General features: G+C 39.3%; 2 protein-coding genes, 1 long non-coding RNA gene and 1 other non-coding gene across 7 annotated transcripts; 1 reads left to right on the top strand and 3 right to left on the bottom strand.

Annotated features, from left to right (window-relative positions):
- Positions 1–1,036: 1,036 nt before the first annotated feature.
- Positions 1,037–5,097, bottom strand: LOC109203127 (uncharacterized). Its single transcript, XR_002063060.2, has 4 exons — positions 4,800–5,097; positions 3,268–3,404; positions 2,785–2,874; positions 1,037–2,389 (listed from the first exon to the last, which is right to left on the bottom strand). It is a non-coding gene; the product is annotated as an uncharacterized LOC109203127 (long non-coding RNA).
- A 15,201-nt stretch (positions 5,098–20,298) lies between these two features.
- On the bottom strand, positions 20,299–21,858 carry LOC100698457 (uncharacterized). Its single transcript, XR_003221472.1, has 3 exons — positions 21,679–21,858; positions 20,714–20,838; positions 20,299–20,541 (listed from the first exon to the last, which is right to left on the bottom strand). It is a non-coding gene; the product is annotated as an uncharacterized LOC100698457 (transcript).
- Positions 21,859–25,906: 4,048 nt separating this feature from the next.
- Positions 25,907–30,513, top strand: LOC109203114 (uncharacterized). Its single transcript, XM_019362155.2, has 13 exons — positions 25,907–26,162; positions 26,512–26,547; positions 26,845–26,929; positions 27,029–27,119; positions 27,257–27,345; positions 27,432–27,559; positions 27,653–27,704; positions 28,526–28,623; positions 28,726–28,861; positions 28,945–29,010; positions 29,201–29,247; positions 29,413–29,561; positions 30,277–30,513. The coding sequence occupies exons 1-10, from the start codon at positions 25,943–25,945 to the stop codon at positions 28,970–28,972; spliced, it is 963 nt and encodes a 320-aa protein (XP_019217700.2). The 5' UTR covers positions 25,907–25,942; the 3' UTR covers positions 28,973–29,010; positions 29,201–29,247; positions 29,413–29,561; positions 30,277–30,513.
- A 98-nt stretch (positions 30,514–30,611) lies between these two features.
- On the bottom strand, positions 30,612–36,577 carry LOC109203113 (probable serine/threonine-protein kinase At1g01540). 4 transcript variants are annotated; one of them, XM_019362151.1, is made up of 14 exons: positions 36,368–36,573; positions 36,092–36,143; positions 35,721–35,783; positions 35,487–35,522; positions 35,283–35,392; positions 34,873–35,173; positions 34,754–34,789; positions 34,371–34,418; positions 34,195–34,238; positions 33,816–34,080; positions 33,430–33,622; positions 33,197–33,329; positions 32,550–32,657; positions 30,612–31,260 (listed from the first exon to the last, which is right to left on the bottom strand). In XM_019362151.1, the coding sequence occupies exons 2-14, from the start codon at positions 36,138–36,140 to the stop codon at positions 30,991–30,993; spliced, it is 1,656 nt and encodes a 551-aa protein (XP_019217696.1). In that variant the 5' UTR covers positions 36,141–36,143; positions 36,368–36,573; the 3' UTR covers positions 30,612–30,990. The 4 variants fall into 4 exon arrangements, with proteins under 4 accessions (XP_019217696.1, XP_025765807.1, XP_019217697.1 ...); XM_025910022.1 differs by lacking the exon at positions 34,371–34,418; XM_019362154.2 differs by lacking the exon at positions 30,612–31,260 and having other exon boundaries at positions 32,552–32,843; positions 36,368–36,577.
- Positions 36,578–72,089: the final 35,512 nt, after the last annotated feature.

Here is a 72,089-nt window from a genome sequence, read left to right as displayed (position 1 = left end):
GCATAGAAATGCTGAATTCTATAAGGCCAAGCCTGAATATGTGTGTCCGAGTCTTCTATCAAAGTTACAGCTGTCTTTATGAACTTAGTGAAAATCGCTTTATTTCGGCGAGACAGTGCGTTTCTCGCTATTACATGCATTTGAATGGAGTTCTCGCCTGAAACACATTATGGGTTTTCATTTTGTGAATAACTTGAAAATCCTAGCTCAAACAGCTGCAAAACCTATTTTCCCAGCATAGAAATGCTGAATTCTATAATGCCAAACCTGAAATATGTGTGTCCGAGTCTCCTATCAAAAGTTACAACTGTCTTTATGAATTTAGTGAAAATCGCTTTATTTCGGCGAGACAGTGCGTTTCTCGCTATTACATGCATTTGAATGGAGTTCTCGCCTGAAACAAAGTATGGGTTTTCATTTTGTGAATAACTTGAAAATCTAAGCTCAAACAGCTGCAAAACCTATTTCCCCAGCATAGAAATGCTGAATTCTATAAGGCAAAGCCTGAAATATGTGTGTCCGAGTCTCCTATCAAAAGTTACAGCTGTCTTTATGAACTTAGTGAAAATCGCTTTATTTCGGCGAGACAGTGCGTTTCTCGCTATTACATGCATTTGAATGGAGTTCTCGCCTGAAACACATTATGGGTTTTCATTTTGTGAATAACTTGAAAATCTTAGCTCAAACAGCTGCAAAACCTATTTCCCCAGCATAGAAATGCTGAATTCTATAAGGCAAAGCCTGAAATATGTGTGTCCGAGTCTCCTATCAAAAGTTACAGCTGTCTTTATGAACTTAGTGAAAATCGCTTTATTTCGGCGAGACAGTGCGTTTCTCGCTATTATATGCATTTGAATGGAGTTCTCGCCTGAAACAAAGTACACTCTAAAAAAAGATCTGTTGGCTTAACGTAAAAAAATAAAGGTAACAATTTGCATGGATCTTTTTAAGTTACTTCAGCTTAGCCACTATAGCGTAAATGCCACAAGAGTTCTCTAGTTAGGCAAACTCTATTCCTTATGTACAAACAACATGATTTGCTTTGTCCTCTACAAGCTTAATTAAGTTGAACCAACTTATTTTTAATTGTTTAAAAATTACTCCATTTAGTTATTAAAACTTATTTTTTTACTTTTATTCTACTCAGAAATATCCATGCAAATTGTTACCTTAATTTTTTTGAGTACTAATAACTTACAATAACTTATAACTTACAATTATACAATAAATTACACATTGAAATTCCAGTTTTATGATCAAACTGTTTATTAGAACACCATTCCAGAGTCATTGACATTTCAATAGCAGACAAAATTGTTGCCTCCATAAAATAAATGACATAAAACACCCCTGTAAATCTGTCTCAAAAAGACTGAACATTTTGACAGTCATGCTCTGATTCAAGTTTGTTTGTGTTAAAGTGATAGTTTAGGTTTTTTTAAGTATGAAGTACATTGTGAGTGTATTACACACAGTAGACAGCAGTCAGCACATTCCTGCCACCGACACGCACGATAGGCTCAGTTTGTTTGTGTGACTTTGGTAAATCTGAACTAACCCGAACTAACACCAAAGTCACCAAATAACACAATTACACTTACTGATCAAGGCAGCAGGAGACCAGCAACTCCTGTGTGCTGTCAGGTAAAATTGCTGTTTTTGTCCATGGACGCTGGTGGGCCAGAGCGATTGAAACAACAAGCAGTAGAACTTCTCTTTCCTCACAGAAAAGGCTGTCTGATAGCAAAATAAAGCAGTAAACATATTCTTGATATAATGTACATTTAAACTGACATCAGTTTTATTAGGATGGAGGCTCATCTTGCCTGCCGGTGGCCCCGTCTGCTTCTCCGTAGGTGGAGCTTACTGACTGCCATCTACTGTGTGTAATACACTCACTATACATATGTACCTCATACAGCCTCACTTCAAAAGACCCGAGCTATCCTTTTAAAGTGCATTATTTTGAACTAGGTGTACTTAATGCTCAATGCTCAACTTTACACCTACTGCCTACTGTACAGTATGTAACACAACACATTGCAAACAACAGTGGAACATTTCCCGTTTAATTTGAGGATAGCCTCACTCTTCACATTTTTTAGTACAACAGTTTACTTTATAGTGACATTACCTTAGGACTGGCTTTCAGATCATCCAGCTCGAGGAATATCTCTTGAAACACTTCAAAGGTGTTTTTCAGTTCTTTTGGGTAGCTGAGGTTGAGTGCATATATCAGCCCCATTAGCAAGGCACAGGCTCTGGGTACATCCAGGTCTGCTAGGACTTCTGTTCCTTCAAGTATGATCCTTGCGCTGGCTGGATCAGACGTTGTGGCACCTCTGGTTACAATCTTCATCACTTCATTGGTAATATCCCCGCCACCATCCTGGTAGGTCAGAATCAACATAAATGTTTTAAGTAATCATACTTATACATGAGAGTAACACAAAATAGGGCTGCAACTAACAATTTTCTCGATTATCTGATTAGTTGTTTGGTCCAGAAAATGTCAGAAAATGGTGAAAAATGTCAATGTTTCTCAGAGCCCAATATGATGACCTCAAATGTCAAACATATTCAGTTTGCTGTCATAGAGGAGTAAAGAAACCAGAAACCATTCACATTTATGAAGCTGAAACCAGAGAATTTGGACTTCTTTTTCTAAAATAATTACTCAAACCGATCAATCAATTATCAAAATAGTTGCCGATTAATTTAGAAATCAATTAATAATAGATTAGATCGTAGCTCTAATACAAAGTATAGTCATGTCTGATTTACCTGCTCTTTGAAGAGATCCCCCTCCTTTTCCCTGAGATACACCACTAAGCCACGGATAGCGACCTCTCGCCTTCTCTCCACAGAATCGTCCTGTGAATAAGAAAAAGAATGTCGAACTGCTCTTCGAGGAGGATGGGTTTTTGATAATTACATCCAAAAAAAAAAAAAAAAAAAGGATTGACTTTATATGGCCTGAACTGTACCAATTATAGATTTCCAGTGATAATCAAAATAATGAATTGATCATTTCAAAGAGCCATTTCTCTGAAATGATCAAATCATCAACTTCACAATTATGCTTTTTTAAGCATGACTGTAAAATCTCTTTTAAAATAGGACCTGAAGCTGATGAGGAGATAAAGTGTAGCTCTTCAACTAACTCATCAATACACCGTTGTGGTACATTGAATATGCTTTCCAACTTAAGCAGCACGTGGGCTACATGTTTTTCTATTAAATTTGGCAATTCTCTTATTTCATTACCTTCAGGGTCTTCACTCACTGCACTTTCAGTATCGTCTTCATCCACAGGATCATCCCCTGCATTTAGAGGATTGACATACCTCTGCAAAAGCTCAGGCTTGAAGTCATCAAGTGTATGAGGAGTGTGTTTCCGGCTCCTATGAGAGGCAAATGTTCCATGAATGTTTGTTTTGAAAGGACAATTTTCAAAAACACAAGACACAGTTTCCTGTTTCTTTAAATGACGACCAATATGCTCAAAGTATTCTCTTTCTGTGGAGATAGTGTTTAAAGAACAACATGGACATTTAAATGACAGTACAGTAGACAGTGTCACTGACTCACGGGTCGAGTGAGTTCTTGACAGATGGGTTCGCAGGCTGCCCCATGTTTTAAATGAGCAATAACACTCCCAATAAACACAAGGGTGAAATTCTCCACCATGACCATGTCTTAATCTATAATGCTTTAAGAGATCTGTCTTTCTTGGTGTTTCAAATTTGCAAATTTTACAGATCCACTTCATTTTAAAAACAAACAGTTTAAATTACTTTAACTTGGGTGATTCAGAAGGCTGTAGTACAAACAACTTGTGCTACATCAGCATTACAGTAAATTTTAATTCATTGTTTTTGAATATTCAAGATGAAAAACAAGAAAAATGCTTGTAAACTACTGCAAAGAAATGGGCAAACTACACGCAATCAATATTCACGCGTTTTTAACTATAGTCTTTAGTCTAATCATTATCTCACAGGAAATCCTTATGACATTAAAAGTTAAAACTATGTATATTATTTTTAGTGTTGAGTTTCTCCTAAAAGTTGCTTTATGTTTCCAAATCAAAGATATTTTTCCTTAAGTGATACAACTGTGCTTATGTATCTGCAGTTAACACCCAAAAGAGCAAAATTATATTTTATGTGCTAATGCACACTCAATGTAATGTCATTAAAACAACTAGTTTATGAATGTTACTTAAGATATTTCCTGTGGCGTTTCTACAACATGGCGTTCGCTTCCTCGCCCGCGTTTTTTGACTGAACTTTGACACAGGCTGTTCTTCAGCTAGGGCTCAATTAACAAACTTCAATCTCACATAAAAATAACTCTAGGACTTAAACATCAAAATGCATCGATGTTAAACCGAATGTATACTCAGTAACCTACATTTGTTTAGTCATGAATGTAAAACGGCCCAGCCTTTTGCTGGTCAAACCTTCATCAACGCTGCAACGATTTCAAAGTAGAAAGAAGAAAAACGTGTATTACCCTGTCTTTGCAGAGTTAAAACTACTGCTACAGAAGCTCAGTGTCAATTAACACCATTTGGCTGCCACCGTAAAACAAAACTTAACAAAGACTAATGTTACGGTCGAATTACTTCACAAGTTAGCCAGAAGTGTAACGTTACTAGCTTATCACCACCACTCACCGAGGAAGAGTTTAGTGTTGTGTAAAAAGGATTTCTTGCAGTGCGTGTTGATAGAGTTAAAGTTAGAGTTAGAGTTATTAGCTGCTGTGAATAAAACAAGGCAAAAAATTGTACTCACCACAAAGCTTTAACGTTTGATAACGTTCTGTACAAAATGGCGCTTCTCCGCTTTCTCTCTTTGCCTCCGTTTCTTTCGATCAGTGGTCTGAGAGCACAACATGTCAGGGCAAGTCAGCCTTGTACTCACCTTTTAAAGGACGCTTAGGAGATTTTTAAGTTGTATTAACTGAATACACTTTCATGTTAAGTTAACACAGAAATGTCTGTTCAAAATCGATATATTACTGAGCTAAGACTGTTTTCTTTATTTTCATTTCGACCAACTCATTAAATTAAGTTATCAACTGATTACAATGTGTACATCTTCCTGTTAAAAGGGAGTTTTTCCTTCCCACTGTCGCCAAAGTGCTTGCTCATAGGGGGTCATATGATTGTTGGGCTTTTCTCTGTATTTATTATTGTGCTATCTACTGTACAATATAAAGCGCCTTGAGGCGACTTTCGTTGTGATTTGGCGCTATATAAATAAAATTGAATTGAATTGAATTGAATACATGCAACAAACTTAATTTTTTATGCAGAAAAAGCTATTGATTTAAAACTTTACTTACTAACCCCATGAATCATTTTTTTTCATTTTGTGAATAACTTGAAAATCTTAGCTCAAACAGCTGCAAAACCTATTTCCCCAGCATAGAAATGCTGAATTTTATAAGACTAAGCCTGAAATATGTGTGTCCGAGTCTTCTCTCAAAAGTTACAGCTGTCTTTATGAATTTAGTGAAAATCGCTTTATTTCGGCGAGACAGTGCGTTTCTCGCTATTACATGCATTTGAATGGAGTTCTCGCCTGAAACAAAGTATGGGTTTTCATTTTGTGAATAACTTGAAAATCTTAGCTCAAACAGCTGCAAAACCTATTTCCCCAGCATAGAAATGCTGAATTGTATAAAACAAAGCCTGAAATATGTGTGTCCGACTCTTCTATCAAAAGTTACAGCTGTCTTTATGAATTTAGTGAAAATCGCTTTATTTCGGCGAGACAGTGCGTTTCTCACTATTACATGCATTTGAATGGAGTTCTCGCCTGAAACAAAGTATGGGTTTTCATTTTGTGAATAACTTGAAAATCTTAGCTCAAACAGCTGCAAAGCCTATTTCCCCAGCATAGAAATGCTGAATTCTATAAGACAAACCCATAAATATGTGTGTCTGAGTCTTCTATCAAAAGTAACAGCTATCTTCATGAAGTTGCACAAAAACGCTGTATTTGACCATGACAGTGCGTTTCTTACTATTACATGCATTTGAATTGATTTCTCGCCCGAAACAAAGTATAAGTTTTCATTTTGTGAATAACTGGAAAATCTTAGCTCAAACAGCTTTATATCCTGTTTGCTTACACGGGGATACTGAATTCTAAAAGACAACGCCATAAATATGTGTATCTGAGTCTTCTATCAAAAGTTACAGCTATCTTTATGAAGTTGTACAAAAACGCTTTATTTCGCCAAAACAGTACGTTTCTTACTATTACGTGCATTTGAATGGAGTTCTTGCCCGCAACAAACTAAAGGTTTTCATTTTGTGAATAACTGGAAAACCTTAGCCCAAACAGCTTTAAATCCTCTTTGCCTACACGGGGATACTGAATTCTATAAGACAACGCCATAAATATGTGTGTCTGAGTCTTCTATCAAAAGTTACAGCTATCTTTATGGAGTTGTACAAAAACGCTTTATTTCACCAAGGCAGTGCTTTTCTTAGTATTACATGCATTTAAATGGAGTTCTCACCCGAAACAAAGTATAAGTTTTCATTTTGTGAATAACTTGAAAACCTTAGCTCAAACAGCTGCAAAACCTATTTCCCCAGCATAGAAATGCTGAATTCTATAAGGCAAAGCCTGAAATATGTGTGTCCGAGTCTTCTATCAAACGTTACAGCTGTCTTTATGGACTTAGTGAAAATCGCTTTATTTCGGCGAGACAGTGCGTTTCTCGCTATTACATGCATTTGAATGGAGTTCTCGCCCGCAACAAAGTAAACGTTTTCATTTTGTGAATAACTTGAAAATCTTAGCTCAAACAGCTGCAAAACCTATTTCCCCAGCATAGAAATGCTGAATTTTATAAGACAAAGCCTGAAATATGTGTGTCCGAGTCTTCTATCAAAAGTTACAGCTGTCTTTATGAATTTAGTGAAAATCGTTTTATTTCGGCGAGACAGTACGTTTCTCGCTATTACATGCATTTGAATGGAGTTCTCGCCTGAAACACATTATGGGTTTTCATTTTGTGAATAACTTGAAAATCTTAGCTCAAACAGCTGCAAAACCTATTTCCCCAGCATAGAAATGCTGAATTCTATAAGGCCAAGCCTGAAATATGTGTGTCCGAGTCTTCTATCAAAAGTTACAGCTGTCTTTATGAATTTAGTGAAAATCGCTTTATTTCGGGGAGACAGTGCGTTTCTCGCTATTACATGCATTTGAATTGATTTCTCGCCCGAAACAAAGTGTAAGTTTTCATTTTGTGAATAACTTGAAAATCTTAGCTCAAACAGCTTTATATCCTGTTTGCTTACACGGGGATACTGAATTCTATAAGACAACGCCATAAATATGTGTGTCTGAGTCTTCTATCAAAAGTTACAGCTATCTTTATGAAGTTGTACAAAAACGCTTTATTTCGCCAAGACAGTACGTTTCTTACTATTACGTGCATTTGAATGGAGTTCTTGCCCGCAACAAACTAAAGGTTTTCATTTTGTGAATAACTGGAAAACCTTAGCTCAAACAGCTTTAAATCCTCTTTGCCTACACGGGGATATTGAATTCTATAAGATGAAGCCATAAATATGCGTGTCTGAGTCTTCTATCAAAAGTTACAGCTATCTTTATGAAGTTGTACAAAAACGCTTTATTTCGCCAAGACAGTGCGTTTCTTACTATTACATGCATTTGAATGGAGTTCTCTCCGCAACAAAGTATAAGTTTTCATTTTGTGAATACCTTGAAAATCTCAGCTCAAACAATTTTAAATCCTGTTTGCCCAACACGGGGATACTGAATTCTATAAGATAACGCCATAAATATGTGTGTCTGAGTCTTCTATCAAAAGTTACAGCTATCTTTATGGAGTTGTACAAAAACGCTTTATTTCACCAAGGCAGTGCTTTTCTTAGTATTACATGCATTTGAATGGAGTTCTCACCCGAAACAAAGTATAAGTTTTCATTTTGTGAATGACTTGAAAATCTTAGCTCAAACAGCTGCAAAACCTGTTTGCCTACACCGGGATATTGAATTCTATAAGACAACGCCATAAATATGTGTGTCTGAGTCTTCTATCAAAAGTTACAGCTATCTTTATGAAGTTGTACAAAAACGCTTTATTTTGCCAAAACAGTGCGTTTCTTAGTATTACATGCATTTGAATGGATTTTTCGCCCGAAACAAAGTATAAGTTTTCATTTTGTGAATAACTTGAAAACCTTAGCTCAAACAGCTTTAAATCCTCTTTGCCTACACGGGGATATTGAATTCTATAAGATGAAGCCATACATATGCGTGTCTGAGTCTTCTATCAAAAGTTACAGCTATCTTTATGAAGTTGTACAAAAACGCTTTATTTCGCCAAGACAGTACGTTTCTTACTATTACATGCATTTGAATGGAGTTCTCGCCCGCAACAAAGTAAACGTTTTCATTTTGTGAATAACTTGAAAATCTTAGCTCAAACAGCTGCAAAACCTATTTCCCCAGCATGGAAATGCTGAATTCTATAAGGCAAAGCCTGAAATATGTGTGTCCAAGTCTTCTATCAAAAGTTACAGCTGTCTTTATGAACTTAGTGAAAATCGCTTTATTTCGGCGAGACAGTGCATTTCTCGCTATTACATGCATTTGAATGGAGTTCTCGCCTGAAACACATTATGGGTTTTCATTTTGTGAATAACTTGAAAATCTTAGCTCAAACAGCTGCAAAACCTATTTCCCCAGCATAGAAATGCTGAATTCTATAAGGCCAAGCCTGAAATATGTGTGTCCGAGTCTTCTATCAAAAGTTACAGCTGCCTTTATGAACTTAGTGAAAATCGCTTTATTTCGGGGAGACAGTGCGTTTCTCGCTATTACATGCATTTGAATGGAGTTCTCGCCTGAAACAAAGTATGGGTTTTCATTTTGTGAATAACTTGAAAATCTTAGCTGAAACAGCTGCAAAACCTATTTCCCCAGCACAGAAATGCTGAATTCTATAAGGCAAAGCCTGAAATATGTGTGTCGAGTCTTCTATCAAAAGTTACAGCTGTCTTTATGAAGTTAATGAAAATCGCTTTATTTCGCCAAGAGAGTGCGTTTCTCGCTATTACATGCATTTGAATGGAGTTCTCGCCTGAAACACATTATGGGTTTTCATTTTGTGAATAACTTGAAAATCTTAGCTCAAACAGCTGCAAAACCTATTTGCCCAACACGGGGATACTGAATTCTATAAGACAACGCCATAAATATGTGTGTCTGAGTCTTCTATCAAAAGTAACAGCTATCTTTATGAAGTTGTACAAAAACGCTTTTTTTCACCAAGGCAGTGCGTTTCTTACTATTACATGCATTTGAATGGAGTTCTCACCCGAAACAAAGTATAAGTTTTCATTTTGTGAATAACTGGAAAATCTTAGCTCAAACAGCTGCAAAACCTATACCCATATTGAATTCTATAAGACAAAGCCATAAATATGTGTCTCAGTCTTCTTTTAATAGTCACAGCTATCTTTATGAAGTTGTACAAAAACGCTTTATTTCGCCCAGACAAGGCGATTCCTTACGGTTACATGTGTAAATATCAACACTTCACTGAGTTCTTTTCATTCCTCAGAGGCATCCGATGGAAGACAAAACACTGCTCAGTAGACCATTTAACACTTTATGTCTCTTTTACATTACTTTTATAAAGGTGTGTCATGCATCCTGCATGACACGTTGCCGCAGATCTCAAAATGGTGGTGTGCCCCTAACAGTTTTATTAAAGAAGCTCTCTCATTCTCGTCTATACAATAGTGTCTCAGTAACTTTCCACTAGAGATGGTCCCCCCTTATCTCCTTTTCCCAGACAAGTGTGAGCGAGAGTCTACAGCTTTCTACTCCCCAAGGACACATCTTCTGATGCCTTTATTTTTCAGGGCTGTGTCCACTTAATACTACACTATATAACTTTATAACACTTATGAATAAAAAGAATAGCATTGTTGAGGCACTGCAAATTATTTAATCCCAACAGGTCCCTCCTTTGATCTGCCCCATGGCAGATCAACACTATTAAAAGTCATCAAGCATCATCATGTTGTCTGCTTTGGTATCAGATCCCCAACAGCCCTGTTAACCAACCTTACCAATAATCCCCGGACAGAAGGCACACAACAATCACCACAAATTACCCAAATAGCTGTAAAAATGAATAAGAAAACCCTAATGGACTTAATACACCCCTTCTATTGCCCAAGGACAGACGTCATCCACACACGGATTATCAATTCTTTAACGGGTGGACCATATGTGGGATGACCACTGTGTTTGAGTATAAAAATTGCAGGCTATTCACCAAATTACTAAAGCTAATTCTCTCAGATCTCTCATTATTTTCCAGCTTCCCCCGATCCCCATTCTGGTTGTTTCCTGCTTCCACCTTTGTGCTCAGACTAGAACCTCTGTCTGATGGGCTTTTGACCTTCTTTACAGTTAAACAACTAATCTTCCAGGACAGGCGATTCTCTACGCTCTTCTCTTCTTGCTTCAACCTCAGGTGTCGACTACCCTTTGGTTCATTGCATAGATCAGGGGATTTATTCTGCCCCAGCTGGCTGGGATCTATGTTTTTTGGGAGTCTCCCCTTTCTTGGCCAGACCCTCCTTGGTCTGGTGCTTCTGGATTTCTGTCAACCCCTTCGTGGTTATTGTTGTGGTTATGGGATCCATCCTCTCGTGACTAGCAGGACCCCAAACAACATGACCCCTTGACCCCAATTGCTGTCTTGGCAGTCTCGGTGTCAGCTGCGAAGGATCCTCATATCTTCGTGACTTCGTCTGGTGTCTGCTCCTTCCTCTGTAAAAGATAGAAAAGGAAAACACCTCTCTGCCTAGCCTTAACAATCTAATGTTATTATCCATTGTTCTTCTAGTGATTCAAAGTTGGTTTAGAATATCATGTTCAGGACTCCCTGACCTAGAGAATTATTCTAATTATTATTGTGTAAGCGTGTTTGCAATTACCCCTCTGCACTCTAAGTCATTTCCTACAATATATCAGTCCGGACAGTCACGCCGAACGAAGCTTATGACCTTCAAAAAAAATGAGTACCAACTCTTATGAGCACATTTGCAAATGTCTGTATGAAGATAGTTATAACCACTTATTTTAGTAAAAGAAATCAAACATTTTCAATCCTAACATTTTCTCTCCTTGCATACAGTCTAACATGTGAACAAAAAGCATGTGTTTCATTTAGCCTGCTGTCCCACAGGTTCCCCTCCGGTGTGATACTCAGCCTTTCAGCTTTTCCCTCTTAACTCGAGGTCGGCCCCATTCAGTCGTCAGATGCTGGAAAAAATCTGGAGTTCTGGGAACTTCTGGGTCATTATAATCTAAGGTTTTACCATACCTAAATTATTAAACACACAAATAAAGTCATGAAAATGATCATAGAAACCATTGTTTCATGTTAAAACTCGACTTCCCCCCTTTTGACACACTCTCATGTGTCAATTTACAGGAACTAGAAAATTAAAAGAAAATATTACACTGTAAACCCGGATAAGTTCAATACACTTAAATCGTTTGAGGAAACCGATTCCCTTCAAATGATTTGAGTAATCAACCCAAAACAAAAAATTAACTGATTTAGTCAAGTAAACTTAAAAGTAAAATTGTCACAATTTACTATATTGAGTCATCGCTACCTAAAGTGTTTAAGTATTCAATATTTCAAAAATAATTTGTTTAAGTACAGTTAACTTAATACTAATAGAAAAAACTAAATTGTTTAAGTGGTGCTAATATTACAAAACTCACTTTTTTGCGTAGTGTTTAATTAAAAGCGTCTTTTAATTAAATGTATTATTATTACTAAAACTTAATATGTCAAGGCAAACACACTCAAAACGAAAGACCACTAAAGTGTTTTTTTTTTGTTTTTTTTTTACTTTATTTATAACAAAACAAGACTTTTGTTTTCCTTTGAACAGTATTCCAATTTTTACACATGGCGCTTCTAAGAAGACATTTCTTTCAGAAACAAACACAATATTTCAGTTGTTCCTAGCCACTTTTTGACAAGAATTTATTTGTGGTCTCTGAGGTAGTTTTTTTTGAACAGTAAGTTTTTGGTTTGCACAATTGGACTTCCAATAAAACATTTTCTTTAAAACAATCCTTTTAAACAGATAAAACTGTGTATCACAAGTAAAGAACTTTGGTGCGACACTCTGGGTAACAAGTTGTAACAGTAAAACTTATTTTCACAAATATTTTAACTTGGAAAAATAAAAACTATGGAATAAGGAATGGCCCCAGCGAGACAATGAAATTAAAGGAATAGTTCACTGATTTTACATAATAAGATATGTTCTTACCTTAGCTTTGACGAGTTGATGTGTACCAGTCTTGTCTTTGTGCGTGCCCTCAGTCATGCAAATGGAGCAAAGCCTCTCCCATATATTCCAAATACCTCCACTTTTTGCTCCTTTTAGAAGCTACCGAGCTCCCCCACGTTTTCCCTATTTATGTAAAATTACATGAAAAGTGACACTCTCCAAGTTTAGTTTAACTAAATTTAACGTGTGGATTTTCTAAGCCGATAAGAAGGGGTACTATATTACAAGGTGTAATAACACTGTAGGAGCACTTCTTCATCCCCCCAGTAACTCAGTCTATGCTCCAGAGTGCACTAGGGTTACTCCGCGCTTGTAATATAGTGCCCCTTTTTATCGGCTTAAAAAATCTATACGTTAAATTTAGTGAAACTAAACTTAGATAGTGTAACTTTTCATGTAATTTTACATAAATAGGGAAAACGTGGAGGAGCTCGGTAGCTTCTAAAAGGAGCAAAAAGTGGAGGTAGTTGGAATATATGGGAGAGCCTTTCTCTCGCACAAAGACAAGACAGGTATGCATCAACTCTTCAAAGCTAAGGTAAGAACATATCTCAGTATGTAAAATCAGTGAACTACTCCTTTAAGCCCTGGTTTTGCCATCCACTAAAAACAAAAAAAGACAATTACAAACACAATAATGACTTCCTGAACTTGAGAAAAAGCTGCTCAATGAAGAGTGAACATTCAATGTATCTATGCACACATTGAAAGCTCATTTTTTAGCCTTTGGAGTTTTGGAGGAGGATCGTTTCGTCCCAGATTCAGCATAATCTGCTGGATAAACAGGAATGTATTCTTCATGCACTTTGGGTACTCCAAGTGGAGTGCATAAGTCAGTCCAAACAGGAGACACATTGCCAAAGGAAGACTGCAGATGGAATCCATTACCACATTGCCCTCTAGAAGGATCCCCAGCTGGGAGGGGTTCAGTTCTTGCTCTGGACTTCCGTTTTCACCATTGAAGATGATTCCTATTGGGATTTCAAGGTCACCATCAGCAGCATTCTACAGAGGGGGGGAAAAAACTGTGAGTTAACCTGTTGGTGGAGAGTAACACAAGTATAAAAGGTCAAAGTATTGTATTTCTATAAATGCTCTTTATTATTTAAGTACAAGTTAATTGTTCAAATAAAAAAAATAAAAAAACAGGAAAATTTGGGGAATCTGTAAGGCTTATTGTCATTATACAACTGTATAATGAAGTTTGTCCTCTGCATTTGACCCATTTTTCAATGTTGATAAGGCAGCAACCCGTCAAGAGAATGGGTTTTTGTAGATTGGCTGCAGGAGCCTGTACAGCAGGTTGCGACCTAGGCTTAACCTGGAAGGAGGATTAACCTGTTGTGCATATTTTTGTAATTTTTCTTTCATAAAGATGATGAGCTTCATCTAACACCGTCCACTGGTTCACTCTTCTACTCTGGTCCACTCCAGTTGTACATTCTCATTTCGCTCTCTGTAGAACATGTCTCACCCCATAGGCTGACCAGCAACAGCTTTTTCGGTTGCACTGCAAAGCCATTTAGACCTTTGTCCCCAGTCCCACCCAGTCCTTTTTTTTTTTTCAGTTTTCTGAGTCATTAAAGGAATTGTGACAAATTGAAGGGCTTAAATGAAACTTAAAAGGCTGGAGGTGCCCGGCCGTGCTCTGGTCCTCCTCCTCTGACCGGGGCCGGAGTCCGGACCCGGGCTAACCCTGAACACGGTTTGGATGTGCTCACATCACACAATGGAACCGCGCGGTTTGGATGGACGAGGAAGATGCTAGAACCATTACGCATGAGCAGGGGTTAAGGCTGTGAGGGTTACAGCCTTAAAACATTTATAATAAATACTTTTCACTACTTTGCGGATTTCACTTATTGCGGGTTGTTTTTGGGACGTAACCCCCGCGGTAAACGGTTCACTGTAGATTGAATTAGCGTGTACATTTGCGTAATGTAACATGCAACTATTTTTGCTTAAAGTTGAAATACAAAGATTTAACTCACCAGTTTGCGTGGAGGTTTGAGGAAAAGTACTCCCTATCGACTGTAGACTGAAACAAACATGTCCAATCCCAGGCAAAACCACCAAAAACGACTTGTCTTAATTTTTTCTGACAAACAAGTCCAGACGTCTCTTCGGTTCCAGTGCCGGGAAAAATATGGGAGGGGCAACAAAAACTTAAAAATAGTGAAAGTGCTTTCAACTAAACATAATCAGTAAACATCAAATTTACTTTTATTATTTGAGTGTTGAGTTTAAAACTTATTCTCTTATAAATAATTGAACTTAAACTATTTATTAGAATAAACTTAAAATAGAAAGGACCATGTTAAATGTATTCATTTTAGTGCATCACATGCAAAACAATATAGGTTAAGTGCAAAAAGCTTCCACCAATGAGTTCTGTCTGACACAGTTATATGATTTTAGTTTTACAAAGAAAATTAATTACCATCAGTGATTATAGCTAAACCATTTGAATGCAAATAACTTTTGGGATTACAGTGTAGTAACATGATTTCTCAGAAAACATCAGAAATTCTCCGCTCGAGTAGCTTTGCTCCAGCTCTGCCACTCTGTGTTAGGGAATGAAATCAATTTAGTTATCATCTTAAATCTGTGGAACTCCAGGCTTCGCCCAGTGTCTGCATCCGCAGAACTGCCTAGAAACAAAACCTGTGTGTTAATATGAACGTCATATTTGCGACTCCGTTTTTCCCCACTGTCCTTCCCTCACTGACCACAGCAGGGTCATGTCTTGATTCAGCCATGAATTCAGCTCACCTGATTCATCACTGAGCCCAACCGTCACTGGCATCTGATAGTATGCACTGAGTCTCCTTCTCTTAATGTCGCTGTTTTCTCTGTTAATTAGAGTCCCCAAACATGAAATAGAATTATCACACTCATTGTGATAAAATAACGAGTGTGATAAAATAATAGCTTTATTTGTTGCATGCTTCAGTTCTTCTGAATGTTTCAGTCAACCACTCACCCAGAGGATCTTCAATCCCAGAAAATTCCTTCTCCTCATTTAATAATGTCTGTTGTCCTTCCATGTCCTGGTAACTGGTCCATCCGGAGCTGTATCATTTTGAAATTTTAGGTGTCAAATTTTAGGAAATTGACCATAAGTGAAATTTATGGTGTTATCATTTGGGCTTACCTTTCCCACTTTTCGGTGATATTCCTCCCTCGAACATTTGCAATTACCCTCCTTTGGCATGAAAACTGGTGGTGTGGCCAAGTGGGTGCTCTAAAAAACAAAAGCTCAGGAGAGAACAGTTATTAATCATGTACTTCATGCAAAATGTACATATATTTTAATTCATATTGATCCTCTGAGTGTAATGGCACATTTTAATTTGAACTTATCAGAGTTAAATACAGTGCTTTGTCATTATTTTGCTTTTGTTCTTTTTGCAGTACCACATCCTAGCATATGCCTCTGCTGGTTGTATTCTACTTTTTAATGATTGACTATTTTAAGGGGAAAAAACCTCAGTCACGTGGACCGGGGCTTTTTTTATTACATAACTCCATTTTTGAATGTGAAAAATCTACCATTCCCTATGTCATTGTTTTGGCAATTTTTCTATAAAATATTTAATTGGCCTTTTTACAATGGCCTGCAATGCTGAATGGTAAGATGTTCCAGTGATTAATCATGTCAGAACTTGTTCTCCACTTCTTTCGGATGTTCGTTGTTACAGTGGAATCTCTTGTCTGATTTGTAATGGTTCTCTGTACTTCATGTCTTGGTATCAGTTCATTTCACAGCCATTTTATGACTGGGTTTGCGTCTTTTCTCTGCAGGGTTTTGCTTCTTCCTATTTGGTGAATCTGTCCACCATCACAAGAAGAGTTCCGTGTTCTTTGTTGTCTTTTCGTCACCTCCTCATGTCTGTAGAATCCATTTTGATCTCCTCAAAAGGGGCCTTCAGTGTTGGAGACTTCCCTTTTTGAACACTGGTACAGCTGCTTTAGGTTGTATTCATTACAGGTGTTGCATTCCCTCACACAGTTTTCCACCATCTCTTCCATGTGTGGGTGTCACTTACAGACCTTCAATGTTCTTCTGAGTCTGTTTCTCCTCTCATGTGAAGGATCATGTGGTCGTTTTAACAATAGTTGATCAAGTTTTGTTGGGGCAACTTGATCTTGTACTTCCCAACGTCCACTATTCTGTGTTGTTTGTTTCTCTATCTGCCCACTGATCTTGTAGGCTCCTGCCTCTTTGAATGGCGTTCTCACCCAAAACAGAGTATAGTTTTCATTTTGTGAATGACTTCAAAGTCTTAGGTCAAACAGTTGCAAAACGTTTTTGCACAATGTAGCAGGTTGGAAAAGACTGTTTGTTTTTGTAAGAAAACCAAATACCCCTTATTTTTTTATTATTATTGTATCTTGTTTTGATATTGTTATGGGTTGCCAGACCGAGGTTATATCTCATCATGCCAGTAGATGATGGTCTTGCACTGCTGTGCAAACTCTTATTACTTCAGTTATTGGATATTATTGATTTTCTACCATTTTTCTTGTAGTTTTTTTTCCTGTGTAAACAACACACTCTCTGCTACCAGAGAGACTCTTGCTATAGGCTCCGTGCATGCGCAGCTCAGAAATAAATGAGCTCCGGCCTAAGCAAGAGGCTAACTTCCGTGTCCTCTCTATTAATCCACAGGTACTGACAAACCAATTCACATTTGTTCCATTTTCCTGTCACACCTGTTGCAGTCGTTCATTTTGGTAACATCATATTAGCTAGTTAGCTGACTTTGGGTGAGACCACTAGCCCTAGCAGTGTAGGGGAGAAAGGGGCAGATTTCTAACATTTATAAACTGGCAACCATTTTGGGATTTGGCGCTATTATTAATAAAATATATATATATTTTTTTTAAATAATAGAATTCTGGTCTTTTTAAGTGTGCCTATGCCAAGAGGCACACTTATTACTATTCGTCGGATTTATTCTTCTTCTTCTTATTATTATTAAGTGTGCCTATGCCAAGAGGCACACTTATTACTATTCGTCGGATTTATTAAGTGTGCCTATGCCAAGAGGCACACTTATTACTATTCGTCGGATTTATTCTTGTTATTATTATTATTATTAAGTGTGCCTATGCCAAGAGGCACACTTATTACTATTCGTCGGATTTATTAAGTGTGCCTATGCCAAGAGGCACACTTATTACTATTCGTCGGATTTATTATTCTTATTAATTAAGTGTGCCTATGCCAAGAGGCACACTTATTACTATTCAACTTCAATCATGAAACTGATCAATGATCGGCTTTTTGCTCTTGCAGCACGTTTAAGCTTGATCAGCTGTTGTTAGAATTCGTTTGATTTTAATTTCTAGTATCAGCTGATGTTTGCTGGAGGCACAGCTGAAAAAAGGGCTGGTCCAAACCAGGAGATGTCCTTACTGAATCATCAGAGCTGAACTGGTGATGGAGAAACAGGTTTACCCTTTAGGTGACATGAATGAGTTGAAGGGAAGTTATGAACTGTTTCTGAGAGACAAACACCAAGCTCCTTTTTTTGTGTAGCTGACAGCTGGTAACTGTGCAGGGGCGGATCTAGCAAAGCTTTTGCCAGGGGGCCAGGTAGGGCATTAACAGAGAAAGGTGGACACAAGGATATACTTTTCTTTCTTACTCTCATATGAAATATTTAGCTTTTATTAAATAGTTATCTGAATCTTACAACCAAAGTTTGTATAATAATACACAAGATTGGCTGTAGACCATTGTTCATCATTCAGAACACTGTGTAAAAATAACAAAAAACAAAAAGTGAATGCGAAAGTGCATAAATATTTACTTTACGTGTTTGATGTGTGTGGCGGGGCGTGGTCTGCAGTGCCGCTGCAGGGGAGGTGGACCCACCTGAGCGGCATCTGTAATCACGCCTCTCGGGCGTAGTCTGTGCTCTCTCGGCTGTTTTTTGGGTGAGTGTTGTGCTGTCAGCTGAAAAGCTACAGCCGGCTGTGTGGGTACACCAACCATGTGTGAAAAGTGGTCCATAACATAATGCTTCAAAGCGTGTTCATGCAAACATTGTCGGGTCTGCCGTGGTACAATGGGACTTCTGCTCATGAACCTCTGTGCACAGCGTCTGCAAATCGGGGCTGTACGAAGTCACCTCATCTTTACACAAAACTGTAAACTGTCATCTGTGAGGCGCGAGCGGTGTTTGTTTTTACCATAGTTCATGGTGGAGAATGGCTGCTCTGCTGAGTTTTGCTCAAAACTCAACAAAAAGCATGACAAAAACTTTTTTAAAAGTTGTCACAAAGTTTAAAATATGCTAATAATTTTCTTAAAATGTTACAGATATCAGAGATATCTTATGGATAAATTAACCAGAATGCAGAACTATTTCCCATGCATCAGCAAATTAATCCATCATCAGCCAGGTGGGTGAAGAATCATTATTATCTTATTGAAGTGAATAATTTAGTTGTTTAATCTTGGCAGCCCAATAATACAGTCTAAAGTTAAGTTAAGTGGTATGTCCTAACAAAGCTCTATGTAAATATTGTTTATGCAATCATAAAAAAGCTTTTAAATTAATACTAAATTTATTCATAAAACAAAACTAGTCTTAAAACCAAATTTCCCCAAGGTTTAAAACGGCTTCTCTAAAGAAATTAAAGTTTGACGTCTGTACCATATGTTTGATGTGTGTAAATAGTGTTAAATAAACATTAAACACTGGAAAAGGAGTGAAGGAGACATGAGTCAACATAGAAAGTGCTTAATAGTTTATAAAGTGGTTCAAATTAGTGTCACTTCAGATTTCTTAAGCATAATTTGAACAATTACCCAGCGCTCATCTTAGCTATGCCACTGGGTAGTTATTTTAGCCCAATCAGACCAGGCCCTGTAAATCCTATGATGAAAACTGCATGTACACAATCACCATTTAGAATTCTTACATTATTTTAGTCAAAAATGATCTTTAAAAAAATAATTTATTTGCAACTGATTATCCCTCTACTTCATGCAGTGCTTAACAAATTTGCTAAAGCACCATCCAGTGGTAAGGTTTATGCCACCTACCACTATAAGCAAGCTTTTTAATCAGAACAATATTTCCAATGCTAAAACAGTTACTTGTTATTAATAAAGAATTAAAAAAAAAAATAGCAAAGCACATTTATTACAGTTTTTTATTTGTATTCTAGTTTTAGTGGTTGAATGTTATGCTTGATTAATAGCTTCTCAGAGAGGTTCAGTGTGCCAGCTAAAATTTGGGTATAATTATAAAGAGCAGCACACACTCTTTCACTGAAGTAAAAGAAAAGAATTTTGGGTCGTGATATTTTCTGTACACATGAGTGCAACACAGAAACCAAAAACGCATGAGGACTTGCCCATCCTCCGTCAGGAAGCTCCAGTGTGATTTCCTGCTTTTATTTAAAAGAAAGTGCTGCCTGAGTCGAGCACTTGACTGACTTTATGACATGGTGTGATGAGGAACTACCTTCTTGTCAGGATACAGGTGGGGCAGGTTTCAGTTCAAACTCACACTGTCACAGCAGTCAGAATAGAACAGCTGTGACATGAACTTTTGCAATGTTACAAATATGATGTCTGGCAAACATGACTGCAAAGCTGTTTTGGAACTTTGTATCACCACACAAAAATGGCAATTTTAGTTAGTGCTTGTTGCAAAGTCATAATAAACAGATCAGTGTCAGTTTTCACACAGCTGTTGATGCTGTGTGTTCCTTAGAAAAGAAAGCTTCCCCTTTCTCCAGCATCAGCACAAGTGCATGCAACAAAGACAACAAGTCAAATAAATATACAGGGAACAGCCACAAACTGAACTAGAGGAATTCATAGAGACAGTGAATGGGTACACAAGTCACTGACACTGACGACAAAAGAATAATCTTGGTGATAGTCCAGCCCTGAGAAGTTTGCACTGTTTGCATTTGTGTCACACAGCGGAAGGCCATATAGGTAGGGGGTGTGCCTCTGTGTTGAAGACAAACTGGTCCAGGCTGATGAAGTTGGGGTCATCTGAGAAAAGCAGATAGAAATATTTCAGGGTCTCCCCCAGGAAGAAGCTGTCCATCTTGTCTCGAGGGTTCGGGTAGTCCGGGTCGCGCACATTGTTGATGGAGGTGTAGCCACCTGAGGAAACCTAAGGGGAAGTACTCGATAAATTCAACAGATTTCACATATTGGGTTCACTTTCATGAAAACGTTTCAGAGCCACAGAGCTGTGCATTAGACAACAGGCCTGTCTTTGACAATATCCATAGTGATTAATTACCTCAGAAAGATCAATAAAGATTAACCTTCATTGTACAGACCTTGGAGTATCTGTTAAAGTTTTGGAGAATCTCCCAGCCCCAATCCTGGTACTTGTGGTCCTTTGTGAACCTGTATAGGTAGAAGAGACTCTCTACAGTCTCCGGTCGCAGAAGTTTGTGTCTATCTGCAAGATGTAGCACAGATTAAACACAAGACACAAACAGAATAATGAGTCATATCTAACTGTTAAAATCTCCATGCTTAAAATCGTTGTCAAATGCCATGCAAACTGCTGCTGTACTCTGTATTGTTATTTGATCTCTTGCAAAGGAAAGTCATCATTCACAAAAAATCAACTTCTTGTGTAGATCAATTTATTTCACATTTCAATAACAAGCTAATATTGCTTTAATTTATAATTACACATACAGCCCACTTTGACCTTGGGGACCACAGCAGTGAAACACTTTCTGTCAGTGTAAAGAAGTTTTAAATCCTCAGTTAGCGTCACATAAGGAACAACAAGTACTATTTCAACACTGTCTCAGTTTTTCTATAAAATGCTTCTAGTTAATGGAAGAAATGTGTCAGAACAACTGTTTCGGACAAGTATAAGTAAAGTGACAAAAAACTTAGCTCACTGCCCAGACTGTCCTGTAATAATAAAACAATGGTTTTGTTTGCTTTTTTACCATTTTTCGTTTAAACTGAGACTAAATATAAAAAATGGAAATGACTATTATGGATAGCAAAAATTCAGACACTTTTCTGTCATTTAAATGTTGATCTATTACTTCATTACTTTGGTGTAGTAGGGGTTTTTTAGGATATAGTGGGTTTTTATTAGTAGGTAAAGCTTACAAAAATACAGTTAAAAATCCAAAATAAATGGCCCTTTTCACATTTTCCAAAGCCATTCAGTGGGCCACACTGGAGTTTTTGGTGGGCCAAATGTGGCCCCTGAGCTGTTTGACACCCCTGGTCTTGAATCTCTACACACTCATGCAGGCCCGTTTCTACCTACCTTCACATCAATGTCTCTGGTGCTGCCTTGATGCATGTTAAAATAGACAATCTCAGGACTGAGGCCTGTTTCCATCTGGACATACATTTGGTAGCAGGTCTCCATCAGCTGTCTGGCAAGATCCATATGATCAGAGGGCAAACCATTGTAAGAACCAAGGGCCAGAGGCCCTGGAAGAAAACACACAAGATGGTCCTAAAATATAAAGAAAAACAAAAAAGTACATTAGAGTTCGCAACAGCTGTGTTGACAAGCATGGATAACCCACAACGTGCAAATGTTAAAAAGACAAGTGAATAATGACTTCATTAGAATGAAGTTTCATTTATACAGTTTAATCGTGATCTTCGTCTCCTAAATAAATGACAATAATATTATCAAGATCCACCACTTACAATGTTTTCTTGTGGTTCCTAGTGTGTTTAAAATTAGATTGGTGAGGCAGAGCCATCATTTTTCAGGCCCCTCTTCTGTTGAACCAGCTTTTAGTTTGGATTCGGGAGACAGATAGCCTCTCTACTTTTAAGATTAGGCTTAAAATTTTCCTTTTTGATAAAGTATATCGTTAGGGCTGGATCAGGTGACCCTGAATCCTCCCTTAGTTATGCTGCATTTGTCTAGCCCTGTGGCTGTGTACACCCCCACTCCCTTAGTTTAGTGTTCCCGATCAAAATGGAATGGTCAGTTTTAACAGCTCTAAACATAACAAACATTTTTCACCACCAAATTCAGTTCAGTGGGTAGTTCAATGGGTCGTTCACTGAGTTGTTCAGTGGGTAGTTCAATGGGTAGTTTACTGGCTACGTGCACACTAGCCCGGAGAGATTTGAAAACGGCGTTTTGGTCTGAAAACGCTCCGCGTCCACACTAGCGTTTTCAGTCATTTTCACAGAGTTGTGCATGCATATTGAAACGGCCAAAAGCGCTTACGTTCCAGTACTGCGCATGCGTGAAACGCAAGAAGATCGACTTGCCTCCATCTGCCGCTTATTTACTTTCTGGCTCTTTGAAACGTCGCAGCAAAATGTTGAGGAAAAGCACCAAGTTTTTTAAATGGACTAACAATGAGGTGGAGTTGTTGCTGTGAGTAACACAAAAGTACAAAGTTGCAAAAGCGAGTGAGAATTAAAGAATTTGAAGAAAAGCTATCTGGAGGATGTACAGACTGATATTAATTTTTAATAGGGCTGTCAAAGTTGAGAGCAAACAAAACAACTGCTGTGTAATGCCCTCCGCTATCTTAGTTTAAATGGTCACATGACTGCATCATATGACTAACATGCGTCATCGTTTTAGAAAGTCTCCATTTTCACTGTCCACACTGCGATGCGAAAGCACTGTTTTCAAATGTATGCGTTTTCGAGAGCGTTTTCAAAACGCTGCGTTTTCCATCAGCGAAAATGGCGTCTCAGTGTGGACGGCTGGCCAAAAAAGAAAGAAAATGATGTGTTTTCACATAGCCTGAGTCGTTCAGTGGGTCTTTCATTTATTTGGTCATTCAGTGGGCCATTCAGGGGGTCAGAGGCCAAACAGGGTGAGGAGTGGGGGGTGGATTACTATTAATTTCCTTTTGCGGTCACTTTTGCCGGGAACACCACAGATGTAACAAAGTTGATTAAAACACTCAAAATTCAATGAAAGGGGTGCTTATTGCTTTTAAGTACTAGTGTAGTACTTAAAACTACTACACTATGTTCAAGTGCGTAGTGTGGAGAATGTCAGAAGGCCTTAAGGCAATCGGATGTAAAAGCCAATATTTAGTGTTTTAATTTGCAAATCACTCAGATTTATGAGGTGCCGTAAGGGACATTATTACTGAAACGCTCTCACACACACTACTGAAACGCTCTCACACACACTACTGAAACGCTCTCACACACACTACTGAAATTTTACCTCTCACACACACTACTGAAACGCTCTCACACACACTACTGAAACGCTCTCACACACACTACTGAAATTTTACCTCTCACACACACAACTGAAACGCTCTCACACACACTACTGAAACGCTCTCACACACACTACTGAAATTTTACCTCTCACACACACTACTGAAACGCTCTCACACACACTACTGAAACGCTCTCACACACACTACTGAAATTTACCTCTCACACACACTACTGAAACGCTCTCACACACACAACTGAAACGCTCTCACACACACTACTGAAACGCTCTCACACACACTACTGAAATTTTACCTCTCACACACACTACTGAAACGCTCTCACACACACTACTGAAACGCTCTCACACACACTACTGAAATTTTACCTCTCACACACACAACTGAAACGCTCTCACACACACTACTGAAACGCTCTCACACACACTACTGAAACGCTCTCACACACACTACTGAAATTTTACCTCTCACACACACTACTGAAACGCTCTCACACACACTACTGAAACGCTCTCACACACACTACTGAAATTTTACCTCTCACACACACTACTGAAACGCTCTCACACACACAACTGAAACGCTCTCACACACACAACTGAAACGCTCTCACACACACTACTGAAATTTTACCTCTCACACACACTACTGAAACGCTCTCACACACACTACTGAAAAACCAAGGCATTTCAGTTGAACAGAAAGGCGTTTCAGTTGAACAGGAAGGCATTTCAGTGAAACAGGAAGGCGTTTCAGTTGAACAGGAAGGCGTTTCAGTGAAACAGGAAGGCGTTTCAGTTGAACAGGAAGGCGTTTCAGTTGAACAGGAAGGCATTTCAGTGAAACAGGAAGGCGTTTCAGTTGAACAGGAAGGCGTTTCAGTGAAACAGGAAGGCATTTCAGTTAAACAGGAAGGCGTTTCAGTTGAACAGGCAGTTAATTCTTGACAAGGAAACTGAAGGAAAAAGTGGTAGATTTCAAACAAACCACTACACAGATGTCTACTCAGCAACCTGCTAGTTAGGGGTGGGTTTTTATAATCGATTTATGATTCAAATTGATTCTGCCTTGGATAACATGAAATCGATTCATTAAACTCCTGAATCGATTTTTTAATATAAATTTATTTTGCCCGAAATGCCAGAATCTCAGGTGAAACCTCACAAAATTTCAACAACCACCAAACAGCTAAGACAGTAAATGAGAGCAGGTACACGGATTCTGCACAAAGACGTAAACACACAGCGCGGACCCGCGGATCAGAATCAGTGAGATGTCGCCTTTCTCACCCGACGGCACGGACACGGTCGGGGCTGAAAGCTCGCTGATTCTGATGTTTCGGCGGGTCCGCGCTTTTCACGCCGTTTTTGCGCCGATTCTAAAGCTGTTAGTTTTATCTCTCTCCAAACAATATTGACCGAACCAGCAGCAAAAGAAGATCCAAACTACGCTTCACATAAACATCGTCATGAATTCCCTCTGACATTTACTGTTTTGCTTCCACCACGATAAAATCACACGTCATGCACAGCTCTCTCTCTCTCTCTCTCTCTCTCTGTACTTCAAGAACAGTTTCCCGTACGGTGTACATTGTACATTTTAGGACATCGTCAGGTCTCAGGAAAAAAGGTGTCAGGTATCAGACTCACATGGTAAATTGTCAGGTCTCAGACTCACATGGTAAATTGTCAGGTCTCAGACTCACATGGTAAATTGTCAGGTCTCAGACTCACATGGTAAATTGTCAGGTCTCAGACTCACATGGAAAATTGTCAGGTCTCAGACTCACATGGAAAATTGTCAGGTCTCAGACTCACATGGTAAATTGTCAGGTATCAGACTCACATGGAAAATTGTCAGGTCTCAGACTCACATGGAAAATTGTCAGGTATCAGACTCACATGGAAAATTGTCAGGTCTCAGACTCACATGGTAAATTGTCAGGTCTCAGACTCACATGGAAAATTGTCAGGTCTCAGACTCACATGGTAAATTGTCAGGTATCAGACTCACATGGAAAATTGTCAGGTCTCAGACTCACATGGAAAATTGTCAGGTCTCAGACTCACATGGTAAATTGTCAGGTATCAGACTCACATGGAAAATTGTCAGGTCTCAGACTCACATGGTAAATTGTCAGGTCTCAGACTCACATGGTAAATTGTCAGGTCTCAGACTCACATGGTAAATTGTCAGGTCTCAGACTCACATGGTAAATTGTCAGGTCTCAGACTCACATGGTAAATTGTCAGGTCTCAGACTCACATGGAAAATTGTCAGGTCTCAGACTCACATGGAAAATTGTCAGGTCTCAGACTCACATGGTAAATTGTCAGGTCTCAGACTCACATGGTAAATTGTCAGGTCTCAGACTCACATGGAAAATTGTCAGGTATCAGACTCACATGGAAAATTGTCAGGTCTCAGAAAATCTTCCTGCAGGTGGCGCTGTTGTCATGTCCCATCCAAATTGATTTCCAAATACGTCATCAACGTGTGACAGTGGGAGAGCGCAAGGTCATTGACCTCAGCGGAGTTTTACCGCGGTCCAGGCTCCTAACGACACAAGGTAAGTTTAACTTTTTCTCCCTTTTGTTCATATTTTTGACACAGTTGTGTGATATTAAGTTGCGGTAATGTTGTGAAAGTTACCTATCAAAGAAGGAAATCTAGTTTTGTACGAAACCAAATCAGCACTATTCTTGTCTGGCCAATTCGTTCTAGCTAGCGACAGTGGTGGTGAAACGTGATTTAAATTTAAACTGTTTAGTAATTGTTTTGTATATGTTTCAGCAAATGGACAAGCTGAAAGCTTACGAGCAGCCTGCATCCTTTCTCTCGCTGTTTTCTCTTTTCTATATTGCTACTGTTGAGATATTTTGTGATCCTGATATGTATTTTTCTGTTGTTGTTTTTAGACTTTTCTGCAATGTCATCCGACGATGATGAAAGGAGTATCCGACTCTGGCTGTTTCTTATGACTGTACCAAAAATACTTTTTTCTTTTTTTTTAAAGAGCATTAAAAATAAATGACGAAAGTACAACTTATTTATTAACTACTGTTCACCTCTTTCATATTAAAGAAGTGTATTTTTTGCTACACATATTTTATTTGTGGGCACTGAATAGACGCTGCTTTTAGTATAATTGCCACCTAAAAAGATTTAGTAATTTACTGGTTAATTACTTATGTTCAGTGTAAGAGGTGGGTGATCAATTAGACTATTTTTGTTACACTTAACCTTTCAAGATACGATGATAATAACATTGTTCAACAAAGGCTTAAAACAAAAGGAAATCAGCTGTGTACTCAATTCATATGGGCATAAAATAAGGTAAGTCTGCATTTCAACAGTTTCCATGACAACTCTCTAAAATTACAAAACATGCAGTTGTCCTTTAATATAATGCAAGTCTGTGTTGTCTTTTAACAGTGAGAGGCATCTGAGACGAGTTTTAAAACTTCTAGGGTTGAAGCGAAGATGCCCCCAACGACCTTTTACTGAAATCCACAAAGCAGTGGAGGTAAGTGTTAAAACATCAGTGCAAAAAATACATATTTTCCTGAAGTCTGTGTTAGGAGCTATTGTTGAAACAATAAATGTTATTTTCTGTAGTTATTTAAAAAAGCCCATTCAATTAATTGTTTGTTTGTTTTTTAGAGTGAGATGAAACAGTGGTCTCCTGAACAAGGAATCAGGGCAATGGTAAAGCGGGTAAGGGATGTCAGAGGAGTGCGGCCTTGTTACAGGTTGGTTTCCATAGTGTGTACTCAATATAATCAAGTATTCTCTTGTTTTACTGTTGAGCTCAGAGTAAAATCTATTGTTACTGTAGAGACGATGTTGCTAATATAATGAGGGATATGGATGCAAGTGGTCTTCAGAGGAGATCTCCTGGAAAGAAGAAAATTCCCCGTCGGAATTACATCAGCCGTGGTCCAAATGACACCTGGCACATTGATGGTATTTATTTTATCTTTTCAATTAACCTTCCTGTCATGTTTTGATGTTACTTCTGTCGAAACAAATTGTAATTTTATTTGTTGTTTCATATAGGCAATGATAAACTGAAGTTCTTTGGAATGTGGATACATTTGGGGATTGATGGGTAGGTCTGAATATGGCATTCGCTACTTAATTGATTATATTCAGATATAGTACAAAGTTGCTTCAAGATAAGGATGTGAGGTAAACTGAGGTGTTATCTCTCCTGAGTAGTCTAGGGCAGGGATGGGCAACTCCAGGCCTCGAGGTGCCGGTGTCCTGCAGGTTTTAGATGTGTCCTTGATCCACAGCTGATTCAAATGGCTAAATTACCCTCACAACATGTTTTGTAGTTCTCCAGAGGCCTGGTAATGAACTAATCATTTTATTCAAGTGTGTTTACCCAGGGTGTGATCTAAAACATGCAGGACATTGGCCCTCGAGGTCTGGAATGGGCCAAGCCTGGTCTAAGGGACCAAGATAAAGTATGAATAGTGAAGGAGGATTCAAGATGGCATTTTTTAAAAGGTTTATTTCCTGCTAGTCCATTTCAGACTGGCAGTTATTTCAGGGAGGGCCAAGAACAACACAACAAATAAAACATCCCTGATATAAAGTAAACAGAATTTAACTCCAAAGAAAATAAAATGTACAATTTACGATAACCTACCTAACCAACACAATAAACAGGAGAATACAAAACAAAAGGCAGCTCTCTCCTCGCATCAGTCTGAACACAGTCAAGGGTCACATTCAATTCCAAAGGCATGTAAGCCTACATAACTATGGCAGTCAAAATGGCCGGAGGAACCAGAAACAACGCCTAGACAGAATACAATGGAAAACCAGAATACTCTTGGGGAATGTAACAAAAACCAAACATATTGCCAAAACATGATTAAATCATATGTACGAGTGGCCGCTTTTCAATTTCTCTCTTTTCAGATTTTCCAGGAAGGTTCTATGGCTAAAGGTGGGCACATCCAACCGCAAACAAAACTTTGTGGCCAGATACTTCTTTGAGGCTGTTCAAGAACAGGGTGGTATGCAATATACTTAAAAAAGGGGGGTTAAAAAAAGATTACATTTTGGTTATAAATTTATTTTTTCATCATTCACTAATTATCTTCAGTTTGTGTCTTTAGGCTGTCCTCAAATGATTCGGGGGACAGAGGAAAGGAGAACCTTGTTGTGGGTCAAATGCAGATGGCATTTCACATGCGAGATCTTGGGAATCAGGCATGGAGGTGCTTCAGAATGGGGACATCAGTGCACAACCAGGTATGTCTTTAAGCTGGTAAATGACTATTTCTAAAGTAACAACCTGACAACAAAACTGATAATGTCATGTTTATGTTGTTTAGAGAGCTGAATGTTTTAACAGTATTTTAAAGCGGACATGGATTAAGAAATGGCTGACAACATTTGAGGTAAAGCAAATCTTTCACCTGTAAAACCTAATAACAAAGACTAGCCATCAAAATTGCGCTAAACATACGATGGATTAGTTTATCTGAAAACACTATGCTGGAATTTTTTTTTTTTTTTTACATCTGTACCTTTTCACTGATGAAATGCTCACCTTCACAACTTATGTCTTTTTCAAAACCACATGCTTAGGCCATGATGGAGTCTGGGATCCTTGAACTGGACAATCCTGTGCACATGTAAGTCAATATTTTTAGACATGAAAAATGATCAAGCAGCAGTATGAAAGTATGTGGTCTAGGAATGCCTTTGTTTTTTGAGTACTGATTAAAAATTAGCTTTTACATATTCTTCCTCAAAGAAGCAGATGAACATATTAACTTTTTAATTATCCTTTTTCATAGCAACTGCTTGCAGTACTCACACTTGCCACTGCTTCAAAGAGACTTAAAAACGGAGCAAACAGTTTGGAACACCCATGACATCCGCAAGCAACGCAATGCACCAGGTCCATTTGGGAAACCCGACCTTCTGTTTACCTCACCACCTCCTGGTATGTCATTTGAAAGTCTGTGGGGTTTTTTTTCTTTTTTTTCTTTTAACTTTCATTAGTTTACTTTTACTTTAATATAGCACTCTTCACAGGATAAAAACCACAAAGTGGCTTCACAATTATGTAAAACAGACATATAACAGCACAATCGAACATACAGAATAAATACAATCAAGGAAACATAATGATTTAGGGCAGAGCATTTCATGACCTGGGAGCCACCGTTCTGCAAGATCTATTGCCTCTGGTCTTCTGGTGGGACTACTAACAGCCATTGATTAGATGATCACAGGCTGGGAGAGGGAGTGTGGGGTTCTATAAGATCAGAAATGTAGGCAGGAGCTTCACGATTCGGAGCTTTGAAAGTCATTACTAAAATTTTAAAATGATTTTTCTAAAATATACTGGAATCCAGTGTAATGAGCGTAAAACTGTTATAATGTGCTTTCTTTTATTTGTCTTCCTAAGAAGCTTACTTCTGGTACAATCTGAGATTTCTGAATTTCTACTGTCAATACAAATATGGCTTCATATTGGCACCTTTAACTAAAAATTAATCAAAATGTTTGAGTGATATTTACATCTTTCAGTTTCTGCAATAACATCTGTAAAAACTGACTGCTTATTATACAGGTTGTAGAACAGCTTTATGATTATTCATTTATTTTTAACATTCCAAAGTGAACATCTTTTCAATATTGTCTTTCATTCGCAGGATATGGCAATGTGCTGCACATAGTTGACCCAGACCTTTTAGACTACGCCAAGCAATTAATCTGTGAGGTGGAAGAGCCTTCACTGGTAGCAAACCAGGAATTCAGAGACATGTGCCAGAACATTTTAGAAAACAGCCAATTTCCCTGCACACCTGATGGTTGCCTTGCTGCATACCTCATGCTAGTCCAAGAGCTGACAACTGCCATGAACAGAAATGCAGTTCCTACACCTTCTACGTTTGCAGAGGCAAATGACATATACATCTTTCTGAAGAGACAGAGGATGGAAGGTGCACCAGTAAACATTTCCAATGACCAATAAAATCATACAACATTGTTTGTTAACATTTATTTATCCTTGTTTACAATCAACAGGTAATTTGAAAACTGTCTGACCAACAAAATGTACAATAAAATGTTGAAAAACAATTGACAAGGTGCCATCTTTCATAATGATTCAGTGTTTCATTTAACACAACTTTTGTTAACCCTAATGTATAACATAATTAACATTGAAAGACTTTTGAACTGCAGACTGTAGCAACATTACCACTTGTAGCCATATCGGCTTGTAAGATCAAGGCCTGACTTGAGAAACTTAACAACATCAGATGCGGAAGGCCTTGAGTCTGGGTCATAGCTCACCAAACCACCAAGAAAACTGTGTTTGTCACTGAGATGTGATAGGGCATGTGGTGGGGTTTTGGTGGCCATTAGTGCAGCCAGTTCTCTTTGTTTTTAACAGTCCACGGAGCGGACCCCGTCAGGATCTCCAGATATGTGGCTCCGAGGGACCACATGTCTGTCTGGAACGAGGCCTCTTCAAACATCAGTATGCATTCAGGAGCCATGTAAAGATATGTGCCACCAGCTGGACCAATAACCTGGGCAGTGAACTTACTCCCTTGACGAAGCATCACAGTGTCTCTTATGTTTGCCATGCCCCAGTCTGTCAGGACTGCCTTCTTAGAAGGGTGGTGAACCTATAAGGTGTACACACGAGAACTTATCAGGTTGTCTTAAATCTCACAAATGTTATCAAAACTGTCATTCCAAAGACCACAGCTCATAATTGAAAAAAAAAAAAACCCCTCAAAGCTTTTAGCACCCAGATCACCCAACCACTGCAGATTTATTCTGAGATTGTTTATTATACCTAACATTGAAATTAACAGATTGGATAATGATCAAACACGGTTTTATAGTCCTGTTCTTTTTTTTATCCCCATTCCACTTAAGAAAGTGGTACAGACTAATAGAACAATAGAAAAATTCAGTTTGTAAAGCCTAAACTTATTACAACATGTTTGGGAATTTTGTAGGTGTGCAACAACCAACATATTAAAGAAACAATGTAAGGCTTCCTACTTAAAAAAAAGTCCTTTATATGAATATACCAGAACAGTTCCTCGTTGAAATGTAGTGTTTAATAGACTGAAGAGAATAAAGTTCAATAAAGAAAAATTCAGTATGGCTTATGTAGAAATGTTTAGCTTATTTTAGAGCTTAGACATGTAGGAATGTTTAGTTTTTTAGAGTTTAGAAATATGTTAACTTAGAATGTAGAATTATTGTAAAGACACTGACACTGCCCTCAATGTAATAAAGGCCTGATTGTGTCATGAACTTAGAAGTAGATTTTATGAGGCCCTCCCCCATTTGAGCTGTGAAACTAAGACAAAGAGGAGTTGATGTTAAGTGGAAATTCCTCAGGGTATACTTAGGAGGGGGTTTCAACATTTGTGACTTGATAACGGTGGTCTGGAACGGAGATGGGTTTTTATGACATCCGGGAAGTCACTACATTGAGACACACACCTGCAGTGCTTTACTTTACGCACCCACACCCACATGCACACTCACTCACGTGCATGAGTGAGTGCATGAGTGAGTGTATGTGCGCATACCTGTGTGTATACACAGGTATGCGCACATAGTCACTCACGAACACTCACGTAGGTACGTGGGAGCGCGCACATGTAGGCATTCACGTGCTCGCACACACACAAACATGTAAACATGGTGATTAGTTTTATGGCACCTCGTAGAGGGGTTAGAAGGGGGGTCACTTATACAAAACTGCATGTAACGGACAAAGGAGTTGAGATCTGCAGAGGAAGTCCGGGGTTCTGTACATCTCCCTTCTATAAGCTATAATCAATAAGTGTGTATTAATAAAAATATTGTTAATTGACTACTCTGAGTCCCGGTGTTTTTCTGGAAGCCTGACGAATACACGAACTGTGGTGAAACTGCTTTTTGCAACACTTACCATGACATTTGCTGGCTTTATATCCTGGTGAATGATTCTCTGTGCATGGATGTACTCTACTGCCATGGATAAGTCCAGTGATATGAAACCGGCATCATCCCCTTCAAGCTATCAAGACAATATATAATGGGACCTAAGACCAACAAAGTCAATGTTTGGAAGTGTCCATCAAAAATCCCTGATTGCAGTCCTCTTGTGAAACTGTAAGCAGAGGTGAATGGTGTGTGTGAGCAAGGTGGCCAACAAATCTGACTCAGTTACACCAGTCCTGTCTGGAGGACTGGACCAAAATCCCTGAAAAATATTGTAAGAATATTGTAGAAGAAAACCTAAAATGTCTGAACTCATCCATGTAAAAAAAAGCAATTCTACCAAAATAGTAAAGAAGCTTATTATTAGAAAGTTAAGATTATTATTTTACTAAGTTCATACTTTTCTGGCATATGGCAATTAAAGATCATTTTTGTAATTCTAAATGGTTGAAAACATGAGAGAAAAAAATTAATCAGTCTTTTTATATGTTGTACGCAAAGATGGTTTCAAGTACATATTTAAAGAAATGCCAGCAATAAGAAGTTCTGTTTTAATATGATGGTATTAAGATTATTCACAAAATGTATTCAATATAAAATTATGAGTATTGGTACCTTCACCAAGCAGCTGTCTGTGTGAAGCACTTGCTGCAGGGTTGCGCCATGAATGTATTCAGCTGCCAACAAAAAGCAGGACTCAGTGCGGGCAATTGCCATTAGTCTGACGATGTTGGGGTGAGACAGTCTCCTAATAAAAAAAAAAAAATAAAAAAAAAATAGAGGCATTACAGCTTGAGGAACAATCGATTTTGAAAATGAAACAAAAATAAGTGTGTCAAAGTTCTTACAGTGAAACATTTATCTCATGATGAATGTCGCTGTCCTCCATCCCTTGTTGGCCACACACGATCCTTTTAACAGCTGCTGGAGTACCATGAAAAGAACCTCTATATACCTTGCCAAATGTCCCTTCTCCCAGTAGATTGTCCTCGCTGTATGTAATTAAAGCCTCTTCCACATATGGAACACGTGGAAGATACACTTGGGGATAAAAAACACAAAGTAACATACATTAACATACAGCTACTGCTAAACATTCTTCTATTAACTGCTGGATTAGTAATATCTAGGTTTACTCCAGGAACTTGAGTACCAAATAGTGAAGAATGAAAACCTTTATTTACAATTTTGTCTGATGATATGATGTTAGCCCTAAATGCGAAATAATGCTTACATGATGGCGACTTTGGAGTTGTGTTGAAGGACTCTGCAAAATCTATCAAAAGCTCACTATTTCCAGCACCTTCAGATAGCTCTTCAGCTCCCTCCATAGCTTCTTTTGCCTCAATAACTGCATGTGGTAACATGTCTTGGCTCACTGCTCCACCTGGACCTAGAGATGACCCTACATTTTCCTCCTTCCTTTGCTTGGACTGGCTTTTCTTTCTGACTCTCCCTGTTTCAAATTCACCTGAGCTGGATGTTTCTGGATGGAAATCCTATGAACACATTCAGCCAAGATATATTTTTTGCAGGGTGCACTGTGAAAATATCCACATTTATGACAATGATAAGAAATTAATTGGTCTGTTCAAAAGAAGCCATGGTTTTACCTGTTCTGCAACATTTTGTCCTATGAGGGTTTCAGGAAGTTCATCTGCAGAATAAGATGCATATTACAAATGTGCAATGACCAAGCATAGTAAACAAGTGTGTAAAGGTTGGAAATGTAATGCAAACAAAATAAGAAGTCAATTTTAATGATTTAGTTAGATGTCCAGGCATTCACCTAAACTGCAACTTTCATCACCACCCACTTTAGTTACAGGGTCTTCATCTGTAAAATAACACATTAATTGCAATATATCTGAATGCCCACCATAGTCCGTGTACCACAGGGGTGGGCAATTCCAGGCCCCGAGGGCCGGTGTCCCTGCAGGTTTTAGATCTCACCTTGGGTCAACACACCTGAATCACATGATTAGTTCGTTACCAGGCCTCTGGAGAACATCAGGACATGTTGAGGAGATAATTTAGCCATTTAAATCAGCTGTGTTGGTTCAAGGACACATGTAAAACCTGTAGGGACACCGGCCCTCGGTGTCCACCCCTGGTGTACCATGTTCAATCACACAATCAAAAATATTCAATTTGGTTTGGGCAGGCACACACCTGAGATGGAACTTTGATCATCCAAACACACGACCTCTGTACAAAAAGTAAAATTATTTCATACCATACAAAATCGAGTGCTAGACAGTAGTTAATAGCAATATTGATCACTTTATTACCCAGTTGTCTTCGCCCGATGTATAGTGTTCTTTTCCACAGATGTGTAATATCAGAAACAGTTCTGTATTCTTTGTGGAAATCCTCCTTACTCCACCTGGTCCCGTCAGAATGACAAAGAGTGAACTCACTCCCCTCAGTACGCTCTGGCCAGAAGCGTTCTTTGGCTATGGTAATTAAATCATCATAGGTTTCATGGCCTTGCAGGATGATTCGAGGTGGAGCTTCGTCCATTATTAACTTCTGGTACCGTCCACACCTTCTCGGAGTTCTTGGTTTCCACTCCATGGGAGCCATTCTGACCTAGCATCAAGGAGAAAAAGCAAAGTTTATGAAAAAATATGCCTTTTTAGACAGTTAATTATTAATATATTGCTGATAGTCATACACATAGCTTCACTTTTTAACTAACCTTCAATAATGATTTGCCATGGTCCAAACGTTTATCATTCAATGGAAATTGCCTTTTCTTTACTTGAGGCTGTAGTAGTTTCTTGGCTTTACCAAAGGCCTCTGCTGCACCTGTAATGGATGAAGTTGAAAGTTAATCAAACTGATCCGCAGAAAGTTCTATATTACAACTGATCTTAAAGCAAAATAATTGGGGTTTTCTTACTGAGAAATTCATTGCCACTTGTTGAAGGAGTGTCATCTGCAATATAAATAGGGCAGTGATGTGAAACATGTGCTTTATAGAATTCTACTACAATCACAGACTACTGCACACTGATCTGCTTTCAAAATGTATTGCATCTATAAATAAAGTGGTTAGTCAATCATAACCTGCTAAGCATATCATGTTATATAAAGGAGATTATTTTACATGTTGTTCAAAAGTATCAAAACCTACCTGATTTTTCTGCTGCCAGGAGCTTTTTTACGTTGTTATCAAAGCCTTTTTGGGTAATCTCGCCTTCAAATAAAATTTTAGAAAGTAAGGAGTTATAGCTAGACTGTAGGAGCCAAATCCTACATGAGTATCTAACTTTTAAATTGCAATGAAGAAATCCATCTTTTGTCAGTTTTTTTTAAACTAGGGCACTCCGACAATATCACAAAGTAAAAACTATATACGTCTTTTAACATGCATATTAATTAAGAGAAGTAAACAGGAATACCAAACAATGTTAAACCATTAAAGCACGATATTGTCAGGGTTGTTGGCAGTTAAAAAAGGAAATTGCAAGCATTACAAAAACATTTAATAAAGCGTTTGATTACCATTTTCAAGGTCTTTTTTCAGCTGCTCGTAAGCTTTCAGCTTGTCCATTTGCTGAAACATATACAAAACAATTACTAAACAGTTTAAATTTAAATCACGTTTCACCACCACTGTCGCTAGCTAGAACGAATTGGCCAGACAAGAATAGTGCTGATTTGGTTTCGTACAAAACTAGATTTCCTTCTTTGATAGGTAACTTTCACAACATTACCGCAACTTAATATCACACAACTGTGTCAAAAATATGAACAAAAGGGAGAAAAAGTTAAACTTACCTTGTGTCGTTAGGAGCCTGGACCGCGGTAAAACTCCGCTGAGGTCAATGACCTTGCGCTCTCCCACTGTCACACGTTGATGACGTATTTGGAAATCAATTTGGATGGGACATGACAACAGCGCCACCTGCAGGAAGATTTTCTGAGACCTGACAATTTTCCATGTGAGTCTGATACCTGACAATTTACCATGTGAGTCTGAGACCTGACAATTTACCATGTGAGTCTGAGACCTGACAATTTCCATGTGAGTCTGAGACCTGACAATTTACCATGTGAGTCTGAGACCTGACAATTTACCATGTGAGTCTGAGACCTGACAATTTTCCATGTGAGTCTGAGACCTGACAATTTACCATGTGAGTCTGAGACCTGACAATTTTCCATGTGAGTCTGATACCTGACAATTTTCCATGTGAGTCTGAGACCTGACAATTTACCATGTGAGTCTGAGACCTGACAATTTTCCATGTGAGTCTGAGACCTGACAATTTTCCATGTGAGTCTGATACCTGACAATTTACCATGTGAGTCTGAGACCTGACAATTTTCCATGTGAGTCTGAGACCTGACAATTTACCATGTGAGTCTGAGACCTGACAATTTTCCATGTGAGTCTGATACCTGACAATTTACCATGTGAGTCTGAGACCTGACAATTTACCATGTGAGTCTGAGACCTGACAATTTACCATGTGAGTCTGAGACCTGACAATTTTCCATGTGAGTCTGAGACCTGACAATTTACCATGTGAGTCTGATACCTGACACCTTTTTTCCTGAGACCTGACGATGTCCTAAAATGTACACCGTATTCCCGTCTAAAAATCTGTTTTCGGCATTATTCGCTTGCTTGTTATGCACAAGTCTACTGTTGTTTACAGCGCTGTCGGACGCTGTTTTGTTTTTGTTTTTTTCGTTTTACATTCTTCCGAAAAGAAAACCTAATTTCTGCCATTCAATACTGAACAAATTTAAACTTTTTAAAATTATGCAAAATGCAAAACGCTTAGCCGTGTCTCTAATAAAACCGCTGGAACATCAGAGGTAACGTTCATATGTTGATTAATGGTTTTCTTTCGTTTTTGATGTACTGCAGAATATTTTTTATAAATTCCCAGGCCAGGAAAAATCACCTTCATGTTTTTCTGTGTTTTATCTTCAGCTACTTTGACACAAAGGCATCTGCTGTGAGGCTTACACCTTTGATAAAGTCTTGTGTGTGTCAGCTTCCTTTTTATAGATACAAAAATATGTAAATGTACTGATCTGAATTATATTTCTGACTGTCAAAATTTCCCAGAATCAAATCGAACTGAATCGAATCAAATCATGGATCAAATCGATTCTGGACCTTGTGAATCGGAATCGAATTGATTCTAGAAATCAGTGACGATACCCAGCCCTACTGCTAGTAGCCTAAGTGAAACAGCTGCATTACTTAATAATATATTAGCCTCAGCATAAGTCAAAATTTAGAACAGCAGGAGACGGCCATTATCCTGGTTATTTTTTTGGCATATGTGCTTTTTCTCTTTTTTAGCAAAGAAAAAAATATCTTAAAATCATCAATAAAACCAGGGAGAGAAGGCTTAGCGTTCCTCCATTTAGCACAATGGATACGATATTTACTCAAAAGTATGATGATGTTAATAATGTCTGAGACACCCAATGCTAGATGATCCATATAAAAAAAAATTATGATGTAATTCAAATAGTGGCACATCATTAATATTTAGGGAAATCCATTTTTTTAAGTTGCACCAAATGCATTGTGTGATAGGGCATAGGAAAAAAAAGATGTTCTAGGGTTTCATTTTCATCAGTACAAAAAGAACACTGATCCACCTCAAAGCCAAATCTCTTTCTTTTAGAAATTCTGCCACAGGATTAATTTTGTTTATTACTTTAAAGTTTGTTTCTTTAACTTTAGGTAGAATAGGCTATTTCATAAATTTTTAGTATGCTTTATCCAGTGTATATGAAATAACTAAATTAGAACCATGCAATGTAACCATTCTGTTGTAACTATGAAATATTTTGTCTTTGAAGAAACTACTAATAAATTTCTTATTGCATTTTTATCAAACAGCTGACATTGCCCTAGCAATAAATTTGGGAGCACTGATGAGAAATTATTGTATATCATAAAATTTTTAATCTAATGAAGCAGAGGCAGTGGGACCAGTTCACAAAATTTGTTATATTCTCTTTGAGAACAGTTTAGACAATATTTTTCTGAAAAGTCTGTGTAACTTAGAATGACACCGTTATCATCCAACAAATCTGTTATGAATATAATCTTTTTGTTTAAACCAGTCACTCTTGAAAATTGATTTTTGATTAAGTGTTATTACCCTATTATTCCATAAGGTTGAATTATGGGGAGAAGTTGTGGGTAAATCTCATTTTCCCAAAAATGCAAAGTCTGTTTTGGAAAGTTTGATATCTTTATGGGGATTTTATTTACCGCAAAATCACATTTCAAAATAAAGTCTAATCCTCCTATTTTGTTAAACAAGGATCATGGGATGTGGAGCTAAGTAGAGTCTGGCTGTGACAGACAAGATTTTAACCGTTTAATTCTAAGGGTGCCAACCATAAATTCTAATTCTGGAGTTTTGATACCACCTTTATTGTATTCCTTCACAAGCTGAGATATTTCAATGTAATGGGTTTTATTCCTCCACAAAAATTCGAAAATAACTGTATTAGCCTTATTAAGGCTTTTAGAGGAGATATATAGAGAGTGACAAGGATAAATCAATTTGGAGATGCCTTCAGCTTTCTGCCAATAATAGCGAGGTCTCTGATTAACCAGTGGCTAAGTGATTTCTTCATCTCCATGATACAGTTAGAAATATTGGTGTCTTTTCTGCTAATTGGGTTTTTTAGATATTATCAGCCCTATATATTTAACTTTAGATTCAACTCTAACTAAAGCTATTGAGGAGTCAGAGCTTGTATGAATCGGGAGAAGTTCACATTTTTTGATACTGAGAGATAAACGAGAAGCTTTAGAGAAAATTTAGTTTTCTCTACCACGTATTTATCTTTCAAAAAAATAGATGTGTCATCTGTGAATTGACTTATTTTGAAGTCTTTATTAAAAATTGATATTCCTTGTCGTTAGAATTTTTGATTAACAGTGTTAACAACTGAGTTGCCAATATAAAAAGCTTAGGGGAAACAGGACATACTTGCCAAATTCCCTGCTGCACCTTGAATCCATTCCTTGATTCAAGGAAGCTAAAATATTGTTAAGTAATGTGGCTGCTTCACTTAGGCTACAAGCACAGCCGTCCCCAACCCCCAATTCCTGGACCAGTACCGGTCTGTGAGTCGTTTGGTACCGGGTCGCAAGAGTTGAGGCTTGAGTTTGAAATTTATGGTTTTCAGGGTATTTATCATATTTTTATGTTTATATCGTTTACATGGCGCAAAAAAGGTTGGGGACAGCTGTACTAGCAGGTTGCTGAGTAGACATCCCTGTAGTGTTTTGAAATATACCACTTTTTCCATCAGTTTCCTTGTCAGGAAACAACTTCCTGTTCAGCGGAAATGCCTCTGGTTTCAGTGGCGTGCGTGAGTGCATTTCAGTAGTGTGTGTGAGAGTGTTTCAGTAGTGTGTGTGAGAGGTAAAATTTCAGTAGTGTGTGTGAGAGCGTTTCAGTAGTGTGTGTGAGAGCGTTTCAGTAGTGTGTGTGAGAGCGTTTCAGTAGTGTGTGTGAGAGGTAAAATTTCAGTAGTGTGTGTGAGAGCGTTTCAGTAGTGTGTGTGAGAGCGTTTCAGTAGTGTGTGTGAGAGGTAAAATTTCAGTAGTGTGTGTGAGAGCGTTTCAGTAGTGTGTGTGAGAGCGTTTCAGTAGTGTGTGTGAGAGCGTTTCAGTTGTGTGTGTGAGAGGTAAAATTTCAGTAGTGTGTGTGAGAGCATTTCAGTAGTGTGTGTGAGAGCGTTTCAGTAGTGTGTGTGAGAGCGTTTCAGTAGTGTGTGTGAGAGGTAAAATTTCAGTAGTGTGTGTGAGAGCGTTTCAGTAGTGTGTGTGAGAGCGTTTCAGTTGTGTGTGTGAGAGCGTTTCAGTAGTGTGTGTGAGAGCGTTTCAGTAGTGTGTGTGAGAGGTAAAATTTCAGTAGTGTGTGTGAGAGCGTTTCAGTAGTGTGTGTGAGAGCGTTTCAGTAGTGTGTGTGAGAGCGTTTCAGTTGTGTGTGTGAGAGCGTTTCAGTAGTGTGTGTGAGAGGTAAAATTTCAGTAGTGTGTGTGAGAGCGTTTCAGTAGTGTGTGTGAGAGCGTTTCAGTAATAATGTCCCTTACGGCACCTCATACAGATTGACCCAAACATAACAGCACTGTTTCTTTTTCAATTAGTATGTTTTTATATAACACTCTCCATTTAATCTTTAGTGGCTCACTAATCTTTAGTGGCTCACTTTCACAATGTGTTTTCCATCACCGTCTACACATTCTCCAGTGTTTCTGATGGCAACAGACTCCGGTTGTTTAGTGTTTGTACTGATATTTTTATAGAGCGACAATTGAGTCAATCTTAAGGTATGGCATTGCACGTTGGTTTGGTAATTTAACTGTAAAATAGGGGGTCATATGATTGTTGGGGTTTTCCTCTGTATGTATTATTTTAGGGTCTACAGTATAAAGTGCCTTGAGGCAGCTGTTGTTGCGTTTATATATAAATAAGATTGAATTAAGATTTTCTATCACTCAATTACGGCAAGTACAGTACATTTAAACTGATGGGGAACACTGGCTTCACGATCTGCAGCGTACTGTCAGTGTTGGGAAGGTTACTTTTAAAATGTATTCCACTACAGATTACAGACTACATGCCCCAAAATGTATTTTGTAACATATTCCATTACGTTACTTAATGAGAGTAACGTATTTTGAATACATTGGATTGCTTAATATATTATCATGCTATTTACAACTACATGAATGTACTATTCCTGTGTGATTTATTACTATTACTGAAGGTTATTCGCCATACCAGTACCAACTAAATTTTTAAATCTTAATATAAAATGAGTAACATTAGGTAAGGCCGCGAGATTGAGACACAGGCATTAGAGCCTCTTCTTTTGTTTGGATTTCCACCGGCGTGGAATTACCAAAAAAAGAGAGGGCATAGCCTAACATATGAAACAGAAAAAGACCGCTGTGTAATCTATTTATTTCAACAAAGTAACTGTATTCTGAATACCACCCTTTTAAGCGGTAACTGTAACGGAAAACACTTAGTCATATTTTGTATTTTAAATACGTAATGGCGGAACATGTATTCCGTTACTCCCCAACATTGCGAAATGTATACTTGTTGTTGTGGAGAGAATGTCACTGAACAAACTGATAATCATCATGGGTAATCCTGACCATAACTGCACCACTTATAGGCAGTGGAGGACCTTCTGTAACTTTTTCAGCTCTGCTTCCACAACCACAGACAAAAAAGTCTTTATTTGCTATCGCATACATTCTACAACATAATAGTTTTTCCGAGAGGCATCTCAGACATATAATACATGATTACATATAATAATGTTACAACACTATACACTTGAATCAAAAGTTGTAGAACACTACAATTTATTACAATTCAAGTCATTCAAGTCTGATGAATAGCTTGCAATGGCACAAAGGTAAGTGGTGAACTCCTAGAGGTTAAAAAAAAAAGAAAAAAAGAAAATGTAAGCTTACCCAAAACTGAAAAATAATGTACATGTCAAGAATTATACTGAAAGGCCTTTCTCAGGTAACACAAAATAGGTTAAAAATTCTGCAGCAAGAGAGGCTGATCAAGCCTTGAAAGCAGGTGCTACTAATTCCTACAGGTGTTACAACTTTACTGGATTACTTACAGTCCCCTCTGTCTGCATAAAAGTAGTGGTGGAATGCACTGTGGTACCGTACCCTCTTGAGCATCAGTTGAACAGTATTGCATTGCAGAAAGTAGTATGTTGGTACAAAAATGGCGAGAAAAAGCCAATTAACAATGGAGGAGAGATCATAACACTTGAAAATGTAGGTCTTTCCTACAGACAAAAAAGTCAAGGTGTCAGTGAGTACAGTTTCCTTCAAAAGGCTCTAAGAAACTGGGGCAAACTCTGACAGGAAGAAGTCTGGCAGACCCAAAGCCACAACTGAATCAGAGGACAAGTTTCTGAGAGTTAACAGCTCGCATTATAGGTGACACACAAGACAACAGCTTCAAGCACAGTTTAACAGAGGTCTTAGTAAGCCAGTCTCAGATTCAACTGTGAAGAGAAGACTTCGAACTGCAGGTCTCACAGGACAAGTTGCAGCAAGAACGTTATTGCTGAGACGTCAGAATAAGACAAGGCTTGCCTGGGCCATGAAATACTGCCATTGGACTACTAAAGACTGGAAGAAGGTATTTTGGACTGATGAATCAAAATTTAAAATCTTCAGTTCATAACGCAGGATCTTTGTAAGGATGGTTCCACAGTGCGTGGCATCTGTCAAACATGCCTTCCAGCATCTTGCCATGCCAGCTGGAGGCTCAGGTGAGTCCCTCCAGCATCCTACCACGTCGCTACCAGCTGCCACGCCACCAACAGTTCAGCCCCCTGCGGCTGTCACGTTGCCTACTGCTCAACCACCTGTGGCCGCTAAGCGGCCACCTGGTCCCACCTCGCCTGGTCCTGGTGCGACTCAGCCAGAGGTCGTTGTGCTGCTTGGACCTGCCGCAACCCCTGCCTGCCAAGCTCCGTCCAGGCTGCAAAGCCTCGTCTGCCGCCTGCCAAGCCAGCCCATTTACGGAAATCCACCAAGCCACCCGAGGGTCCTTGTTCAAATCCACACCACCGTTGGCCGCCCGCCATGCTATCCGGGGGTCGGCGCCCACGCCTGCTCAGCTGTCACCACCTTCCACATGGCTGACCTCCGGAACCTCTTTGTCACAGCCGTCGCTGCTTTCCACGGGGTCGGCATCTGGATCAGTTTCGCCACAGCTGCCGCCTCTGGCCCCACAGTCGGCCTCCTGATCTGCTCGATTATGGACTGCTTCCCTGGATTCATGGTCAGCCACCTGAACTGTTTTGCCCTGTACTCCTGTGCTGTCAACCTCCAGGTCGACACCCTGAACTATGTTTTGGACTCTCATGCCCTTGTTTTGCTCAGTCATTTGTGTTTTCCCCTAGCCATTATGTTCTGTTTGTGCTTAGTTAGGTCCATGTCTCATCTCCAGTCCCCTTATCCCTCTGTGTCTAGTTATACTGTGCGTGTTCCTCATTGGTTCGTCATGTTAAGTCCGCGTGTCGTAGTATGCCATGTGTTTCATGTCTGCGTGTGCTATGTTGTCAAGCTTGTGTTGTCATGTCTACGTCGCATTATGCTTCCTGTTTCATTTTGAAGACTGTGGTGTTTCCATGTGTTTAGTTTTAAATCCCCTGTGGCATCATTATGTTCAATCATATCAGCTGTTTCCACCTCCCCTGATCACCTTCTGAATGTATTTAGCCTCTGATTTTTTATTCATTCCTGGACGCTCGTCTGCTATTCTGCCATGCTCACTCCGCACAGTCAGCTTCTGCTAACTGAGACAGACAGATGCACATTGTCATACAAAACTTGAGAAAAAAACATGAAACGCTAGGAGAGGTTACTCTCTTTTGGGAAGACTAACTGCAGCTAACTGTTTTACAGCCTGTAGTTTTCTGAACAGAAGAGATCAATGTATGTGATACCTCATTCAATGCTTTAATAAATAATAATAGGGCTTTGGAGCGTGATGTCATGGGAGGGGGCGTGGCCAGGACTTTAGGTCGAGGCGTCATTTGAGCAGGCCAAACAAAGGGCGAAAGCACATGGATAACATCAGCCATGGTTTGTACTTGCTGCGTTGTCGGTTGTAATGTTAGATCGCAGGATCGGGAAGGGAATAAGCTGGAAAATGGGCTCTCTTTTTATCGTTTCCCCTCCTGGAAGCAACATCAGGGATTTCATGTATCGGACATTACCAAACGAAGATGTCAGGCCTGGATAGCAGCGGTGAGACGAGCTGATATCGAGTTCTCTACCATACCCAGATTTCTATTGGTGTGCTCCCGACATTTTTATTCCGGTATGTTCTAAACAAATTCATATTGTTCTTTATAGGCTTTTAGTTTTATTTTCAATGTGCTGAGATAGAAAAATATAACAAACATCCTAATGTGTGATTCTGTGCAGAAGTACGTTCTGTTTATGGAGTAGCTTATTATTTGGCATTATTGCAGGCAAACCAGCCTATGAAATTGATGAAACAAATCCAGACTGGGTTCCAACGCTGCACATGGGGCATAATGTTAGACTTTAAGTGACACAAAATATGTTGAGGAGATTCTGCAGTTCCTTTTTAAATGTATAATCTCAAGCTGACTTACCTTTGTCTGAACAACAACGTACTCACAATGTGGAGGCTTAAAAACGGCCAAATCTTGTACCCAACCATTTGTGAATTGGATGTGCGCCTCCAGGGACTTATAATTCCGAAACTGATTCGCCGTGTATGCGCTGACTCCACAGACAAGGTACGAGAAGATATCAGGGTAGGACAATGGGGGTAGGTCTTCAGGGTTTGTACTACACTGCCGTATTTCATACGGGTCCATATTACAAATGCACGCTATTTTTTCCAAGTACCGTGTTACGACCCCCTCTGCTAGGCGACAGGAGGGGAGAAACATACACAAGCCCTCTCACGAAATCTGAGTTAATAAAGGGTTTTATTACAAACATTAAACCAAAAACTGACGGGGCTATTCAACAGACCACCGGGGAAACAATTAATACACAATGAAAAGAACAGGCAAGAATAAAAGCTAATGGTTAACTAAGGTGAGCCAGCAAACACAAGACTCTTATAAAACTAAGGTCGGCTGAATGTCAGAGGTTACAAACAGTTCAAATCAAACAAGACTCAAGTAAAACTAGGGTCAGCTGTATATCAGGTGTAACACAGCAAACAGGTTTAACAAACAACATTCACATGCAACGCAGACGAGGAGGACACTGCATGTTCACTTCAGAGCAGCAGTTCCCCATAGTGTGAAGGATCATCAGCCTTTTATCCTCCCAGGTGCAGACAATCAGCCAGTCAAATGGTCTTGGAGTGGTCATGGGATCTCCAGGCAGACAATCGTCCGCGAGGTCTGGCACACTGTGATCTGCATAAAAGAAGGCTGGCACAGGACTCCCAGCAGCCAATCACCCACAAGTCATGGCACACTTGGATTTGCATGAACACAAAAAGGCAGTCTCACTCCCTCCAAGGCCCAGGGCCGTAACATACCGTCTCTTTGCATCCAGGCGCAATCTGTCTCGATATGGTCCTTTGTGTTTTGAGCTGATTTTAAGCCTGGTTCTAGTAATCGTCCTTTGTGTGTGTTTGCTTTGATTCGTAGCCTGCTAAAATGGTGCTTCCACAGTGCATTGCGGCGTTACGTCAACTCCAAAGCCCAATCAAAGGAAGAAGTGGATTCTGGTGATTCCTCAAGGTGGATAAATGAACAAGTTATTAAAGTACTGACCCAGAAGTGATCAACTGAGGATAACTCGGACTAGGCAAGGGACTGTCGAACTGGAGGGCACAGGGTGATGCTGCAGATCACCAGCTGCCCCCAGGGGACAAACCAATAAAATAAAGTAAAATAAATAAATAAATAAATAATAATATTAAAAGGAATAAAGTTTCAGTTCCTGGTTTTAGGGAAAAAACAAACAGAAAACATACATTATTTATAGATAAACAAGAGAAGTATAAATAAAGGTATAAATAAAGAATAAGAATAAATAAGTAACAATATATGAAAACAAATGCATTGTGATGATTATAAAAGGTACAATCTTGGAAAAAGATAAAGAGAATTAGGTTGTCTGAAAAGATTCTATTTGGACTGAAAAAAAAATCAAGAATCAGAGAGGGAAAATTTTAATAAGCAGGGATGAAAAATGATATTAAATAAATGTCTTGAGCACAGAGGTCGGAGCAAAATGATAGACCAACATCACTAACACAACCAGAATTGCACCCAGGCCAAGTTTTTGGCTAAATATTTCACCGCTTCTCCTCCCTGTACATCTGATCTTGAAAAACAAGCTTCAAAGACAATCAACCTCTCCTTGAAGACAAAATACAGTTCCACAGCAATGGCATCGGCATCAAGAGTCAACAGTAGGTGGCCAGAGAATGGCATTGCCCTGAACCATAAAGGGAGATCAGCAGCATATATGAGCATCATCATGGATGGAGAGATCCTCTCCAAATAACAAGCTGGAAAGTTCATCTGCAGTTCATTTGTGAGTGAATGGACTTGGAAAGAATGTTTGAGATTTGCCACACAAGGAGTAATTTTTCAACAGAAAAGACTGAAAAACAAGACAAGGCAGAAGAAAACCGCCCACAGGACTGCTGATAATGTACAGTATATGTCACAACCATGAACTGCTGCAGGATATGAGAGAGGCAGACAGCAGTGGGGATAAGAAGGGAGAAGAGAACTTGGGGGAACAATGAAGGCTGTTTTCAGTGTGGGGACACATAAACATTGGGTTAAGGATTTTTCCTGAAAAGCGTATGTAGAAAAGCGTGAGCAAGGGCCCTGAGCATCACAACAAAAGGTAAAAAATGAAAATAAGACATGCACACAAATAAGAATGCATTAACCCACCTGCTAACACACACATGCAATGAACACCAGCTTACACCCATGAACATGCCCATATGTATCATTACTGTTAAAACTGGAAAACTTAACAGACATACCAAATGCTGCGTTCATTCACTGCGGACAGACACTTGCCACAGTTAACTCTTCAGGTTCCAGGACACAGGTTTATTTTTTTAATAGACTGGTGCTACCAATTAGTGATTAGTCAATAAATTTAGTGGTAAAATATTAGAATTGTAAGATGCTTTCTAATGATTAAACAACACATGAGATTATCAATATGCAGGAAATTATCTTTTATACTAATTTTTAAATCAGTCTTTTGAACATGCATTTCTGTTGTCATCATTTTGTCCTGTCAACTTGATGGGTTAAGATTTGAAATATGAACTAGTTGATTACCATTATTTCGGGGAAAGATGATTGATTATAACACAAGTGAACGTTAAATGTGTGGCTAATGACAGACCGCTGACAGACCGCTGGGTTTCCTGTTTCTAATGAACTGGTGAAGCCTGTACAAGAACACGCAAGCACCTGATTACATGGAAACCAACTTGCTTTATAAAATACATGACAGCATTTCACATGCTTTTATTTAAAAAGCTAGAAAAAAAAAAACCTAGAAAACCCTAGAAAAAAACTGACAACCTGGGGTAAAACTGTATAATGGGGGTATTTAGTAGTGATGTGCGATACCACTGATTTCCTTTCCGATCTGATACCAAGTAAAATTCAGGGTGGTATCGACGATACTGATCCGATACCGATACTTTGTACAAAAACTTATTTTATTTATTGTATCGTTTCTTGTATCTCAAATTATAGCTTCATAATGATTACAGGACATGTTCTTATCACTTGACAATGCAGAATTATCATATAGAAATAAAAAAAACTGAAGTTGTGCGCTATTTGAACACATTTCATGCCTGCAGCACTAAAGGACTCCGTGAGAGACGTCTGTCTCGCCCTAGCAGCACCTGTCCCTGTCCACTCCTCCTCTTCAGTTCGCCTCAACATATGCTCTTCATATTCTGTGATATGATTTACTGTGAGGTATTTGACAAGGTTAGTGGTGTTGCCACAACACGTCACTGTCTTGCCACATGTATCACAAACCACGTCTCGGCTGTTTGTGGAGGTAAAATACATCCACACATGACTCCGTTTACGATCAGTCATTGTTGTGAGTGCACAGGCCAGGGGCTGCGACACATTTATACAGCCGTATTTCGCATATGATTATGAAAGGCAGAAGAGTAGACAATCTGAATGATATAGTTTCTTTCCACTGTGTTCCAGTTAATGATAAACTACAAATCTACCCTAAATTACTAAAATATCGATATTTTAATATGAGAATCGATTCTAGAACATAAATGACTGGTATCGGAGGAATCGATATTTCAGTATCGATCCGCACATCACTAGTATTTAGGAAGCATCTAACGGCAAACTTTAGAGTTGTAAGAACTATGCAGCTGCTAACGAAAACATCTCTGTATATTCAGCAGGTGGAACCATATCAGTTGACCCCAGACTCTCCAGAATTGCATGTCATCTTGGTGTGCAACTAGTAAATATGATGTGTGGGAGGGAATGAACGGTCATAGTGACTCCTAAGTCTGATTTCAGACCATGTAAGCATCTGTAATCCATTAAAGCCAGAAGCAATGAATAGAAAAGAACAGAACAGCTTTGTTATTATATGACATAATGAAATCACAGTTGCATCACTGTTTAAACATCAATATAAAAATATTTTTTTAATGTAATCACTTTGAATGCAGCAATGCATGCCATAGCACCCAAAGTCTCTGTTGTGGAAGTTTTCCATTAAATAAAGCCTGCAGATGAGCGGTGAGCGGTAGCTAACATTCTTTAATCAAAACACACAAAGAACAGAAAACCAAGCTTGATGGAGAGCCTGCATGACCACGGGGCAGGGTCAGCAGAGTCTCACTGAGAGTAGTGTGGCTCTCAGTTAAATACCTTCTCCAGGAACAAAAGGCAGTACACAGCTGTTTCACACCTTAAGGTTCACACTCCCTTGCTACTTCCCAGAGTCCTTGCAGAGACAAAAGACTGGTCCTCTGGAGTTCCTGTTTCCCCCAACATCCTACTACACCCCCTACCATTTGTCTTAAGTATGAGTGTCAGACATGCTAAAATCACCAAGGCATTATAATAACGTGATTAATACATAAGTGAAAGAAATTCCATTACAGTCTCTAACCCCCAAACCCCTGAAATTCACATGCAACCTTCCATTCTCTGAACATGTGATAAAAATCAACAAAAACACAGATGGATAAATTACATTTATTATGTCCAGTAAAGATTTGCTGATTCCACTAGACATGGACTTAGAGCTGTATGAGAGCAAAGGGATACAACATGTCTTATGAGATAGCAAAATAGAACGGCACAGAAGGAGGGGTGTGTGACGTTTGGTGATGCATGTTGTACCTTCTTCCCTAACAATATTGCCTCTGTTACGACTGTTACACCTAGACTGGCCATAACATAACTGGGGGCTTGTTCCGTGTCTTTTCTCACTTTGTTTGGTAATTTCGGTTGGTGTATATTGTTCTGGTTGGCAGTTTTATTTTTTTTGTGTGGGGGGTGTGAGAATGGATTTTTCACTTGTGGAGGCACCTTCATGGGAAATGTAAGAAAGCGGACCTGCTCATTGTGGCTAACTCTTATAATGTGGAAGTGTCTTACAGTGCTTGCAAGGCAGAGTTGAAGGAAACACTGGCTGAAAAGCTAGTGGAGAAAGGTGTGCTTCTACCACAAGGGGATGCTGAAAAAAAGCCAGTAAAAGAGGCAGATGCCGCTGCATCTGAAGCGGATGCTAACGCAGCTGATGCGTCTGCTGCTGACACAGAGGCTGATCGTATTTCTGAATGTAGTGAAGGTACATCAACTAAGGATCTGCGCCTCACGCTCCGCATAAAAGAGTTGGAGACCCGCAACAAGGAGCTGGAAGTGCAAGCTTTGCACCTCCATATCAAAGCTCTTGAGCTTGAAAAAGGCTCAGCTAAAGGTTCCCCAACGTCATCAAGCACAAGGGTTTCTTCTTCTGCTAGTTTTGATATAAGTAAGCACTTCACATTGGTTCACCCGTTTCGTGAGTCTGAGGTAGACTCCTATTTCAGTGCATTCAAGCACATAGTCGCTGCTTTGATGTGGCTGAAAGAGTTTTGGTCCCTTGTACTCCAGTGTAAACTTGTGGGAAAAGCCCAAGAAGTGTGTTCAAGCCTGTCCATTGAGCAGAGTTTAGATTACAAAACTGTGTTGCAGGCGTATGAACTTGTCCCTGAAGCATATCGGCAAAAATTCAGGAATCTTAATAAAACTGCTAACCAGTTTTTCGTTGAATTTGCGCGAGAAAAGAATGTGTTGTTTGGGAAATGGTGTTGTTTGTGTAAAGTTAAAACCGTTGAGGGGTTGAAAGCACTTGCTTGAGGAGGATTTTGGTGGAGGAGTTTAGAAAGTGTTTGCCGGAACGCGTCGTGACTTATTTAAACGAACAAAAGGTGTCATCTCTCAGTAACGCAGCACTCCTGGCTGATGAGTTTGTTTTAATGCACAAAAGTGTATTCTCTGCACAGAATTCGTTTCAGGAAAATTTTTCAGAACAAAAAAAGTCACCAAAAGCAATGCGTAAAAATGTGTCAGCGTTCGTTGTTAACAAAAATGAGTGTCACCAAAGCCCCTCTGCATATGGTACACCTACATTTGCCGTTAGTGTCGGGGTACATTAAAGTCGCCGTGCGCCCGCGCTTACCAATTGAAGGAGTTTCCTTCATTCTTGGTAATGATCTAGCTGGTGGGCAGGTTTTTCCACCACCAGAAGTTATTGATGTCCCTGCCCTTGCTGCTGATTCGGGTTCCCCCTCTTCAGATGCGTTTCCTGTGTGCGCAATTACACGTGCGCAAGCTTGTGTCACCCACTGATTCTGCAAAAATGTCAAAATGTGATGTTCCTGAAATGATTCCTGCAGACATTAATCAGAGCTTGAACATGACCAGAGAAATGTTGATCAAAGCACAGCAGTGTGATCCTTCACTGGTGCTTCACTTGTTTTTCCTCTGTTGTGGACAGAGAGGGATCTAAAGCTCCAGTAAAATACTTCCTTGAGAATGGTGTGCTGTTGCGATCTTGGTCTCCTGACTCAACTGATTTACATAGGGTGAATCAGGTTCTGGTGCCAAAGGAATATAAACTTCAGATTCTCAGTCTCGCGCATGATTCGAGCTTGGCTGGACATCTTGGTGTAAAAAAGACGTATCACCATGTGCTATCACCATGTACTTCTTTTGGCCTGGACTAAAATTAGATGTGGTGAAATATTGTTGGTCATGTCATACATGCCAGGTAGTGGGAAAGAAAAGAAACGATTACACAAGCGCCTCTTCACCCAAATCCAGCGCTCGGTAAGCCGTTTGAGAGATTTCTGTTAGACTGTGTGGGCCCGTTGCCCAAAACAACATCACGCCATCAGTACATATTAATGGTAATGTGCACTGCCACTCGTTTTCCAGAGGCAAATCTATTACGCACATTAAAGGCAAAGAACGTTGTGAAAGCTCTCACAAAATTCTTTTCAAATTTTGGTTTACCCAAAGTTGTTCAAACTGATCAGGGAACAAACTTTATGTCAAAGGTGTTTGCCCAGGTTTTGAAGGAGGGTAAAAATTAAACATCAAATGTCCAGCCCTTATCATCCAGAGAGTCAAGGTGCACTCAAACGGTTTCATCAGACCCTAAAAACCATACTGCCTTGAATCGGGTAAAGACTGGGATGAGTGACTTCCACTTTGCTGTTTGCTGTCTGAGAAACCACTCAGGAATCCCTTGGATTTAGTCCGGCTGACTTAGTTTTTGGACACACTATGCGTGGTCCCCTGCGACTGCTTAAAGAAAAATGGTTGTCAGAGTCACATCAAGCTGAGCATGTGTTAGATTATGTTTGCAGTTTTAGAGAGTGCCTTTTCTGTGCATGTCAGCTGGCCCGTGAAAACTTGGAACAAACCCAAGGTTTGTTCAAAGTCCGGTATAACAAAAGGCCGGTGGTCCGACTGATTACAGAAAGGTTAATGCAGTCACAAAACCCGATTCTTTTCCACTCCCAAGAATGGAGGGCTGTCTTGATCATGTCGGCTCGGCCACATACGTTACTAAGTTAGACCTGTTAAAAGGGTACTGGCAAGTCCCGTTAACACCCAGAGCTTCTGAAGTCTCTGCTTTTGTAACTCTAGATTAGTTCCTCCACTACACGGTAATGCCTTTCGGGTTGCGAAACGCACCTGCAACATTTCAACGTCTGATGCAGAAGGTATTGTTTGGAGTGAAAAACTGAGGCATACTTGGATGACATTGTCGTTTATTCTCCGACGTGGTCAGAACATCTGGAAACGCTCTCTGAGGTGTTCAGACATTTTTGTGAATCTTCTCTCACATTAAACCTCTCTTAGTGTGATTTTGGTAAAGCCACCATTACTTATTTAGGGAAACAGGTTGGACGGGCAGGTGCCCCCTGTTGCTGCAAAAGTACAGGCCATTGTTGAATTTCCTGTCCCCCAGACAAAAAGAGCTCTGCGTCGTTTTTTAGGAATGTCTGGTTTTTATCGAGGGTTTTGAAGAAATTTTTCTGATGTGGTTAGTCCCCTAACTGATCTTGTTAGCCCTTTGAAGCCTTTTATTTGGTCTCCAGCATGTCAGGTGGCATTCGAGTCTGCCAAAGCATTGCATTGCATTGAACTGAACTGAACTGAACTGAACTGAACTGAATTGAATTGAACTGAATTGAATTGAATTGCTGTGCACCGCACCAGCGGTGTGGCTGTAGCTCAGGTGATAGAGCGGGTCACCTACTCACCGGAAGGTTAGTGGTTCGATCCCAGGCTCCTCCAGTCTACATGCCAAATATCCTTGGGCAAGATAATTCACCCCATGTTGGCACTGTTCTTTTGCAGGAAGATGGTCATGGCATAGATCATCTTGTCTGTTACTTTTCAAAGAAGTTTAACAGACACCAGACCCATTATAGCACCACTGAAGATAGCTCTTGCCTTACTCCTTGCTTTACAGCACTTTGAAGTCTATGTCGGTTCGAGTGTGCTGCCAGTGCAGGTGTTCACAAGCCACTAGTGTTTCTTTCGCAAATGCGCAACTCCAACTAAAGACTGACCATGCGCTGGTCTTTGCTGCTGCAAGATTTTAACTTGGACATCAGTTACAAGAAGGGGAAAGAGAATGTGTTAGCTGATACCTTATCCAGATCGATGGAACTTTCTCCTTGAATTAAACATTTTGGGGGTAATGTTAATTCTTGGGAAAGGGGGTGTTACGACTGTTGTCATAATTTTATCTAATATGCAAATCTGAGTGTGCAGGTGCCTCTCCCTGATTGGTGCATCCCAGGGGACGGATCGTACTGATTGGCTAATGACCAGGAGGCAGCATATAAGAAGACACCACCATGGACGGCCAGTCATTCATCCTCGGCCCATCCCAACCGGCAGAATGTGTGCCCTAATGTTTGTTGCTACTGGAGCATGTAGGGGTGGGCTGCCTTTTTGTTTGATTACAGTTTTCTCCTGTTTTTGTTAGTTAGGGAGGTAAGTTGTTGTTGTTTGGTTTAAGTCTTTTGAATAGGTAAGTTTGATTTATCCTTGAGATAGGTTCCCTTTGTTTGTTATTTTGGCCTTAGGTCCACCCTGAGCTTATAATGAACTCCCTTCCTTTATTTTACATTCGTTCATTGTAAATAAACTACCATAAAAGCGGATTAGTTGTGTGATGTGGTGCTTGGGGTCGGACGGGGATGGATCACCCTTATGTTATGCTTATGTTATGGTCTGGCCACACGTAGATGGGCCATAACACCTCTAATAGTTCTTTTACAGAAACAGTGACAAAATTAGGAAAATTGGCTGATGGATTTAAAGATAACGTTTGATAAAGATGTCTCACACCAAATGGCTTCCTTAATGTAACAACAGTTTGTTGTCCAAAAAGAATAATCCCCAAACACTTGCAGTTGTGACTGTTGGGTGAAGAAGTCTGATAGGAGCAAAGGAGAGTCTGGGGTAAGTTGGAGGACAGACACCGATGTACAATAGAGGGTTTTAAACTCCAGGTCACAACGATTGACCTGTACAAGGATAGAACGGAAGGATGGAATGGAAGTTACTGTTTACACCTTGAAAGGTGTAAAAGGAGGGATTGTTGGGTTTGATTTTTATTTGGAATTAATAAAAAAGATTATAGATTCTTCTGATTGAATAATCTCTTTTGGGAAGACTGACTGCAGCTAACTGTTTTACAACCATGCTGTTTTTTTGAACAGTGATACTTTTTAATGATTTTATTTAATAAATAAAAATAAAAGGAAGAAGTGTTTTACTGGTGATTCCTTAAGGTGGATGAACACGTAATCACCCTGAACCAAAATGGCTACCACAGCATTCTGCAGTGCCATGCAATACCCTGGTTTGTGCCTAGTTGGTCAGGGGTTCATCCTACAGCAAGATAATGACCCAAAACATAGGTCCAAGCTATGCCAGAACTACCTTAGAAAAAAAAACAAAAAACCAAGATGATAAGCTTGAAAACATGGAGTGGCCAGAACTGTCTCCAGACTTAAACCTCATGGAGTTGGTTTGGGATGAATTGGACAGAAGAGTGAAAACAAAGCAACCTACAAGTGCCACACATTTATGGGAATGTGTGCAGCAGATATGGGAAGAACTTTCTGAAGAATATTTGATTTCTATTGGAGAAAGCTGTGTTCAGCTGTTATATCTGCCAAAGGTGGCTATTTGATGAGTCAAAAGTTTAGAGTACATTTTGGTCTATAAATTGATTCCATGATTTCTTTTTCAACTCCAAATGCTTATTTCTACTATGCTTTTATTTGAAACTGCCACTAGAGATTAAACTGACTAATTTTCAGTGAAAAACTGGATAAATTGGGGTGCTCTAAACATTTTTGGCCGGAAGTGTATATTCCAAGGAGGTCGAAAAGAAAACAACTGAACTTCTTTAAGTTTTGTGAAGATGTTTAAGCTCTCATCCGTGAAGCTTCCTAAGGTTTAAAGGAAAATTGAAGAAGCTTCTTGGATGAGAAGTGAAACGTCATAAAGAAGTCCAGTCGCTTTCTTTCCAAGATCCCTAGACTACCATGACAATGAACCTAAACAGATAAGTTATATTGTTGTTAATGTATGTATTATTATTGTTGTTATGTTTATGTTTATTACTCCTACTACTATTATTTTTATTGTTTATTTTTTTCTTCTTCATTTCAACTGCTGTCACAACAAATTTCAATACAAAGGTTTTTCAGATCCATAAAGATTCAGTGTTTATGACTGACACTGCATAGCCCTGCACAGCCTTACACAACAGCAGAAACATTGGCACAACATGGATATATGCTAGTGTCTCTTGAGTAAAAAATATTTAATTGGTTTTGACAAAGCCTCACAGCTATGATGGAAAACAAATACAGACTAGAAACCATGAGAATGGTCTTGAACATTACTGACCATTTTAGGGCTGAATTGTCCATGTGAGACCTCTCCAACAAAGGTAAGGCCATTAGGAGAGGATTTCTGCAACAGGTTCTTCTTTATGCCCTCTATTGCCTACAGATAGTCCTCCAAGAGTCTGAAATCACACACACGCACACACACACTTCATGAGCAGGATTTAAAGTAAATGGATCAAAAACAGTGTGACATCACCTACACATATCCATTACTTTATTACCACGTCATCATCATGACCAAACCTACTTTCTTGCTCGAGAAAAATGTCCAGAATTTGAACATACACTTATTGTAAGGTAATGATTACTATAACATAAATCACAACAACAGTTGAGTCAAGGTGCCTTATATTATAAGGTAAAGACCCTATAATAATTTTGTAAGCCTGGCTACAGTGCTGAAGAGAAACCTAGTGTTGTTCTTATTTACTTCAATCAACAATGAATAGCAAGATGCTCTAGCTGAGGTCTTTGTTATAAAGCAGCAAACTGAAAATTTGTGATACGCCATTTCCTCTACAGCTTCCAAGTTATCTGCTTTAAGGCGTGCCTTTGAGAGTTACACCAGGGAGTCAAATACTTCTGATTTGAGCCTCTCTTTTTCACAGGAGGTACAGTATCCAGAGTCATATGTAGTGAAGAGGTTACATTATTAACAAGATAACTGACCTCTGTTGGAGTACTGTTCAGGTAGCTGCTCTGCTCTGTGTTGGTACACGGCACTGAAGACAATAATGGTGGGTGAAATATATTCTTAAACGTAGTTACAGCACTTTCAGAAACACATCTACTTCAATCAGTGATGAATAGTAAGATGCTCTAGCTTCGCAGAAGGCTTTTTTATAGAGCAGAAGATCTTCTAAGTTAGTGAGACTCTATTTCCTCACAACATGACAGACCATGTTTGAGAGTTATATTAGGGAGTCAAGCACTTCTGATTTTGAGGCTCTCTTTTCCGAGGACACTACTGAAAATGACAGCCTCAACAAGGCATTTAATCTATTATTATATTCAGCTACTTTGAATACCATTAATATTTATTTAAATTCCAACTGATCTTTCTGAGTTAAGTTCTTGAGTGTGAAAAATGCCTTGTTTGGTCCCAACAAGGATAGTAAATTTCAGATTTTAGTCCCCACCAAGATAGTAAGACTCACTCTCTCTCTCTCACACACACACACACACACACACACACACACACACACACACACACACATACACACACACACACACAACATGTGAATGTCAGTCTAAAACTGCTTACTCCTGTCTCCAAAAGTCGATTCTGTTCATCTGGACGTAGCGTTTTGTGGGAGAAACGTTTCGTCACTCATCCAAGTGACTTCTTCAGTCTCAGCTGACTGCAGGTTTCCCCAAATATTATAAAACAGTACATTTGCATAATGACTGAAACCAGCCCACTGAAGGAACAGTGGGCTGGGAGGTCAGTTCCTTAATCATAATTATGCAAATTCTCATGACCATTGATCAACAACCACTGACCAAAACTCACTGATCAATGGCCACTGATCAATGTCCATGAGTCCCATTCACAGAGAGTTGGGGAATGGCTGCAATCACAGCATTGTAAGACGGCGAAAGATGTACCCTTAGGCCCCCTCCTCGATTCAGAGATGGTCTTTCCCTTTTCACGTAAATGGCCTCCTTGACTCCGCGCTCAAACCAGCGTTCTTCCCTGTCCAGGATGTGTACATCCTCATCATTGAAAGAGTGTCCACTGGCCTGTAGGTGTAAATAGACTGCAGAGTCCTGGCCTGACGAGGTAGCTCTTCTGTGTTGTGCCATCCACTTCGCCACAGGTTGTTTGGTTTCCCCGATGTATAAATCCTGGCAATCCTCCTGGCACTTAACAGCGTACACTATGTTACTCTGTTTGTGTCGGGGGACCAGATCCTTGGGGTGGACCAATTTTTGGTGCAGCATGTTTTGGGGTTTAAAAGCCACAGAGACCCGGTGTTTAGAAAAAATGCGTCTCAACTGTTCCGATACTCCTGACACAAAACGCTACGTCCAGATGAACAGAATCAACTTTTGGAGATTTACTTTCCTGGATGATTGACAATGCATCAAGATGCTTATTTCTGTGAAAAAGAGGAAAAACCACTTGAATGAATAAGTATTGTTGTAAGAAAGCAGTTTGAGTGCTCAAATAGAGTAGTAGTAGTAAAACTGCTTTACAAGTACCGGTCCACTGAGAAGATAAGTAGCTACTACAATGTGGTACAAAATCCAAATTTTTCATTTTACTTCCCTTGCCCATACTAAACAGACTATTTCCACTTGTGAGAAAACATGCAGACTTTTTCTTCTGTGTGCTGCTTGTGTGAAAGAACAATTTCAGACAATGTTCCAATCTGATTGTCAACACTTCGTCCAAGGTTTATATGTGAAAAACTGTCTATGGACAATTTTTTCCTGAACAGTGGGACTTCTCAACGGTGTCCAGCCAAGTTCAACTTGTCAACGTTAGGCAAATCAAATAATGTCAAAGAAACAGGATAGGAAAAGTAAAGGTAACTACAGTTTGACCAAGATTTAAGACTTTTAGTTGGTTGTCATAGCTTTCTAAAATGAAAACCAATAGCTCTTGGAACCTACAATCATTGGTTTGTGGCAGGAAGCAGATACACCAGATGTATGGGGTGAGTGTTTAATTCATATGAAAATACATCATGATATTCAGTCATGTGAAAGTAAACACTGGGTATATTTAGTATGACTTACTGGTTCTCCTTCTTGCCTCCCTGTATCCACTGCTTCAGCAAGTATTCATAGTAGCTATCTGCTCTGGCTCCGAGCGTGTAGATACCCTGATGGGTAAACTGTCCGTTGTTTGTGTTGATGAACATGGGGACAAGACCATCAAGCTTGCCATCCAGCTTATGAACCTGTTTCATAATCTCAACCACTGCATCCTGAAGAACCAAAGACAAAGGTACCATGGGTGAGGCTGTGGCCATATATTTTAATAATATATTTTAACTTAAAAATCTCATAAACACATAATAGTCCACATTCTTCTAAACTACTTTGGTCAGCAATCTCTGGAGATAAATTCTCCCAGTGAATGGAGTGCAACTTTTCAGTACCGTAACAAATGCATGCTCTAATCCACAGACAAATACAAAGCAATTTGATAATGTTAAATAATTTTACAAATGGGTATATCCAGAAATGATTACAATCATTCAAACTTAACAAATCTGATTATTTTCCCTTTTGAATCTCTGTTTAAATATGAACAGATATGTAATATAAAACATATATGTAAAATATGACATGTAATAATGTATGTAACATGGAATAACAACATCACGCAGCGACAAAATGCTCAGAATTAAAATTAGATAAAAATTAAAAAACTAAATTGGATGTCATGAAAACAAAAAATAAAAAGGTGGAGGCTTCTGATTTGCATTAAAATTGAATAGCATGGTTTTTATATATATATGTGAAATTTTAGTTTCATATATCAAAAAAAGTCCATCAACCCACTTTTTAGCCTCCTTTTTTTGCACATTGAAATCTGAGCCGACGTTCGAACATAAATTTCTCAAAAAACATTGAAAATAAAAGCCTGAAATTTTCAGTGATCTTTCTTACCATCCAAATGAATCAGAATCTATAATTTGGGACAGAAACATCTAAAGTGTGTAAGTACTGGCTGGTTAAAATATGAAAACAAAAAGTCCAGCACTCCTGCAAAATTCCATATTTGAGCACACATTAATTTAAAACCTCAAGTCACAAAAGACAGCTAGTGACTTTCTGAATGGTATATCGTTTTGTTTTACAATATTGTAAAATAAAGCATGAAGAATACTTTTCGACATTAAATTTTGTGTCACAGATATGGAAAAAATCCCATTTTCCTTTAACTATCATGCTTGAGTTTCAAAATGGTACTCCAATTATAAATCAAAAAATATTTTAATTCAGTATGTGGATATTTTTTATTTTCAAGTCCTACGCGACCATTTTGAGACCTATTGCCCCGTAACAGGCTTATTCGGGTTAGAATATACTAAGAGACAAAACATGCATATATTTAACAAAATTATTTTCTCTGTTATAACAAGAATAGTTGATGTTGGCTCTTTCTGTTGTAGAGTATCACTTTCTGTCACAATACACATAAATGTAGCCTGTTTGCAGTTCTGACTCAGACCCAGCTTTGCGTGCTTGAAAAACCTGTAGCTAAACAGGCCCCTGTAGGCAGTGCAACCAAAGGTAGTGTGGCTTCTGTTATCTTTCCCCCAGCAGATTGTCCCGAGTCCCTGGACAAACAGGATGGCTGGCTGAAAACAGAAGCCCAGAGTACATAACTAACGCCTTCATGAGTCGTCTAAGGAGCTTGGAAAGAAAAGCGTCTGGACTTCTTTAAGTTGCTTGAAGACGTTTCACCTCTCATCTGAGAAGCTTCTTTAGTTCTAGGGTCAAATGGTGGAGAGTCCCAGATTTAAGCTCGGTGGGAGTGTCCCCTCAAGAGGGACAATGGACCCAGTAATGATTCTCTAGTTAATCACACTAGCCAAGGTCTGAAGATCGGTGTAGGTCACAATCAGCAAAGGTTTCGGGTGAACTCCTTGTGAAACCTAGCCTCACCTTATCATGTGACTTCCTGAGGTCAGATTGCCCAGGATGTGAGTGGGCGCTTGGGAAGTGATCTCAGAACTGGATAATAGATGGCAGACAGTTGGTGCAGACAGTTGGTGTCTTAAGCCACCGCGGTGGACATAAATGGCTTATTTCACTCCTATTTCAAACCATCTGTCTTCTTTGTCCTATAGATGCAGATGGACAGCAGAGTCTTGACCCGTGGAGGTGGCTCTTCTATTTTGTGCCATGCGTTTATGAAGTGGCTGTTTGGTCTCTCCAATGTAGAGCTCTGGGCATTCCTCGCTACACTGTAGAGCATACACTAAATTGTTAAGTTTATGTTTAGGACTTTTGTCTTTGAGATGAACCAGTTTCTGTCTGTGTGTTGCTGGGCCTAAAGTACACTGGGATGCTGTGCTTGGAGAAGACTCTCCTGAGTTTTTCCGATACACCGGCTACATAGGGAATGACAATATTGTTGCGTTTGTCTTTCTGATGGCTAGTTGGTGTCTGGTCTTCTTTTCTGTGCATCTTTGCTGACTTGATGAAAGCCCAATTACGTAGGGGTGCAACAATACATGCATCGATATTGAACCGTTCGATACAGTGCTTTCGGTTCGGTACGCATATGTATTGAACGATACAAAATTTTATATTTATTGTGTGAATGCCTCAAGGCATTCACACTATTGAGATCCTGTTTCTCTTTAAACTTTATTCTACCTTATTCTAGTTGCTCTGACCTTTGCTGGTTAACTACTCCCTCAGTTTTCAGGCGATTTCCACCATTTAAACTTTAAACTGTTCTGCTCCTTCTGCTAATGCTAGCTATATCTTTTGGTGCTCATAACCTTTATACTTTTTGAGATATTAAGCTTTTTATGCCATTTTTTGGCCCATTTCGCTGAATGGGATCACATTATCAATATGATCACCAGTTTTGCTTGCCGGGCTGAGCCGTGTTTTAGCTCAGTGAGATGAGAAGCCGTGGGAGGGCCGGGTTCGAATCCCGCTTATGGCAACATTTCCTTCAGTAAACAGTTCTGTTTTAAACTGTTTTAACTCTTTTCAAAACAATTTTCAGTTTTTTCATATCTTTTCAGCACAATTTTCAGTTTTTCATCTCTTTTTTGCTGAACATTCTGCTTCTTCACCTCTTAAGCACAAATTTCAGTTTATTAAGCTCTTTTTAGCACAAATTTTCAGCCTCTTCTGCTCTTTTCAGCACAATTTTCAGTTTTTTCACCTCTTTTCAGCACAATTTTCAGGTTCTTCATTTCTTTTTTGCTGAACATTTAGCTTCTTCTCCTCTTTTCAGCACAATTCAGCTTCGTCTGCACAGTGCACATTTTTTCTCTCATCATATCTTTGTTTGAGACCAGAACTGGTTTGGCTCAGTGGGATGAGCAGCTGCCGTGAGGTCCGGTGGCAAAAGGTTCGAATCCTACAGGTGACAGTTACTGCACATCTTCCCTGCTTGCATGTAATCTGCTTTCTTAACACTGCTTAGTGTACCCTTTCAAATACAACAGTTTTCAGCAAAGAGTTCAGCTTCTACACAGTGTTTTCAGCAGGTAGTTCTCCTTCTTCTGCTGTTTTCAGATTCCACTACACGGCATTCACACTGCATTTTCGCAGGAAATGCAACTTTTTCTAGTGTTATCAACTTTTCTTCTGACGATGCTGTCTGTGTTGAGAGCTTAGTGGATCTGCGTTCGACTACTCCGCCTAGGCTGCATTGTCGAGTGCAGATCCACTGAGCGCTGCCCAATGCATTCAATCAAGCTAGCGAGACAGAAGTTAAGCTCGTTGCAACATGGCAACTGCCTCCCGAAGTTGAACCTCCTCCACAGTCATTGAAATCTGGCGTTTGGAACTTTTTTGGCTTTCGTGTGAAGTATGACCCTGATGATAAGCGCGTTGTGGACAAAACTACAACAGTATGTCGGATGTGCCACGCCATGGTTAATTACATCGGTGGGAACACAACAAATATGAATGCACATTTACGCCGACATCACCCTAGTGCAAAGACAAGTGAAGCCAGACAAAAACAACAACAAACACGCATGCTACAAACTTTGCCTGCGTCATTTAGACAGCTGTTAGCACATGATTCTAAGAGGGCAAAAGAAATCGACAGGGCAATTGCTACTTTTATTGCTGTCGACATGCGACCCTTTTCTGTTGTAGAAAACACCGGGTTTCAGGAAATGCTGAGAGTACTTGAGCCCCGTTACAGTATTCCTTCATGAACCTATTTCACCGATACTTCAGTTCCTGCTTTGTACAAGGACACAAAAGCTAAATTAGAGATGGCAGTGTCAGCAGCATCCGCTGTTGCTCTGACCTCAGACGGCTGGACGTCAAGAGCTATGCAGAGCTACCTGACTGTCACCGCACATTACATTGATCCGGAATGGCAGATGAAGAACTGTGTTTTGCAGACACGCCTGGTCGGAAGTCACGCCACTGACGACTTAGCCAAAGGTCTCTCTGAAGCTGTGGAAGATTGGAAGTTAGTGTGACCAAATGTGACAATACCTGTAACTACTGACAATGCTAAGAACATAGTTAATGCCGTCACAGCTGCTGGACTGGGGCCACAAATCGGATGTTTTGCGCATACTATTAATATAGCTGCTCAGAAAGGAATGGCAGTGCAGAAGGTTTCCCATCTCCTGGCAAAGATGAGAAGAATTGTCTCCTTCTTTCACAGACGCACAACAGGATGCAATGTGTTTAAGAAAAAACAGCAACTGCTGCAGCTTAGTGAAAAAAAAAAAACGATTCAAGATGTTCCCACTAGGTGGAACTCCTCTCATGATATGATGGAAAGATACCTTGAACAGCAAGCTGCAGTGTATGCTGCTATGGCCGACAACACTGTGAAGAAGAGTATGAAGAACATTCAGAATCTAACTCAGGAAGAACATGCACTGGCTGAAAATCTTGTTACAGTCATGAAAACCCTAAAAATTGTGACAGTCATGATGTGTGAAGCGTCATCTCCAACAGCATCCATGATCCTGCCACTTAAAATGAACATCCTGAACTCTATGGCGCAGTCTGATGATGACAGCCCAGCAGTGAGAGATGTGGAAAAAAAACATCAGGGAGGACCTGGAGCAGAGATACGCTGATCCTGCCCTTCAGAATTACCTACACAAGTGCACAGCTTTAGATCCTCGATTCAAGTCCCTGCGAAACTTGGATGATGTCACTCAGCTGAGAGTCTATGGAGCACTCACCACAGAGCTTGTCCTAAGCATTGAACAAGTAGGTATTCTTTTTTTCATTTTTGAAATTTTATTTTACTACTGCTTGATTTATTAATATTATTTAAACAAATACAATTAACAGTTTGGTTGTTTATATTTCCTCAGGACCAAGCCGCAGGCACCACAGAAACTGCGAACTCCGCAGAGACTCAAGCAGCAAACTCTTCAGATTCACCATCAGCATCTCCACCAGAGAAAAAGTCGGCCATGAAGGAGTTGTTTGGAGAACTGTTCATGGCACAGAAGCCAAAGACCAGGTCTGCAGCCGAAGTGGCAGAGGAGGAAATTAACTTGTACAGGTTAGCAGACTGCATTCCCACAGATGATGACCCACTGAGATGGTGGAAGGAACATCACAGCTTGTACCCTCATCTTTCCAAGTTGGCACAGTGTTACTTGGTTGTACCTGGAACCTCTGTCCCAAGTGAGAGGGTGTTTTCCATAGCAGGTGACATTGTCACAGCAAGCAGATCTGTACTGTCAGCAGAACATGTGGACATCCTAATTTTTCTGAAGAAGAACATGGAAATTGAGTAAACTATGTTTTGGTTTGTATTTAAGTGGACCTTTTATTTAAGTTGTTTATGTTGTATATGCAGCTAAGTGCTAGCACTCCAGAAGATGAGTGTTAGGGGAGGTCCATTAAAGAGTGATTCATTTTATGGGTACCTGATTTGTCATATATGCTGCTGAGAATATACCCCAGAAGAAGGGTATAGAATAGCTTTTATTTGTATTTATTTTTTATTCTTTACATGGTGTTTTTTTGTTTTACATGGTGCCAAGTATGCACAACAGAAAATATGTGAAGTATTGCTTTACCAGATTTAAGTTTTCATGTGTTTTCTGTACACCACAGAATATGGTTCTAAAACTTTTTTCATGTCAGGGATTGGGTGTGTTTGTTTTATATTCTGCCAAGAATAGAAAATACAGTCAGGGATTCCCAAATAATGCAGAACTGTATGTGGTTGATACTGTCATGATCCTGGGTCATTTTGACCCAGCGTTTTGTGTTGTATGATTATTTTCCTCTGTTCTAGTTATTCTGATTTTGGTATTCTGTATCCTCCCCTTGTGCCCTGTTCATGTTCAGCTTGTATCCTGAGGTCATCTTGTGTATTAGAATCAGCTGTGCTCCCACCTGTATGTCATTACCTGGTCTCCTTGTTTGTGGGTGTATATATAGTGGGTGTCAGTCTGTGCCTGTCATCGGCTCGTCTGTGTATCTCTGCGTTAATCTGCGGTCCATGGTGCTTCGTTCCTGTCCGTGTCTCTCTGCCCCGCAGCCCTTTTGTGTGCTCTCAGGTTTGTTATTTAGTTTATCCCAGTTTAGGTCTCCTTCAGTTATTTGCCATGCCTCACTGCTTGTTTGCCACCCTGCCACTTTTGTAAATAAACGTCACACTCTTCATCAGTCGCTTGCTTGCATTTTGGGTCCTCATTCATCCTCAACGTGACTGCTGCCCCAGCTGTGACAGATACCTTGTTTTTAGAACATTTCAAATGTTTAAAAATATATTTAGGAAGGCATTTCTGTGCAATACATATTTTTATTTAAGTTGTTTTTGTTGTATACGCAGCTAAGTGCTAGCACTCCAGAAGATGAGTGTGAGGGGAGGTCCATCAGAGAGTGGTTCATTTTATGGGGACCTGATATGTTCAATATGCTCCTGAGAATACACCCCAGAAGAAGGGTATACCATAGCTTTTATTTTGGAAAAGGACATTTCTCTGTAATAAACTCGTTTCCAAACTGTTTTATTCTTTTGTTGTTTCAGCAACATTTAATTTAAAAACTGTATTTTTGAGTTAAAAGAAATATTTATAATCCTAATAAATTACAAATTAAAAAAGGCATGAACATTTTTTTGTATCGGAAAAATATCGAACCGTGACACCAAAGTATCGAACCGAACCGTGAATTTTGTGTATTGTTGCACCCCCTACAATTAGGATAACCACATGTTTTAAGGGCTTCCTTTACATGTGTGTTCCCTCTGTTTCCCTTCAGGCTTAGAGGGAACATTTTCTGCCAGGTGTTGCAGGGTCCTGATTACTCCAAGTTTGTGTTCCAGAGGGTGGTGGGAGTCAAAGAGGAGGTACTGGTCCATGTGTGTGAGCTTCTGGTAAACTTCAATTTTGAGGTTTCCATTCCCTTCAATGTGCACGGCAGTCCATGAATGGCAAACAGTTATCCTTTGTGTCTTCCCTGGTGAACTTAATGTTTTTATTCACAGCTTTAATGTGAGCAGTGAAGGATTCCACTTCTTGGGTTTTGATTTTGACCCAGGTGTCATCCACATATCTGTACCAGTGGCTGGGTACTCTCCCTTTAAAAGAGGCCTTTCTTTCTACTTCCTCCATGTAAAGGTTAAGTACAATAGGTGAGACCGGGAGCCCATGGCACATCCATGTTTTTTTAAAAACCCTTGTATTTGAAATATGTGGTGGTAAGGCAGAAGTCTAACAGTGTGCAAATCTGATCAAGGGTGAAGCTGGTTCTGTCTTCCAAGGAGCTGTCTTCTTGTAGTCGTTTTCTGACAATCTCCACTGCCTCTGTTGTAGGTATGCAAGTGAAGAAAGAGACTACATCAAAGGACACCATAGTTTTATCTGGTTCAAGTGAATGTTTCTGGACCTTGTCGGTGAAGTCGGTTTTGATGTGATGTGGGGTGTCACCCACCAGGGGTGCTAGGATGGCAGCAAGGTCTTTAGAAATGTTGTAAGTGGCTGAGTTTTATGCTGCTAACTATGGGCCAGAGTAGGACCCCTTCTTTGTGGATCTTAGGAAGTCCTTAAATACAGGGTATGGCATCCCCTGGGTATAGACGATGTTATTTAGGGTGATCGATGATTTTGTCCTTTTCCAGGTCTTGAAGGCAAGCGATAACTGTCTTTTTGTAGCTGCTTGTGGGATCTTGTTTTAAGGCTTCGTAGGTATTGTTGTCACTGAGGAGTGCAGTGATCTTTGAGTGGTAATCCATTGTGTTTAGAACCACAGTGCACCGTGATTCACGGTGCATGAGTCCAACTGTTTTTCCCCACTCAGTGACACATCCACTGGGGAACAAACTCCAGTCATTGGTGACTCTGTTTTAAGACACATGAAGCAAGAGACACAACCATAAGCAATTGTCTTCCAGGGGTCGGAGCAGGGAACATTGAGGGAAATTTAAAATTGCTGGCTATGGGTTAAAGTAAATTCCGTAAAATTATAATTCATGTCGGCAGTAATGACACCTGGTTACTTCAATTGGAAGTCACTCATATTAAAGTCACTCATATTAATACTGAATCAGTGTTTAACTTTTCCAACACAATGTCGGACTCTGTAATTTTCTCTGGTCCCCTCGTCTGGTCGCCAACTAGAAATTCTGCACATAAAAATTATGAACAAAATCAGTGACACAGGGCAGCCCTGCTGGAATCCAACACCCACCAAGTCTGATTTATTGCCGGCTATGCAGACCAAGTTCTTGCAACAGTTATATGAGGATCAAATGGCTTGCAGCAACGGGCCAGACACCCCACACTCCTGAAGCACCTTTCACAGAACATGGTCAAATGCATTCTCCAAGTTTACAAAACACATGTAGACTCCCATGCACCCTCAAGTATCCTCGATAGGATAAAGAGCTTGTCTGGTGTTATGCGACCAAGATGAAAACTGCATTGTTCCTCCTGTATCTGAGATTCAACTAACGGACAGACTCCTTTCAAGCACCCTGTCATAGATTTACTTGGGGAGGTTGAGGAGTGTGATCCCCCTATAGTTGAAACACACCCTTGCCGAAGATTGGAACAACCACCCCGGCATGCCAATCCTAAGGTACTGCCTCTGATCTCCACGAAACACTGCCAAGACAGCACTACAACATCCGGAGCCTTGAGGAAATCAAGGTGAAGCTCAGCCGCAGACAACAGTCAGGACCCGTTCCCCTGCTTGTCTGTGTTAAAAATAGCCTGTTGTGTATGGAGGACCACAAGAGCCACACAACATCAAAATAAAGAATCCTGTGCTTAAATAATTAATTGTACAATAACTTCTGCATTTGTAAATTGATTTACAAATTCATTTTTAAGATTATTTTATGTATTCAAAACTTTAATAAAGTAATTTATTATTTAATAATTAAATTTTAAATAACAATATGATATCATATTTTTATATCTATAAAAAGAAAGCTGACACTTGTGAGACTTTATCAAAGGTGTAAGCATCACAGCAGATGCCTTTGTGTCAAAGTAACTGAGGATAAAACACAGAAAAACATGAAGGCGGTTTCCTGGTCTGGGTTTTTATAGCAGATGACCTTTAAAAAAATATTGTGCAGTAGATCAATAACGAATTGAAGCAGAGCAAAGTTACAGGGCACAGCTAAGCATTTTGCAGTTTTGCATAATTTTAAAAAGTTTAATTTTGTTCAGTATTGAACAGCAGAAATTAGGCTTTCTTGTTGGAAGTATATATATATAAAAAAAAAAAAAAAAAAAAAAAAAAAACAGCGGCTGACACCGTAGACTGGTGGGTAATAAGTAAGCAAATAATGCTGAAAATAGAGATTTTTAGATGGGAAACTATTCCTAAGAGAGAGAGAGAGCTCTGCATGAAGTGTGATTTTATCGTGGTGGAAGCAAAACAGCAGAAGTAAGAGGAAATTCGTGGTGATGTTTATGTGAAGTGTAGTTTGGATCTTCTTTTGCTGCTGGTTCAGTCAATATTGTTTGGAGAGAGGTAAAACCTGCAGCTTCAGAATCTAGCGCAAAAAGGGCGTAAACACAAAGCGTGGACCTGCCGACGCTTCAAAGTCAGTGAGCTGTTGGCTTTCAGGCCGACATTTGCCGTGTCCGCGTACAGGCCGTCAGGTGAGAAAGGCGACATCCCACTGTTTCGGATGCGTCGGGTCCGCGTTTTGTGTTTATGTCTTTGTGCAGAATCCGTGTACCTGCTCTCATTTACTGTTTTAGCTGTTTGGTGGTTGTAGAAATTTTGTGAGGTTTAACCTGAGATTCTGCCGTTTTGGGCAAAATAAATTTATATTTAAAAATTGATTCAGGATTTTAATAAATCGATATCACGTTATCCAAGCCAGAATCGATTTTAATCAATAATCAAAACCCACCCCTACCGTAAAGTAAATAAGAGGCAGACAGAAATGAGGCAGGTTGAATCTTCTTGCGTTTCACACATGCGCAGTACTGGAACGTAAGCGTTTTCGGCCATTTCAATGTGGATGCGCAACTCTGTGAAAACGACAGAAAATGCTAGTGTGGACGCGGAGCGTTTTTAGATGAAAACGCAGTTTTCAAATCTATCCGGGCTAGTGTGGACATAGCCTAAAACTTCCTATTTCTCCCAAAGCTAAGGAGGTCCATTACATAATCCTCTCAGGTGTTTACCCTTCCAAAAAAGTTCTCAGGCGTCGTTTTGCTTTTCATAATAACTCTTGTTCTTTCTGTGATGGGAATATTGGATCAACAGAACATTTATTTTACGAATGTATATACTGTAATGCCCTGTGGGACGACGTGCACTACTGGGTTTTCCCAAAGATGCCAAACTTACTTGAATTTTCTAAAAACATCTCTATCACTCTCTTTCTTGGATCTCTAAGAAAAGAAAAGAAACTTGAAAATGTCTTGAATGTAATTATTATTATTATTCTGGGTAAATTTTTCATTTATAAATTTCTGAAAACAAAGCTTTATTTTTCCACTTTTCACAAAGAACTCTGCCTCTTCTTCTCATCTATAAAGTTTATGGACAAAAACAAGCCGTAGAACTGCATCATATGGTTAATGAATTAAAACTTTTAGAAACCCCCTAGGTTATATTTTTTTGATGTGCTTTAATTTCATTAATTTATTTAATTACTTATGTTTATATTATTTTCATTATCTGTCTTTTATATATTGAAATACAGCCTGTTCTGGTGTTATCTCAGGTTGGGAAAAGTCTTTGAAAATTTGCCATATTTGTTGCACTTGTTACATTTGTTTAATTAATGATTTAAAAAAAAAAAAACTCATTTCAATCTCACTTCTAAAATCCCAATGTAATGCAAATTATCCACGTAGTGTGATGTAAGGAGCTCTCTGATTGGTTGCCTGGATTTTGCTAAACTGCTGTTTGTGCTCATAGTTTTGCACTGCTAAGAATTGTATGTGTGCTTGTACAAAGGCCTCGGACTTTAAACTCTGCCCGACACGGATATATGTAGAATGAAGAGGCTCTGCAGTGAAACCAATGACTGTAGAAAACATGGACAGCTCCCCAAAAATGAAGCCAAAACGTCTCTATCGACACTGGTAATTTGAAACAATATTTTTTCAGTACTCAGGCAGAAGCTTAAACACTGCTGGCAATATCTCAGTATGTTGGTGACCACAATGCAGGAGCAGACTGAACCAGGACTGGAAACCTGCTCCATCTTCTCGTCTCTGGAGATTTCCCTTTACAAAGCACCAATAACTTAAAGGTAAAAATTATATTGGAAAATCTGTTTATTAGGGATGGGTATTGATAAGATTTTAACGATTCCGATTCCATTTTCGATTCTGTTTAACGATTCGATTCTTTATCGATTCTTATTTTTAAAAAGGAGAACACTAAGGTCGATTAGCTTAGAATTTTGTTTTATATCTTCTCTTTGAACAAGATAGAAATTTAGGAGTAACATGGCCTTATAAACCCAACAGTGGGATCTTAAGAGATCCAGACTATGGGTCTTCAGTGGGGTGTCACAGGGTCCCCGGGGAAAATTGTGAATGTAAAATAATAAAATAAATATTCTGTAGCAATAACAAAGTATAACATAAATTATTCTGTAGCAATTACACAAGAATATCCAGTAATGTCCCTGCCTACAATTAAACACATTCACTTACCATCTGCTGTGGCAAACGGGTGCAAGGCTTTTACCACAAACTAGTCACTGCTCGGTGACATTCGGGCCTGAAAAGAGACTCTACCGGTAGACTGCAGCGACAACTGCCAGCGAGCGCCAGCCAGACTCTGTCTGTCTCTCTCATCACGGTCACCTAAATGCACAGTAATGGCAGGTTTTGTAATAAAGCAGATCTCGCTAACATAATATGCACTGTTAGTTGATTAGTTACCTGCCGCATTAACGGGAGAGGACGTGCAAACCGCTGCTGCTGGGTTGAGATTCACGAGTCCGGAGCGGAATTAAAGACACGACATTCATTTAAGTTCATCGCGTGTTTTGTGAGCAAATGCTTTTGCATATTCGTAGTGTTTTCTCCCTTAAATGAAATATCTACTTTGCAAGTATCGCAAGTTGCCCTGTTGTCATCCGTTCTGGTAAAGTATAACCAAACTTTTGAGCGTTTGAGCCGCTTAGGCGCCGTGTTTCCTGCAGGTACGCTCCGACGCTCCGCAACGTGGTGACGTCATTCGGGGCGACTGGAATCGATAAGGGAATCGTTTGCAAAAATGGCAAACGATTCCAAGGAATTGAAACAGTGGGAACCGGTTCTCAACAAGAACCGGTTTTCGATACCCATCCCTACTGTTTATATAGTATATAAGGCTTTGTCCTTTTTAAAAAAAAAACAAAACAAAAAACAAAAAAAAAAAAACAGCTCATATGTCAGCTGTCAGCAGAACTGTAGAACCTAAAAAAAAAGGTAAGAGTAGAAATTCAGATCCTGAGTGTGTGAGGACAGAAGGATCAGCTTTATTTCAGATATGAGAGATAAACTTTATATTTCATTTTGTGACGATTCTGTTCTCTTTGTGCTCCTACAGGAGCTGCCCTCAGATTCAGACCTCAGCACTACCCAGTGACAGCAGACAGATCACCCAACATGTTTACATGTTAACTGCAAAATTAACTGATGAAAACAGTACAAAGGTTTTCATCAGTTAATTTTGTTAAACATGTAGTCACTGAAAGCTGCAGCTGTTTTATTGATGAAGTTTAATCCTTTTGACTTTTTGTCTTTATCACCAATGTAAACTGTGTCGCTATATATCAGCAGAAACAGTATCTACATGAAGAGCACATGAGATTTTCTCTGACACAATTAAAGAAAACCTGATGAAGGTCAAAGGTTGTCACTTAGTGGTTAAACTAAAAACTTTTCATCTGGAATTCTTTCACTGTTTTTTGCAAAGAGTGTGTTATTCAATGTTCCCTCTAATTTTTAATGTGTCTGAGCGAACACATAGACTCCCTGAGTGGTCCTTTGGATCACTGTGAGCAACAGCAGACGTGTGCACTGTGGTCACGCCAGCATCGAATCCATCCAAGTTACATGGTTTCTTAAAATAATCAAATTACAGCATTTACATTTATATTAGACTACTTGTAATTAACTGCTTTAGCCCACTTACAATGAAAATTTAAAAAAAAATCTTGTTCATGACCTGTGTAGTATGTTAACACTATTGGAAGTAAAAATAATTGTTTTATTTTTTTTGTAAAGCTCTGACTTGTATTATGAGTATGAGTCTGTGGTCTGGGAGATAGTCCTGTAACTCTCTGTCTGCAAAATACAGTATATAATGACCAATATTGGGCAATTAATTATATAGTTCTTCAAA

The sequence above is a fragment of the Oreochromis niloticus genome, linkage group LG8, assembly GCF_001858045.2.
Source record: "Oreochromis niloticus isolate F11D_XX linkage group LG8, O_niloticus_UMD_NMBU, whole genome shotgun sequence".
NCBI lineage: Eukaryota > Metazoa > Chordata > Actinopteri > Cichliformes > Cichlidae > Oreochromis > Oreochromis niloticus.
The sequence above is the reverse complement of the archived record's forward strand: the minus strand, read 5'-3'. Positions and strand labels throughout refer to the sequence as shown.

Excerpts from the sequence above, each read along its gene's own strand:
- LOC109203114 (XM_019362155.2), top strand. The coding sequence starts at position 25,943 with ATGGTAAATTGTCAGGTCTCAGACTCACATGGAAAATTGTCAGGTATC. Across the intron at positions 26,163-26,511 it reads CAGGCTCCTAACGACACAAG|ACTTTTCTGCAATGTCATCC; the intron begins GTAAGTTTAACT and ends TGTTGTTTTTAG. Across the intron at positions 27,705-28,525 it reads ATACATTTGGGGATTGATGG|ATTTTCCAGGAAGGTTCTAT; the intron begins GTAGGTCTGAAT and ends CTCTCTTTTCAG.
- LOC109203113 (XM_019362151.1), bottom strand. The coding sequence starts at position 36,140 with ATGGACAAGCTGAAAGCTTACGAGCAGCTGAAAAAAGACCTTGAAAAT. Across the intron at positions 35,393-35,486 it reads AAGTGGCAATGAATTTCTCA|GTGCAGCAGAGGCCTTTGGT; the intron begins GTAAGAAAACCC and ends CATCCATTACAG. Across the intron at positions 34,419-34,753 it reads TGATCAAAGTTCCATCTCAG|ATGAAGACCCTGTAACTAAA; the intron begins GTGTGTGCCTGC and ends GTTATTTTACAG.